Source organism: Pimephales promelas, chromosome 16 (assembly GCF_988280905.1).
Source record: "Pimephales promelas chromosome 16, fPimPro1.hap1.1, whole genome shotgun sequence".
NCBI classification, from domain to species: domain Eukaryota; kingdom Metazoa; phylum Chordata; class Actinopteri; order Cypriniformes; family Leuciscidae; genus Pimephales; species Pimephales promelas.
In genome coordinates, this window is record NC_142784.1 from 19,099,743 (window position 1) to 19,160,690 (window position 60,948).

A 60,948-nucleotide genomic window follows, 5' to 3' on the forward strand; every position below is an offset into this window, starting at 1 on the left:
TTCCTTCTCTGAAGCATGTGACAAAAGATAGGCCATGCCATTTACCCAAACAGCACAAACATGCCGCGGTTATCCGTGTTGTTGCTCAGGAGGAGGTAAATATGGTGTGTGATCAGAATCTAAATGACTTCGCTCTCAGCTGCCCCCATTCAACAAGCTCCTCGGTCACTGATCCTGCTTAAAACTGCCAAGGAGGAATTATTAGAAGTTGGATACAGAGGCTCCCCATCGGTTTGCGCTGGCAGGTCATGAGGATGGGAGAGGAGCCAATAACCTTTCACTGACAAAGTGCCTGTGTCAGTTAGGAAAACACAACCACTCTTTAATTTAGCCGCCCTCCGTTTTTGTGAGAGAAACAGCTAATCAGTTAAGAAGCAGTGAATATCTGTCAAGAGACTTCAAGATTTGTTTATCATTGAAAAAGCTTCGAAGTGGGTGGCTGTAAACTATGTTTTAAATGTACCCCATCCATCATGTTGGTCCTTGACCTGGTTCCTTTCTGTGCAGGCTGTAGGTTGTAATCTATGTTCCTGTTGAAGAGAACAGCAGGAATGTGATGAATCGGCCACACCGATGAAGCTTTGTTCTGGAATTGTTCCCAGCGAGCAACGACATATTGCCGACTTGGAAAATTGTTCAGTAATGCGGAATTTGACTTGTAATTAAATTTCGACTGTCACTTCCAAATACCAGAAGGATGGGTAGGCCTGCATTTGCACATTAATTGAGATTCAGCGCAGTGCCACTATGAGCTTCACACACAGCAAACCACAATGTTTGATTTGTGAACAAATTACTCGTACGAACTGGTTATTTTCCAGAATTACCTTTTACGGAGTGTCTATTAACACTCAGTGCAAATATGATCCCTACACCGTCATTATGCTCTCCAGAGCAAATACAGAGCGATAACTCTCTCGATGAATATGCTCGATTACTATAAAAATTATGGACGCCAACGAGTTTTGATTCTGACCCCGCGTGACGCACGTAAATTTCGCTTCAAACTTTTGGTTTTTTTTACGAGCGTCAATTTCGCTCTTGATGCGCGACTGGATTCAAAGTGTTGAAGCGTATAACTAGACGCGGTAGGCGCGAATTTGACACACTATTCGCGTCTGCTGTGAACGCACAATAAGAAAGCTCTCTCTCTCCTGTACAATGCTATCGGATCCAAATATGGTAATTTCCTTTTTATCAGCAACCAATCGTGAAAGTAAAAGGGAGGATTTAATTCTAAATCCGCAATTTCATAGGCTGATGCTAAATCTTTAAAGCCTGATTTCTCAAAAGGACCTTTCTCTCATACTCCAAGTCTGACATCTCCACTTCAGTAGTGCCTATTTACACCAAACTTTCCAGTCTTATACCTAGTTATATTATGAAGACATTGACATTTATATATTCGTAGCCTGGTTTTTTTTAAGGCTATTGACAGTATATTTTGATTTACAGGATAACAAAAGCAGATACTCATAAAACCCTCTGTAATTTTAATAAAGAGCATATTACACGATAGCCCAAAATTGTTTGTTCAGAAGTGGTGTAGTAAAGGAGTAAATTATTTGTACATGTTTTAACCATGGTATTAATAAAAACTATGTCTGAATTAATTACCCAACTGGTGAGTAAGATTTGTATTCATGTTTTATAATAAAGTCTCTTATACTCACCGAGACTGCATTTATTTGAACAAAAATACAGTAAAAACAGAAATATTATTAAATATTAGTACAAAAAAAACTATTTTCTGCATTTTAAAATGTAATTTATTCCTGTGATGGCAAAGCTCAATTAAAAACAGTTGTGTGCTTAATATTTTTGTGGAAAAACGTGATACAGTTCTTTGTTTAATAGAAAGTTCAAGAATACCTTTTCCAAAGGACAGTTTTTATTTGAAATAGAAACCTTTCTGCTCATCTTATTTTATTGCAGAGTAAACAAACAAGCTCCATGTAACTTTCTATTTTGGTGCTGCAATGACATGGGCCACTGTCATTGTGATGGGCCACCTAAAATTCAGTATTTACACAATTAACCTCAATCATCGTAATGGCTTTGCAGTGGACAGAAATGACTGAGTGAGTTGGTCTAAGAGAGGAGACTCAGACCACTTTTTGTAATGAAGACTTGGCTGTCTTTCAGCCCGAAAGAAGCGTGAGGTTGATGGGAGGGTAAACGTTCGGCGGGATGAGTGGCACTGGAGTGAAGGTATAGCTGGGGTCCCGATTGCACCACAAGAGCTCCGCGACTCATTAGCCAAGAGAGTGATGAAGAGAGGGAACATGCTCTGAATCTTAGTGGAGTCCGGGACGAGCGTGACTGCAGGACCGGAGCAAAAGCCTCTTGTTCTGAGGAGAGTTATGGTGACTCTGGTGTCAGTAGACCTGTTCTGATGTGATTGACTGCTCCACTGGGTGCAAATACTTTCTCATAGTTGACTGAGGATGTGCCCTGTTGGACTATGTCAGTATGAGGGCAGACAGGTATGGCTGACGATATTCTAAAACACTCGCAGTAGTGGGAATTATTATTGCATGCTGGCAGCTCTCATAAACTCACAGCACTCTCTTCTGTCTGTGTTCACCCAACACAGTCTGAGACAAGACATGGCAAAGATATTTGGCATTAAATCTGGTGCATTTTCTGGCCAAGAACCATCTATTCTAATACAGTATGAGGGGGCGTGTGAGTGACATATAAAACAACCAAAACACAGTTTGCTCATTTTTATGTGGCACTTAGGGGCAAATATTAAATTAATGATACTACAAAAATAGACTGGCATGTATTGCAGTGCTTGTCCATGCATTCGACAACAAACTCGAGCTGCAATGTCTGATGTGAGAACAAATGACGCTTATAAAATTATGCTCACCAAGGCTGCATTTATTTAAACATACAGCAAAACAGAAATAAAGTAAAATAAAATAAATATTGTGAAGTATAATTTGTGAATTATAGCTGAATTTTCAGCATCATTACTTCAGACTTCAGTTTCACATGATCCATCAGAAGTCATTCTAATTATGCTGATTTGCACAAGAAACATTTCTTATTGAAAGTTGTGGTTCTTAACATTTTTGTGGAAAGCGTGTTATAATTTTTCAGGATTCTTTGATACATACAAAAAAATCAAAAGAACTTAATTTATTTCAAATAATGTTTTGTAATTTTATAGATGTATTTGTAACCTTTGCTACATCCTTGCTGTAACAAATAATTATTATTTTTTAAAATCGCACTGAACCCACATTTTTGAATGGTAACAAACATTAGAATATTTTACAACAAATGCATCCTTAATGATTCCTACTGTATTGCTATCATCACAGAGGGCGTTTTGACATGCAGAGCACGGATCATCTGCTGAAAATTTTCCTAATCTTTATTGATACAAATATCACCCAGAAATAACCATACTTTCATAGTGGGGAGACTACACTGCTCAGAAATCAGAAGTGATTCATTGTAATGTGTGGGTTTTATGTTCTCATTTATCCTTGTCAACAGAAATGTTTGCACTGATCCATCAGCGTGAGTTATTTCACTTGGTGCATCCATCTCTTGACCACATACTCACACACTGACAAACAGAACAAATATGAGATGAATAAGAAGGATGAGCATTAAGTCAGCTTCAATACAATAATGTAAAGTATCTTTGCACTATAAATTTAGAACATCAGGGTTTTTTTCCCTATGAAGTATTAAAGAAAAAGTTCACAATACAATCATTCACAGTTCTTTGTTTCTTCTAGAATGCAAAGTAAGTGGTTCCTGTGCACTGTATAGTTAAAATTTACTGACAGCTTGCAGCAGAGAAAACCGTCTTTTAGTGTTAAAAAAGTGTCAGGAAGTCTGTTTAGTAAGTCACTTGGTTTGCACAAACGGTTTGCATTGTGAAAGAACCAAAATTCAATATATATAAACTCATTGACTACACGTGCACAATTAATGTAATTGCTGTGATTATTTAAGGACTTAATCACAGTAAGATACCGACATTAGCAAACCTCACTCCCATTTACATGAAATTTTCATTACTCAGTATTCACTAAGAATTGTGGTTATTTTTTACATACAGTCGGTGAGTTACTGGCAACTGTTTGAATCCACATTTCTGTGGACATATTGGATTTTCTCTGTGACACGTCTAAAATGTCTTTATTAACCATTAATGTACTGCATTATATTCATGCAGTGCAAAGTTGTCAACATGAACTCAGTTACTTTCTAAAAAAATGTGATACCTCTTTTATCACCATGTTTATTTATTGCGGTTAAAATCAACAGACACCACATATATTACTACTATTATGGATGCTCTGATTATGAGCACATCAATTTGATCAAAGTATTGTATTTTCATGATTGAATTATTAGGGTGCATGTCAACAAAGTCATTACGTGTACAGCAAAACATAGACCTAATGTCTCAATGATGTCATACCCAGTTTTCATTCAAATGACTGCATTTAAAATAACTTAAAATTAATTGACTTTAAGCCAAGCATGAAAAAAAAAATGGATTTGGCAACATTAATCTGAAAACACTAAGTTTTCACTTTTTAAATTGTGCTTATCACAGACTTTATGAGACTGCTATTATCACATAATTCCTCTCTTAGAACATAGAATGGGGATTTTACCTCCTTTACGAATAACGGAAATGTAGGTGTATAAATAACTAAACTATTTCAGCATGCTCTGCAAGTAGCCCAAAATTGCTTTTGCATCTGAGGTTTTTAAGATAAAAAGCTGCTATAATTGGCTTTTGCTTTAGAATAATGCTATCTCAAAATGTGTTCCCAAAGGCTATATTAGCCATTAAAGTTCATTTGGGATCTCATTTTCACTTGACACAGTGAGCACTTAACACAAGGCCAGATACATTTTTCAAAATGTGATTTGAGATGCAAGTACCAAAAATCACTTAGGCTACCTCTATTATTAGTGTTATATTAGAATTACGCTATTTAGCAGTGAATTGCGCCTGACACATTATGGCTGGAATTATTCAAAAATAAATAAATAATCTAAAAAATTCAGCTACATCAGCTCTCGATGCCTAAGGTTGAGGTGAACATCTGAATAACTTCCCTGCAGGGTACTGAACCATTTTTGTGTAGATTTTGCCACACGTTTTGGATCATTATCCTGCTGAAAGACCCAATGACGACCCATCTTCAGCTTTCTGGCAGAGGCCATCAGGTTTTTATTTAAAATAGTTCAAAGCGTTCATAATGCCATGCACCCTAACAAGGTTCCCAGGGCCTTTGGAAGAGAAACAGGCCCACAGCATCACAGATCCTCCACCATACTTCACGGTGGGCATGAGGTACTTTTCGGCATACTCATCTTTTGTTTTACACCAGATCCACTTAGAGTGTTTGTTGCCAAAAAGCTCAATCTCATCCGACCAAAGCACACGATCCCAGATGAAGTCCCAGTGCCGCTTGGCAAACTCCAGACGTTTACGTTTGTCAGTGTTAGTGAGAAAAGGCTTTTTCCTAGCATGCCTCCCAAACATCTTGTTGGCATGTAGAGAGCGTCTGATGGTTGTTTTGGAGATTTTGTGACCCCAAGATGCCACTATTTGATGCAATTCTGTGGCAGTGAGCTTAGGACTTTTTTTTACTTTTCTTAGCATCCTCCTCACAGTGCGTTGTGGCAAGATAAACTTGGGACCTCTTTCAGCCTTGTTTGTCACTGTTCCAGTTGTTTTAAACTTCTTAATGATTCCTCTAACTTTAGATACAGGCAAGATAAGGTGAGTGGCTATTTTCTTGTAGCCATTGCCTAACTTATAAAGGTCAACACACATCTGCCTTACTTGAATGGTGTGTTCTCTTGTCTTTGCCATGTTGACAAATGGGTAAGAGAATTAGGCCTCTGTGTCATGTCATATTTATACCCCAGGGAAATAGGAAGTCATGAATTACTAATTAAAAGTTCCTAGATATCCTGACCAACATTAGCAACTACAGAAAATATATTTTTTTAAAAATCAATTACATTTTTTAGCGGAATTGTTAGGGGTGCCAATAATTGTGGGACACATGATTTGAAGTTTTTATTTTTCTAAATTTGTACATTTTTTTTTTTACCACCAAAGTAATGTACTTAAATAAAAGGTTGGATTTTTCTCTTTTTTTGCATTTGGGTTCTATGTTGTTTAAAAAAAAGGGAGAATTTTTAAAAGTCCTCGACCACATCTTAAACAGGGGTGCCAATAATTGTGGAGGGCACTGTATGTGTACCAGTCAGATGATGTTAGCTGTCTGGTAGATGAATGGAAATGGAGCAACTCAAGAACCTTAACAGTTGGCTGAATACTTGTCATTCTACAGGAAAAAAACTTTTACAATATATCCGTTTTATGTCATTTGCTGGCTACTCTCCACATCCCCATGTCATTGCCCCCCAGCTTTTCAACTTCATGAATTATTCAAAATCATAGAAGTAAACATAGCGATAAAACAAGGGGAAAGACCCTGGCTAGTGGCAGATGCATGGCAGGATCAGGATGGAGGCTGGAGGCTCTGTGTTATTTAAACATTCAGACATAAATATGCACTCATGAATATTAAAGCACATGTATACATCCCCCAGAGACAGGAAGTCCTATCATCTTATTTTAGTGCCACATTTTTCAACTCCAGTTTATACTGTATAGTTGTTTGTTTTGCCCCATAGCAATGATGTATAAATTATTGTGGCACTAGATCTTCATTGAAAAAAATTAAATGTTGGTGTGGATACAAAGAATGCAGGCGGCTACCTCTTTTCCTCTTTTAGGCTACCTCATTTCCATATAGATGTAACACAGCTCAGTACCATTTCTTTGAAAAATGAGGAAAGAGGAAATTTTCTCTATATCAGAAAAACAGGTCACGAGAGGTGTTTAAGATTTACATTTCACTAGAATTTTTGTATACGTATAAAGTACCCCCAAAAGTCCTCGTGTTGTGCAAGACAAGCCTCAATAGATTGTGATACAAAATGACCCACTTCACCCCTGTGAACGTTACTGTATAATTTGTGCACTGATCCAAATGGGTTCCACTTTATTTCAATAGTCCACTTTAGACATTCTACTAACTATAAGTAATTTTGCAACTACATGTCAACTAACTCTCATTAGAGTATTAGTAGACTGTAGCAGACTGTCAGTAGACTGTTAGGTTAGGGTTCGGGTAGAATAAGTTGACTTGTAGGTGCCAAGTAACTTACAATAAGAAGAAAAATACCATCAAAATAAAGTGGTAGCAGATATTCAGCAGACAGTTGCAAAGTTACTTGTCTAAAGTGGACAATCAAAAGAAAGTGTTACCATGAAGTTTTATATTGAGTAACTTACATTTTAGACATCATTTTGTTATCAACAGTTAAAATGGATTGCAAAAACAGATTTACTAAATTAAACCATGGACAAAAAAATATATATATTCCTTTAAATAATGTTTAAATAAAATGTATTATTATTGTTGTCATTGTTATTATTTTGAGAAGAACATTCTATTGTATGCCTATAGTAATATATTTCTGTCAGAATTTCTCCAAAAAACTGAACTTTTATTTTGACAGGTTGTAGTGAAGACCTGTTTCAAAGTGTATTTGGCAATGGTTTTTCTCAAATAAAATTATGAAAATGCTCATTGGGCGTTCTCTCAGCAGCTCTGGAGATGTTAATGCAGCTCAGCAGAACAAATAGCCTGGGTTATATTTACATGGCAGTTGTGCTTAAATATTCAAAGACCATGTCGCGATTGGATTTATTGCACAGTTCTACTTTCCATGTATTCATCCATCCATTATTTTGCATGTTTTATATAACATCTGTGTTGCGTAAATTCCATTTTCATGGAAAATTCCAGGATTCCATTCCATTCCGGGATTCCCTCAGCATCACGTTATAATCGGGATACCTTTATCTGCAGGAGGGATGGTGTCCTATTTGTATCCTCCTTTTGCAGCCACTTTGCATCCACATTTTGTGCAAACTGGAAACAAAATTTCCATGCTGGCCATAATCCATAAGAATTCGACCTTGAGGGCGCTTTTCAGCTTCAGTGGTTCTGTCCACTGTAAAGGTCCTGTCACCTTTTTGCGCGTTTGTTCTCCCACCTTAAAATCAATGCAGTAGTTTCCGGAGTGTGATTTTCCTTCCTTTTCAAATGTTTCAAATGTAGCTTACAATACTTCAAACAAAACATAGTTAAGTAAAAGGCTACATATTTTTAAAACTATTTAAAGTGGAAGTACAAACAAACACACACACACACACACACACACACACACACACAAATTACACAATTAACGCGAGGAAATGTAATTCGTTACTTTTTTTTCTTTAATGTATCTTTATTAAATCTTAAAATTCGTTACTTTCCACCTATGTAAGCCCTGTATAATACACACAGTCAGAAGCTCACTCTGAAAAGCAATTTCCTGACTGGAGCAGTCTTACAATATTTTTCTCCTAATTGACCCACTTAAAGCTGGCAAATGATTTTCATTGGGATATTTCCACTTCAAGAGTTCTATAATTAGCATTCCTTATAGGCCTAATAAAAATTTTTAAGTGCTAATTGCACTCCTGTTTCCTGGCTCTAGCAGTTAGTCACAGACTATGAACTATAGATGTGAAAACACCCTCTGGTGTGAGCACACTTCAGAAGAAATTCACACTTCATACATGTGTCTCTTTGTCAATTAAAAAAAAAAAACCACGGGTCAATTGAGAAAGTGTGTATTGTCAACGGTTTTGATTCAACATCTCTTGCTGTTCTCAATTTATAAGCTATAAATAAGTACAAATCTGAACAGAATTGTAATCCATGCTTTTAAATTAAATTAACTTAAACCTAATCAATGATCTGTTTCCTGCCACGACTTTCAGAATACAGCCTAATGATTGTACTATTGGTTTTAATTGTATCATATTCAGTTGTGTAAACTGGGGCATCTCTTTCTGATTTCCGAGTGGCTTTTTTCAGTAAATATATATTCCATTGTTCCTCACAACAAACAGGTGCTTTTTAATGGCATAGCTTTAAATCCATCCATTCTTTAACCCTCTAAAGGATCCAGTACTTTTATATTTTTATAACTTAATCAAGGAAATAAAAAGGCCAGAGTGTGCTTATCTGCAATGCAAGTTTCCAGATAAAACACAGATCTAGCGCACAGTTCTTAGACACATGTATTGAAGGAACTCTTCATTATAATATGCATAAACAACTCAAAAGCTTGAGAGAGGCTGAGTGAATACTTCAATTCTGAAAGCACTTTATGTTACTTAAAGCTGCAGTGTAATTTCTGAGCCACCATGTGGTCTTGGTGTCTGCACACTCTTTAAACCTCTCGTTATCCCTGTGTGGGATAGGAGAAGGAATTTTAACTATTGATTTAGAATTGAATTAAGAATGCCTTTTAAATTCCAGTTCAATTCCTTATACTTTGAATTGAGCAAACACATGAGAATTGCAATTATGATTTTAATGTGTACGGAAGTAGAATTAAAATGAATTGAAAATCAAAGAATTCCTATAATGGAAGATTGTGACGATGAATGGATGGATGTGCATTTGTATTTCATTTCCAGTCAGACCGGTGGATATCACATTGTAAATGCAATCATATTGCATAACATATGGGAAAGGTGAAGTGGATTGAATACTGCTTATTGTGTTGTATACATGTGTGCTCTATTGTGTAACTACAGTGCTGGCTGTCATGAACAGGGGTTGAGTGATTATTTTCTCCACCAAAAGCATTACTGAGGCCATCCAAATCGAGTGCTTGATGGTAGGGCTTTCATCATATGTAAAATGCTTTGAAATGCTTCTAATTCAGTCAGTATCAGTGCAACATTACCATCTCTACTTGGCACATGTTATAAAGCAATATGGACGCAGCTGCAAAAAAAAAAAAAAAAAAAAAAAAAAAGCAGACTGGTATGTTACTTAAAACAAACAACATACAAACATTTCATTCCTGAACATATAAATACAGTCACTATGGCAGCATAAAGCAGCAGGGCTAAAATTGCTTTAGTGCTCAAAACTTGCAAGGGCATGTGATTGATTGCATTAACTGGCATTAATCTTCTGAAAAGAAATCTATTCCCCTAGATATAAAAGATGAACCTAGATTCTTGTCAAGGCTTGTGGCTGATATATTTTGTATTATTTTGTGCAATAATTCAAAATGTGTTCTACTCAAGCACAACACTCCAGTGACACACAAATTGTCTGGACTCAACCCAGTCAAATTCATGGCCAACACCAATAAACTGAAATCATCTTCAGATGACAATACTAAAAATCCATCAATCAATCCATTCATCCATCCAGGTTAACTGAAAGTGAGTGATGATGGAAAAGGTAATCTAAATTTAGAAATAAGGCAAATGCACAATTAAATATCCAATATATCCACTACTATACAACGTTTGAGGTAGTTTTTTCAATGTTTTTGAAAGAAGGCTGCATTTATTGATCAAAAATACAGTAAAAATAGCAGTCAATATAAAATAATGGTAATATCACACTAATATCAGTAATATTTTCTATTTGAATATAGGTTTAATTATATTTTATTTATTCCTGTGATGCCAAAGCTGAATTTTCAGCATCATTACTCCAGTCTTCAGTGTCACATGATTCTTCAGAAATCATTCTAATATGCTGATTTGGTGCACTAGAATCATTTTTTTGTTGTTGTTGAAAACAGTGCTTGATATTTTTGTGGAAACCGTGATGTATTTTTTCAGGATTTTTGACGAATAGGAAAAAAAAAACAGCCTTTATTTGAAATAGAAAACTAGAATGCCTATACTGTCACTTTTAATGAATTGAATGCATCCTTGCTGAAGAAAAATGTATAATTTCTTTTTTAAAAAGCTTACTTTTGAACGGGATTGCATATATAACCAGCTTTTATACAGTATCAATATTGGGCATCCACATCACGTCACGTCAACATCAAGGGAAAACAGGCAGCTTTCTAAAAACTCCAGAAAAGTTCTGTCCTTGACACCATGGACGTGGTTTCACCCTGTGCTTAATACCCCAAAATAAAGCAACATCTTGACACATCTTATCAACTTGAGGATATCTTCTAGCCCGACCGCAACGGGGAGCTCAGTCTTGGCTCTCCTGGAGAGCACAATAAATGACACAGTAAATGAGTTTGGATGACATTGACTGACAGTGTCATCTCCTGAGAAGTGCCCTGTGGTTTCTCCATGACAGACCTGTAAATACATTCCGTACCTCCTCCTCCTTTCTGTCAAAAAGGGGAGATACCTGCTATGGATAGGTCATTAATGACCCAACTGCCCGCCCCCAGCTCCCCCTTCAATTGTCACTTTGAATCCAATTTCGCTGATATTCACTGGAAACTAAACAAACCCAGCTGGATCCCCTGTCCATCAAAAGCAGCTGCTGTTTGTTGGCTCCGTAACATAAAAATAATAGAAAAGATTCTATTTATATAAATTACTTTTAATCATCTGAGGGCGCACATACTGTACATGCATTTACATACATGATCCATTTACATATATATATATATATATATATATATATATATATATATATATATATATATATATATATAAATGATTCAGTTCTCTGAATTTTCACTGCTCTGCTTTTTAGAAATGCATGTGAAAGATGTTAGAAATGCTTTTAAAGAATGAATGTAAAGCTGTCACATGATCAGCAAATTAGCATTTAGTGCGATGCTTATTAATCACGGAATCTGTCGACGGCATGATTTACATTAACGACAACGTTCAAAAACAACATGCAAAAATAACCCATAATATTACAATATTGCTATTTTGACATCAATTACAATCTAGGCCTATCCGTAGTGTGGGAGGATTTGGAAAACAAAACAAGACACAAAAAATCTCTGCATGACAGGGAAAAGCAATAAAACTCTTGTCTCTACTGAGAAACATGAATTATTTACACCACCCTTTGTTTGGTCTTTCTGTCAGAAAAATACAATAACAGATAAGGAATACTGTTCACTTGAGGGACACAAGAGGTAGAGATCATGTACTTTAACTTTTGAAAAACATTTTATGCTTGTGCTATAGAAAATTCCATACGATATTTCTTTAGTGATGCCTTGTGCTACTGTGGTACTGTTTTATTAATTAATTAATGTATTTATTTATTATTTTACTTATACTACTTTCTTACACAATACCATTCACAAATTTGGGTAACAGTTTTCTTTTTAAATATATTTTAACATTTAATTACATTTTTTAAAATTCAATTAAATTTCCTGTGATGGCAAGATATCATTCTAATATGCTGATTTGGTGCAAAAGAAACATTTCTTATTACTATCTATGTTGCAAACAGTTCTTATTATTTTTGTGAAAACCATGATGCATTTTTTTTTCCGGGATTCTTTAATGAATAGAGAGTGAATAGCATATATTTGCTAAAGAAATATTTTGTAGCTTTATAAATGTCTTTACTGTAACTTTTGATCAATTTAACAGATTATTTCTGAATAAAAAAAAAAAAATCTTACTGACCTCAAACTTTTGAATAATACTGTATTTTTATTGTCATTTACAAATATATCAATCAAATATATCATGGGTGACATGCCATGTATGGTAGAGAAATGAACATTCAATTCTCGGGCAACGGCTCTGGTGGACATTCCTGCAGTCAGCATGAGTGAATGTGTTTGGGATGCTCTGGATCGGTGTATATGACAGCATGTTCCAGGTCCTGCCAATATCCAGCAGCTTCGCACAGCCATTGAAGAGGCCACTTTCCACAGGCCACAATCAACAACCTTTTTTTTTCTTGTTAGAAATTCTAACAAGAACGTTCAAGGACTAACAAGTAACCTTTGAAACAAGATATATCAAAGGTGCAGACGCTGAATCTTTGAGATAAGGACCTCAGGAAAAAATAATAAGGAAGGCTTTGTAAATTCAAATACAGCAAAACCTATACAATCTGAAGAGGTGGTACACTTGCATAGTAAAGGCATTAAGTGCCACCCGAAAAAAAGCCACAACAGCAAAAAATGATTTATATCGCACACTTTTGGTGGGATATGTCTGAATAACTAAAGAATGAATGGTTGAGAGGTTAAAAAGCCACTTACTTTTCACCGTTTGCAACTTTAGCGAGGAGCCTGAAGCACAAGAGGCCGTTGTTCTTGGTCAGATGCACACATACTGTATGTTAGACAAAAAACATGGGAGAGGAGAGAACGGTTGAAATTGCATCTCCAAATGATAAGCTCTGTCGATTTGGATAAAAGCTAATGAAAAAAGCATACAAGAAAAAGAAAGTGGCCTGGTTCACACTGACTTTGAAAAACAAACTCAAACAATCTGTATAGCTGTAACAGTACAGCATGTGCACTTTTGCTGAAGGGCTAGTTGTAGCTCTAGTTTGATCATATCTGCAGGAGAGCAGAACTCCATGAGGTCTTTAAGGTGGAATTCTGAAGGGATTTGACAGCACTGCGCCACCGTGTAACCCTGAATCTTATTATAACACGGTTCAGCCTTGCAAGGACATGGCGTTGTCAGTCTACAGGAAGCACTTGACAGTATCATGGTGTGTGCTTATGGCAGTTGCTCTGTTGAACAGGCTCGTGTAAACAGGCTTGAGATAGACATGCAGCACACAATAATATTTCCCTTCTAGTGTGTACAGATGACACAAAGTAAAGCAAGAAGGTTCATTAGAGTTCATTATAATAACATGATACTGTACACCTCTGTTTGATCCCACAAAGTGGAAGTATTTGTAGGAAGCTGTTTGTTTGGTTCGAGACTCATTTTTTTCTGCCTTCATTAAAATGGGAAACTGTGAGGCATGAAATTACTGCCTGAATTATTGTCATTTGTGTAAATATTTGTGCAATATTAATATTCAAAACAGGACGCAGGAGATAAGTTATTATGATTACTGTGTTTTCAATTTTAATTGATTTTTCGCTGCGTGAATGAGCATCTCTAGTGCCAGCTTTTATTTTTAGACCTCTGTCCCACACACACTGTCTCAGAGTTCTCCCAATCATGTGAGAACAGAGATTATTTACATTTCTTCTAATTGCACAAGGCTATTTGTCAAACAGTGAAGGCCTAAACCAGTCACTCTATAGGCTACATGGGAATGTTTATCGTGTTACCAGTGTAACAGTGTTTTCATTTAGTACTAGCACATTGTCCCATAATATGAGCAAACAATGCCATCTTGTGGGCAATGGGATCAGACTCTATCTATCTATCTATCTATCTATCTATCTATCTATCTATCTATCTATCTATCTATCTATCTATCTATCTATCTATCTATCTATCTATCTATCTATCTATCTATCTATCTATCTATCTATCTATCTATCTATCTATCTATCTATCTATCTATCTATCTATCTATCTATCTATCTATCTATCTATCCCGAAAGCTTGTTATTTTAGTTGATAAAGTTATACATATTTTTCTTATTTCTTATTTTCTTATATTTTTCACGAACACACCGCTTTGCTTCAGAAGGCCTTTATGTATTACATTATTATTTAATATAACTCCGATTGTGTTTATCTGAAAAAAGAACGTCATATACACCTGGCTTCATGGTGAGTACGTAAATCATTGGCTAATTTTTATTTTTGAGTGAACTATCCCTTTAAGGCTGCCATCTTTGCTTGCTCAAACTTTTTTTTAACATTAAATGGAACACTGATGAAAAAGAAAATACTTTTATTTGATTGTGTAGTGCAATCAAATTGTATTTTTATTTTGCCTGGGGAAAAAAATGTTAGGCTATTTATTTGGACAGAGATGGCCTTTTCAGAATAGTGCAGTTAAATACTCTACCAGCAGGGGCTAAAGGGGTGCTCAAGAGCTATACAATTATACCTCCTCTTCTTCTTCTTCTTTTTTTTTTTAATAATAATTGCCACTACTTTGCTACAGGCCGAGTAACTTACAAAAACGCGCCAACATGGATAACTTACTCAAACCTCGCTAGACTCATCAACGTCATTAAAGGTAAGCAGCAAAAACAACTCTTGTTTTTTTCTCTCACACACAATATGCATGAGCAAGTTGCATTTCATTATTTCAAATGTGATAGCCTAACGTAACACCTTGTTTTGTTGTGACCAGGTAAATTTGGGTGAGCGGTGTGAACATTTAGGGTACTTTCTTAGTAAAAAGTACCAAAGAGCCAAGCCAATTATCATGGTTAGATCAATGCAACTGATGTTTCTTTCAAATAGAATATTTTTGTACGTATATTCAGTCACTTAAAGCTGGAAAATGTCGATACACTAGCTAAATGTTTGTCAATATGCATGTTCATTTGGGTGTCTACACACAGCTGCAAGGTGACTATGAATATGTTTTATAGAATATTTGTGGCAAGAATATGAAAGCGTCAGTTGAAAGGAGGGGCTTGAAGGGCTTTATGGAAGGCCAGCATCCATGCGAAGCACCAATCATTCTTTTTGGCCTAGAGTATCGTTGCTTTGCCCTTTCTAAAACAACATTCAGTCAGCTTTAAAGTAGATTTTTTATCTCAAAAAGACTCCATCACACACTTGTGAGCTGGGAAATGCCTACCATCCTGTCTGTCTACACTGTATGTTTATTTGTGAGAGCTTGCTGCAAGCAAAGATGCTGAAATTTGAAATGTTAATTTCAATAAATTCACTGTCCATCTGTGAAAGGTGGGAGTTTAACCCACATAACTAACTTATTTCACCCTAACCACTAAATGTCTGACAACAGATAACCCTTACCTTACAGATAAATATTTGGTGCATATAAATACTTTTAAAAATGCTCAAAGAGGGAAATGAATCCTCAATCTAATGGCACCTCCATAACACAAATGGAAATTAAATGGAAACAGGCAGGTAAATTGTACCTGTTCAAAATGTTGTCAATCAGTTTGTAACAAAGTTTTTAAGGCTGTAAAATTATATCAATGTTGAATTTTTTCTATAATAGGCATATCCAAAATCAGTCATACAAAATAAGGCTGGTTTATAAACTTGGTGTCTTTCATTAAAGGAATAGGTCATCCAAAAATTCATCATCATTTTCTCACTCTCATGTTGTGAACATAAAAGAAGATATTTTGAAGATCATTGGTGCCCAGATAGTTAAAGGCACCCAATGACTCCCATAGTATTTTGTTTTCCAACTATGGAAGTTAATGAGTTCTTCATTCAACATTCTTCAAAATATCTTCTTTTGTGTTCAACAGATGAATGAAATTCATACAGGTTTGGAAGAACTTTTAATTAATGACAAAATCTTTATTTTTGGGTGAACAATCTAAGGAAATACAGGAAATACAGGCAATCCATGCTTTGCACCACTAGATGGCAGGCTTTAACTTTACACCCGCTCCTGATTTAGTTACAGGAGATTTCACTAGAATTGCATTTCACTTTAGTTGTGCATTTTATAGGCTACTGAAGGGAAAATCTGATTTATCTCAATTTTTTATTGCACTGGCAAGTGAAGTTTAATTTCTGATTACCTTGCAATGGGAGAAATCAACCCAGATTCATCAATTTGCTGGTTGTTATTTAACTATTTCAACTCAGTAAAGATAAGATATGATACATGGGCAATATAATTAGCTTTTGGTCTAGCCCTCGGTCTGGTTTAACTTTCTTCACCCATCTGTTTTTATCACAATGTTCACTCTCACTCTGTGTAGCAACTTCAGTCCATCCATTTGAGAGAGTAAATAAACTAAAATGACACCATTTTAGTTTTGATTTATAGAGAGCAGTTGTTGTCAGCAATGCACCCTTCAGATTTGCGTGATATGTAACATTTTATTACATACAATAGAAAAGATTCATGAAGTGACATCTGTCATTTAGGTACTTAGTTTAATCCTGATTCAATATGAGTCTAACTTACATTTCCTGTGATGTACATGGTGGATAAACACAATGCCTTTTGTGTAAAACACTCAGTGACACCAAAATACAACATCAGCGCTTTTTGATGAAGGTAGGAGGAGCACAATGTTTGCTTCTGCTCCAAAGCGCGTGGTAAGGGGGTTTGGACCTCTGCTGTTGTGGTTTTGGCAACTTTGTGGTTCAGCAATCAAAAGTGCTCATGTTCTCTGAACATCAAGTTGATTTTCACTTCTGTGGTTTAAAAAAAATAAGATAACTGATTATTATTCTGTACTGTTTACAGTAAAAAAAATCTTTTTTTTTTTTTTTGTAGTTCAGTTTTTCTCAGTGGGGTCTCTGGCTTTCAGTTTGGATAGAAATATGAATGTGTGCATGTAGGGATCAGGCCATTTGAATAGAGATTTCTCAGTGGAATGTATAATTAGACAGAGGCCTGTGAAGGGAGAAAGGTAGGCATCTCTCCAGCCCTTAGGCTACTAGCTTCAAAACTTTCATAACTTCATCCAACAGTAGCTGGTACAAAGGCTAGGTACATGAGTTCAGTTTTTTGAAAGATGACTTTAAAATAAAAGCAACGATATGTCGGACATTGGATTAGATGCATTGTGTGAGATTTAGATTTAGAGTAAAAGAGCTGCATTTTGTGCTTTAGTTTGTTTAATATCTCTGCAAAATGCATGATTTCAAAGAAAGTTTGACTTGGCCGCCTCACATCCCTCCGTATAAGCTTAAATCTCACAGTCGGGTCCATGCCTGACGCAAGTCTGACGCATGCAGCCAGAGCAGACGAATAAAACCGACTAATGAATTGACTTTCGAGACTCAGGATAATATGATAAAACACACTGGAGACCTGTGGCTGTTATTAAACCAGTCAGCACAAGTCCGAACCAAAAGAAGCACTGCTTGGTTTTAATCTGTCTCATTCATTTTCCGTGGATGTCTCTATAAAGCATTAATGCTCAAAGTTTGGCTTTTGGAAAAGCTCTTACGGGAAAAGGGAGCTATTCTTTTCGTTGCCCTTGACAAGTGAACAATAGAGGCGGTATTGTTGAGAGAAGGTCAGGTTGTGTAGCAGGTAGTGTCTTTGGAAGGTAACTTGGGCAAAGCATGGGGCTTTTGTCTGTGTCTGGCTCTCTGGTTGGACTCTCATGGCAATCCGTACCCCCTACAGCAGTGACCGGATTCATCCTATTAGAATGCAGCGCTCATTCGCTGCCTCGGCTCACTGGTGGAGAGAGGAGGCTGTGGAAGAGAGATGAACGATTTTAGCTGGGAGAATGCCAAGCAGAACTCAGTCTTTTCTGCTCTTTGGATTTTAGTGGTTTTGATTTTGTTTACAGCGGAGGCTGACATCTAAAAAGAGCGGGCCAATATAATACTATATATTTCAGTAAAATGTTGCAAAATCATTTATTTATAATGCCTTATAGTTCATATATTAAATCATATTTATTTATAAAATGTTATTTTATTCATTTTCACAACAAAATTAACGGGAAAAAAAATAGTTTGACCAAAAAAAAAAAGTGCAGTATTCATTGTAAAATTACCACTTCTGTTAATCCTCTGATTAAAAGCTGATATTTATTGGAAGTCTAAATTTAAATAAAATGAATGAATAAAAGTACATTTTGTTTTATATTTGTATGTTTAAAAATGATAGGTGGATCCTGTTGTAGACCAATACAATCCATTTTCAGGTACTCGCATAGTTAGAAAAGGTAAAAAGCCTTACCTTTCTTACTAAGTGAGTGCTTGGATGCAGATTTTCTTTCTATACAACAGGATCCACCTATCATTTTTGATATATCGTTCCCCTTCTGGGAGCACCTATAGTATTGTTTGTGAGTACCAGATGCACCCCTGGTTGAGATATTTTATCAGATTTTTTTAAGGTGTTTATTTTTTTTGCTAAATATTTAACAGGAAACATGTTTCCTTTAAAGGGACAATGTGTAAGAATTTTGTAATGAAATATCCAAAAATCACTTGCACATTGTGATACAGTTCATATTGCCAAAGCCATGACGTAACCACGTGACAGACGTGGACAACTGCGTAGCATTTAGCGGCACACATTTCTTGTTTCTTTCTTTCGAAACATAGACCATGACTTTGGGACAAACAAGGAGAACTAAAATGAGGATAAATATCAGCGTGGCGTTTTTGAGATGCCGAGAGCTCCACGTCCGCGACTAACTTGGACTTGACAGAGCTTCACAAGTCACGACTTGAGATGAGCAAATGTAAATAAAACAAATAATGTTATATAAGGTTAGCTCAGCATGATGAAATGCTAGGGTCAGTATGTTATTCCAATGTTGATCTAGCTTACTGCCAGTTTCCTATAGCAAATGAACAAACATGTAATATTATTAACTTTAAACGCACATTTAAATGCCGTTTATTGTGATAGTGGAACGTTAGACCAAGTGAAGCAGCGCTGCATTACCTCACAAGTTTAATTAGTCTAATAAACTGACCTGTGAGTATTCCAGCAAGGTAGTTCGGTAAAATTAAATGTCCTTATTCCTTTATATCCGCGGGACTCGCGTGTGATATCTGTCTCTTTAGCAATTGTGACCTGCTTACCAGTGCAATGTTAAAAAACAAACATGTTTGCCCTCATTCATAAACAGTTTTAGATCAATCAGCTTGTCAGCAAGTCCCATCATTCAGCTAATCACTGCATCATCAACCTACGCCTTTAGTATTGCTGGAAACTGCGCCCTCTTGTGGTGAAAAAATCGTACATATTGTGCCTTTAACATTTAAAAAGTGCATTATTCACTGTTAAATAAACACTTCTGTTAACCGTACCGTCTGGAAAGGCCGTTGCTGATTTCTAAAGAGCAGGTCAATATAATGCTGAATTACAATTTATATTTAGAATTATATTTAAAAATGTTAAAACAAATATTATTTTATCTTATATAACATACATTTAAATAATATTCATTAATAAATATTTTCTCGTATTTTACACAACATTTGCAAAATGAACAGAACATTTTTTTTTTTAAGATTGTTCTCAAAAACTTGCACATTATTAATTGTAAAATGAATACTTTTGTTATAGTCGGTAGATTAGCCATCATTTACTCATGTCATCATTTACTCATCTGCAAGTTTTTTTTTTCTTTCTTCTACTGAACACAAAAGAAGATATTTTGAAGATCAAAAAGTTGATGGGCCACATTGACTTCCCATAGCCGTTTTTTATGTCAATTTCGACCAATCAACTGTTCCATATTCTTCAAACAAAATACCCTCTTTTGTGTTTAGTTAAAAATGTAATAAAATATAATTTTTAACAGCAATGTTGACCTGTTAAAATCTCCTGTAAAATGTCTTATGCAGAAAAGTTGCAGTATATTACTTTTGAAAAAAACAAGCAAAACGTTGTTAACCTTTCTTTATTGAACAAAGCCTAGACAAAAGCATTTTGAGTTGGTCAATGCAACACTGAGAGAGAGAAACAGAGCTAGAGAAAAAGATAGAGAGAGTTTCAACAGTTTTATAATGCATCTAATAGAGTGTGTCTGGTTGTACTTGGCAGTCTCTGTGGCAGCCCAGGAACTCATTGACCTCTCAGCTCATCTGTGTGGAGATGAGCTTCGCTTAAACACCGCCAACTGCCTGCAAATGAAACACACGGCACAATTTCAGCAACAATCGCACATATACATAATTTGAAATGGTCCTCACTCTGCTGTATTTCAGTTTGAGCCGAAACCCCACATTTACCATCTTATGAGATGGTTTTAGTTTGGCGCTTGACTCATCTGTGGTAAACCCACATATAAGCCATAAATAACGGATACATTTCTATATGAGGCACAAAAATTATTCTAAACATTCCATGAAATTACCCCTACAATTATCGTACAGTTAAAACTTGGTATATGAGACACAGTGAGGTTTTCCTCCACTAAAGGATTATTTACCCAGTTTAAAGAAAACATGTCAGCAAAAATGTGACCTGGTGGCTGAGAAAGTGCCGACAATCTTAATCATATGATATCATATATATTCAAATAGTGTCCGTGCACATCGTGTCTGCTCAATAGCTCATGGTGAGCTGGCCAACATGAGGGTTGCTGACTTTGGTAGACAGACTGCTGAGAGAAAGTGACCTTGGTGGTGCCAATACAAATAATGCGGCGGTGCACCTTGTTGTCGCTTGCGAACTGAAATATGGATGCATGGGGATTGGGTTGTCTTGGCAACCCCTACAAAGCAATGCAGTAGAGGGCACCAAGGAGATAAAACTGAGTTGAAGAGGGACAATGGGAGATTTGGAGCCAGAATATCATTTGCATCAGTTACAGACTATATCCACCACATGACGACACTAAAGTGAATCTCACTGGCATTAATGGCTGTCTGGTTGAAATTATAGGTAAAAAAGCCTCTCATTTTCATGAAATTTAAATGTGAAAATGAAATGAAAATGTTGTAATCTATATGCAGCGTATTCATAAGATTGAAATGGAGGGTGAAAGCAATGGCGGCAGCACACTCAACGATGGAGTGAGTTTTCAGGTGACTGTCTGGACGCCTGCCGCAGTGTCTGAAAAACACAGACATCAGCCAACTCTGATTATCACCCAAGTGTGTGCTAGCAAATACGCGTGTGTGATAGAAAAGAAAAGAAAGAAAAAGTAAACTAGAAATGAGCAAGACATCAGTGACTAAAACAGCGGTTGTGTCCTTATTTGACTCATATATTTTTTTTTTTTAAATGGAGACAATAGCTTCACCCTCAAGGATCTTACAATATCTGTCAAGAATACTACATATTTAATGCTATTAAATTGGCTGAAGATTGTGCCAGCTCATACTATTAGTACTCTTGTTGATAAAATCACTGTAAAAGTCCACAATCAAGATATTTTATTCACTGTAATTTTGAATTGATTAGAAATAGATTCAAATTAAAAGTAGAATTTTTAATATTAGTTGAATCTAAAAAAAATCCACATTTGAATTTTAGTTGCGTCAGATACAGCTTTATCAATGATGCACGAGATTCTACTATAATTCAAACCGTACAAACAATTCAAACACAACCATTCAAACCAATGAGAAATAGCGAAGCTCAAAACCGAAAACAAGACGCTCACGCAGAGTGCTGCTTTTCCATTGGGTCTCTGTAAATAAGTGCTAGATGTACAAGGAGGCTGCATGTTTAGAAAGCCATTTAAAGTTAAAAGAAGTTCAGCTTTTTAAAAAACATGTCTCTAGACGTTGTGGGGGTTTTCCCATTCCACTGAATCTCATGTTTTTAAATAGAGCCCGACTGATAAAGGATTTTGAAGGCCGATACCGATACAAATATTTGTTGGTTTTAAAATCCAATATTCCGATATATCGGCCGATATTTTTTTTTATTTCATTTCAGAAATGCGAACATTAACAAAACATTATCAGATTTCCCTAACATTAGTTATTTGTATTTATTTATGTGTTTTAACTAAAATAAAATGATAATACATTTTAATTGTCACAACAGAACAGACTGATGATAGTGGCATTAGCTAGCTTTGTGGTTAGCTAATCTATGATGAGCCATAATTTAGCAATGGATAACGTCATACTGCAAATTGTAAAACATACATTTTCAATATAATAGGCCAAGTAGAGATGATGCGTCTCATTGCTATAACTGTCGCGCGCTAGTCACATTGTCAAAAGTTAAAAGGACAGTCAGTCAACTACACTGTAACAACGTAACGTAATTATTACTAGCTAATTCCGCTTCACTTTTGGCTTATTTAACAGCAGCAAAACTGGACGTGGTCACAAGTTTTGTCATGCATATTTGAGTCAAGAGAACTGATTGGGATGTTCTTTTAATTGTTATTCAAGCAATGTTTGTCTCGTGACCAACTCACCATGAACACACTTCACCAATAACCTCACTTGCGGATAACTGGTTCTCTCTGCCCGACTCTGGCTGGATCAGCAGGTTGAAGGATGTGTGGCGCGTTATACATGAGTGTTGCCAACAGGGAAGGTGTAGAGTGCCCTCTGGTGGACAAACTATACAACTCCTACACTCATGACATGGTTGAAGCGTGTTTCGTCCGTTTATATTTTATTTTTGAAATATCCATTTATTAGCCATTATAACTGCCGATACTGATAGTTTGGAAAATGTCTAATATCGGCTGATAATAATATCGGGCCTGCCGATAAATCGGTCTGGCTCTTTTTTTAAATGCAAAAAATAGTCTTTGTTGCAATTTATCAACCCTTGAATGTGGATAAATTTTTAATAAAAGCGACATTTTGAACAAAAAACTGAGAAAATCAAATTTTTGTCAAAGACTACATCCAGGTCAGATTCAGAAAGTCCATCAACATCCCTAATGCTAGCACAGTTCTATAGCTTTTCCTATCCTTTTCCGACATTTCATTAAGTAACATTAGGCAGTTTTGATTTACATGCTGGTTAATGTTGAAGATCGGGTTATTTGCATGTGATGATTACATATGATATCGCTGGTTTCTGCATTTTTCTTCGCATGTTTTGATCTGGAGATTCAGTACTCCCTTTAAAGCTGCAGTCTGCAGTTTTTCCTCTTTGTCGCCATCTCTGTTCGAAATCTGCAATTGCAGTCATTCGAAGAATTATCAACTTTACGTGAGTTGCAGTTCAACACCACACAGCGCGGATGAACACATTGAGGTCTATTGCAGTCTATTTTTTTTTCTGTAGCCACTCCGAAGTCCGATTGAAGTCTTTTGCATTTTACATCGGGTGAATCTGTTGTCACTGGTGATAGTCATTTGAAACTTTCTGGATCCGCCATCAAATTGATGTTTAATTATATCAAGTGCTGTGAGAAAAGGCTATAAATCTCCACACAGTCACACGCAATATAGCCTTACTAGCCGAGACTCTTCTTTTTACAGATGTGACGTAATGACGCAAAGACATGCCCAAATCTCCCGCGGACCAGTGGAATTAAAAACATTATTACAAGCTTACCACTTTGAATCGAGCTAAGTCAAGCAGATAGTTTTGAACACTTGCTGGTTATGTATTTTCTCAAATGTTTATTTTGAATCTTTTTTAAGCCAAATAAAAAGCTACGGACTGCAGCTTTAAAAAAGTTAAATTCAAATATAATTTGACATAATTTGTTATATTTAAGTTAAAATAATCTAATTTAGTTTTTAAACCATTTTGACAGAACCTCTGCTCATACTAGCTGGCTAGCTTGCTCATACTGGCTTCAGGCTTACTGTGCTATGCTTGACTGTTTTGTATTCATGGTGGATGACTATCTCGCTACTGTTGCTGGGGGCTCTGGCAAGCACCTATTAGCTGGAAAACTGCCACGGCTTGGAGTGAAGTTTAATAAATATATAAAAGCCATGCAGTGCGTAATTGGATGGTTAGCGTCAGAGGACAATCAGTTTTGTTGAGGTTGCATTTTAGACGCTTTTCTTTTTTTTTCTCATTCAACTTGAGAGTCAGAGATTTAAAAATAATGACAAAAAGAGGGGCGAGAGTCAATCTGAGTGTTTTAATCATATATATATATATATATATATATATATATATATATATATATATATATATATATATATATATTAGCAAAGTCTTAGTCAGTGGCTTTATAATTATATATCCAATATCCAAATGGTAAACCTGGTATTGGAAAAGTGAAATATTATTCTGAATTTAATGCGAAGCAGACAAGCTTACCAAATGGCATTAGAACTGTCTGCAGAATTATGCTATTAATCTATACATGTTTGAAGACTCGCTTACAGCTGTCATAAACACAGCAATGGCATTTTGAAGCAATTATCTTCAGACTTTGAGTCTGAATGGAAACTCTAACTATTGTGAAAATATTTGAGTGACGGCAACAAATCCCACCCGCTTCTATATATATGTGTATATATATATATTCCTAATCCTAGTTCACAGACATCAAATGCGGACAGTAATGGAACATACTGACCTTTCCCACCTTTTGTTTCCATTGTACATCTTGCCTCCGCGATAATTCCATAATAAAGGAGCCAATCTGCTTTTAATTAATCTGCCAGAGAACTTCTTCGAAAAATTATTGAAAACAGCATTTGCCCTCCCTACACTCTCGACAATCTCTGTGTCTGCCAATAAACTGTAATAGTAACCATATGCCCAGCAGGAAGCAAACCAAATGCATTACCTACATATTAAATTCCCAGTAAATTCTCCTTTTGATGCGCCTTTTAATGCATTAGCTGTGCTTGTGAAAGAGCCACAAGATATGTCTCGATTTACCAAAACTATGTAAAAGGAGCATGTACATGTGTTGCATTTAATTAGACTTTTACTATAGTATTGAAATAAATGTATGCTCTGATCTGAGAGCTTTAGATGGAAAACCCCCTAACCAGACACCTTAGCTGCCAGGTGTATCCTAAGTTGGTATTTCCCAGTTTACAAACCGGTCGTGCCTCAAAGCGATTGAAGTGAGTGAAATTTTTTAAGTTTAAACAAGTTTAAGTTCAGAGCTTAAATACAGATCTCGAAATAGGATTTTCTGTTCTCATTCCAAACCCTTGTTTAATGTAATCCCGGGTTCACTCATTCATTCTCTAGTTTATACTTTACTTATGGTTAGTTAACTTCACACAGTATGTTTGGGAACTCTAGGCTAACATTCCTATTTGTGAAATCAGAAGATAAAAAAATAAAATAATCTTAATTAATGAATTAGAAAATCCATGGAAACCGCCATGCTAATAATTTATATATACAACAATATAATTTATACTATAAGAAAATACAATAACTTAACTTTGAATAGTTTTACACTCTATATTTTTTGCCATCACAATTGGAGGGTTAGCGTCACAAAGTCTCAATAAACCCTGCTCTAACCCGGGGTTAACAGACATGACAACTTGCTTTCAAAAATAGAAGTGTGAAAAGTGGTGTTAACCTGGGATTTAAATGCTCACCCTGGGTCAAGTGCATTGCGACAAGCCCCATATATAACACGATACAATTAGCATGTATTAAGCAGGTAAACAGACTGTCGCACAAACCCATTTGTCTGAGAGAATCTTTATTTATTTTTTGGTCAGAGATGCTGAAGCCCTCCACCTGTCTCCCAAGCTCCTGACCCGTGATTTTGAAAGAAGAACTCACGAGTTAGGGTCTCAGGGAACAGGAGGAGGGCAGCTATAACCAGCGGAGGCTATTGCTTTTCTTATATCAAAGCTGAATTCAGCAGCTTCTACACTGCCAAAGGTTTTTTTCTGGCTGCATCACGTATGCTTAATGTCCTAAAGCATCGCTGGTCCTGTAAAAATACAAAGACTTTTCTCTAATACTGTTAGGCATGAGACAAAACTATAATAGGATGATGGGGCGTAAAAAAAGAATGGAAAGGCAACGAGCTGAATGACAACTTGTGAAACTTGTTTCCTCTTTCTTAGATTGGACTTCAATAGACAAATGCCCTTGCTCTGCAGTCTTTGTGTGAGGAGAGGAAACACCCCCCCCCCCCCCCAACCTCCATCTCAGAGCCAGACGGTAAGTCCTTCCTCTTTGTTGTCTTCTCTTAGTCATGACAGACATGCAAATCCCATAGACACCCAGCAGAGAATCAAGGTGCCTCGTCCACATAACAGGTAGGTCAAAGCGACCTTGCATTGCAGTTTCAGGCAATAGTTGCAGACACAAAAAAGACAGGAAAGTCTGTGTGACTTTCAAATAGACTGCATCGGTCACTCAAACCTATTTGGAAATGCAGGCATGCACCAAACCGCCTCAAGACAAAGCTGTCACAGATATTTGGAGGTACAACTAGTTGGCAACTACATACAGATGTGGCAAACATGCGAACCCCACCCCCCTCTTTTACCTCTGTCGACACTATTCGGTACGGTTAATGAAATCTCTCCCATCTGTGGTGGCAATTCAGTCGCACACCCCAGCCAAAACATGATGTTATTCCCTTCACCTCTCCCGGCTCCTCCCCCAATCTTCTCCCGCCCCCCACACCTCTGGCCCCTGTCCTCCCCTGAGGACAAGATGAGAACCGACCAAGGTGATGCTCCCGGGAATGAGCAGATCATTATCGGCATTCACAATTTACCTCTGCCTTTCCGAACAAACGAGGCGCCATCGCTGCCACCATCCATCTCTGAAGGAGAGAGAAAAAAAAAATCATATTTGGAGGTAAAGAAGCGAGGAGCCGGGTGCTGAATCAGACGCAGACTGGTCTTAGGAGGGGGGCGGGGGTGGACTGGAAGGCGCAGGTTATACCCGCCCCGCCGTTTGCTGCCATTGGCTTGTGGGAGACATCCATCATGCTGTCCCGCAGTGGCAGGAAGCTGCGGCGCATGAGTGAGGCGAGTCCTTCTCTTCAGGCACAAGGCAAATGGCCGGTGGCAGAAAAGTGAAGACCCAAAGAAATCCCTCACAAACCCGATGTCTTCCTGACAGCCAACCTCGTCATCAACCTCATCCCGGCTCAGGGAACGCTAAAATTAATTGACTGAGGAGAGCAATAAAGCGTTTGCGCGACCTATTCTGCGGCTGGCCTGGGTCAGTCGATGACATCTTCTTTGAGATATGAACTGTTAAGCAATCATTTACACCCCTGCTGATAGCATATTATGAGTAAGTCTATGCCTAATGACTAATTCATCATTAACTATGTCTAACATTATAGCGCAAACACTGAGAAAGGCGGTTCATGGAGAAAGAGGTTTCGTGTAACGATATAATGACTTGCAGAACAGCCCATCTTGTGGTTCAGTTCATTCCCCGTTTCATTAACACTCCTGCCCTATGCAGGCATTCTCTGAGGAGAACAGCGCCGTGAATGTCAGTATATAATCTCCACTGCACCACAAGGAACACAGCGATTTCTACAGCAACACATAATTCAAGTCCAAGTCCGCTTGGACTCCAGACTGCAGACATTGGAGACTCTACTGGGCCTAGGGACTTTTAAAGCAAATGAAATCAATGCGGGCCCTAAACTAGTGCCTGTAATCAATCAACTCTATTACAGCCTTTGCCTCAGTGTCTGGACATTGCTGACCCCCACTTTCACCTTTGGACATTAAAGATGCAGCAAATACATTACCAGCTTTACAAAGCTTGTTAGTCCTTGTGCAGTTGAGTGTAATGATTCTGCAGTGGCCCTTCACTATAGGCAAATACAAAACCAATAAATGAATCTCAATACCGTATCAGGGTTGTGCAAAATTCAGAATTGAAGAATTTGCTCTCATTCAATTCATGCAAATTGAATTTAAATTAATCACGCCCCAAAGGAAAATCAGTTGGAATTTGAATTGAAATGACAGGAAGAGGAATTAAATGGAATTGATTAACACATATTCATTTATTAAATATGATGAAATATGTAAACTAAATACACGTATATCTATCAAAGCTTTATAAACATGTTTAGCTTGATTTGTTTTTTCTATTTTAAAAAGGTTAAATTAAAATTTGAATTGCAACATGTATCTTGTTTGGTGCCTAAATTTGATTTAAGGGTATTCTTAATTCAAAACTGAACAGCATCATTCTATAATCTACTAACTCTTCTCTGCCAAAATATCTTTAAGAACATAAAATATGACTATAAAAAAAATGTCTCAACCGAGATGTACTGGCCGACAGGGTAGAGTGTGCAAACATTAATAACTATCATGTCTTGTCACACCAATTGACAGCCAACTCTATCGATGCTGGCCATGCCTCTTACGCTCAATGCCATTGATTTCTTTTTGGGGTCAAAGGGCGAGCCGGCATTGATCCATGAGACTCTTTGACAGCACTGAAAGGACCAGTTCCAGACAAATCGATGACCCCTCAGTCACCACGTATACATTATGGTTATTTACTGGACATGAAGCAAAAGCAAGCTTTATCACTTGTCTCTCAGGTGCGGCAGAGCTAAGCAAAATTCATATTACAGCTTCAGAGAAAAATTAAAAGCCAATGGGCTCATGCAATGGCTAAAGGGTGAACAGATGGGTAAAAAAAAAATACCCTCAAGGAAACTTGTTGGGTTACCGTTGAAATTATAAGTGAGGCCAATTGCTTTCTTGTGGTTTTACAAGACAAATCATGGACTGAGATGTAGACAAATACAGAATCAATTCTATTCACGGTTTAGTCAAAATATGAGCCTCATTCTAGTGCAGCATTTACCAAAGATGGATGCATGAAATGAACACACATACACATATACTATATATATATATATATATATAATAGCCTTCAAATAATAGCCGAGTCCCAAATAGACGCCTGTCTCTTTTACAAACCTGGTGTGACTGCAGGTTTGGGTAAATAAAAGCCGGTCTGAAATAGCTGAAATAGAGGCGGGGTCTGTTTTTTTTAGTTTCGGGTTGTTAATCTTCTAAAACCATCAGATCGTCCGCTTTTTGGTGGCCGCCAAAGCAAATTTTTGTCCTGCCAAAGCCTATTTTGATCGGTGAGTGACAGGACGCATAACGCGTGCACTCTCACGTCTTCAAACAACACGAGCGCTGTCTTACTCTCTCTCTCTCTCTCTCTCTCTCGCGCATATTAATCAAATCTATTGTCACGATTCACACGAAGACTGCAGTTTCACGTGGAGCATTTGGAGATTTTTTTGAGATTAGAGACTCAATGAACAACATCTCAACACTAAATTATTAAGGCCGGTCTCATATAGACGCCAGTCAAGACTTTGCATTTCGACGATTTGGGAAAATAAAAGCCCGGGCTATTATTTGAAGTTTTAAGCAAACAAAGACTCAAAGTCCTTGATTTAAAAAAAAAAAGAAGAAATAAAACATTCCTTTTGAGATTATTTTATCGATTTCACCTGTGATTCAACTGTTATTTCTGACAGACATAATCCTCAATGACTCGCAGGATTATGCATGCATGTTTAATTTACATACAATACTAATGAAATGATATATAAAGGTCCATCTCTCTGACTCTCATTTAATTGATTCAAATACTAATTTCAAATAAAATGCATTGCATCATATTACTTCATTCTTGAAGTCTCAGAGTTTTATTGTCGTTTAATTTTGGTAACTGTATGGTGATCGGTGGCTTGTGAGCTCCAAGGAAAGCTAGAAGGTTGTACAGTTAACTCCCAGGGCAAAATTCTAAACCATACAACCTACTACCTCAACCTGGATGCACACAGTCTCGGTTGCTGTAATCCCTTTTGAAGAAGTTTACATACATGTCAATCAATACTAAATTACACTAGACATGTCTGAGCAACGTCAATGCCTGGCAAGCAAGGCAAAGAGAGCAATATGTAAAAAGCTAAAAGCAGGCTGGCTTTACATTTTGGACGATTTTCTACCACAGAGACAGAGACCCATAGAAACGAGCTTGTGCCATCAAACTTATCACAAGATCGGATCTACGGGTTAATGACAAGTGGCTGCTCATTTGAAACTTGAAAAAAAAAAAAAAACTGATTGTCCTACACCATGTTAATATCTGGCACATCAATGTATGACCTTCACAAAGACCTGCAAACTAAGATTGGAAAACGATAAACTAATCTTTCCTTTAATTTGGGCCAACATGTACAGTAACTTAACGTAGACAAATATAGACCATTTCACAAGATGTAAACAACACTGGTCCAGAAGCACTTCCTGTTTCAGTTTTTTAACACTACATAAAAGCTGGGATAAAATACAACCAACAGAACATTTAAAACTGAATCAAAAAGTTAAACAAACATCTTTAAGATGTTTTATTTACATGTGAAATAAAGAAAACAGTTACAAACTGAAACAGGAAGTGTTTCTGGACCAGTGTTGTTTACATCTTGTGAAATGGTCTATACCAAACACTCTTTTGTAATACTAAAGGAAAGCTCTTTTTTTGTCCTATGCAAATGAAATATACATTGAAGACCATAAATAAATAAAAGTGCTATACTTGGAGATAAGACATTCCTGTTTTATCACCTGTATCCCAAAGACATAATAATAAACTAGATGATAAACACACAATTTGCTACAATGATTGCAATTAGTAATCGAATGTACCGATATTAAAATGCGTAATACAGAAAGCACTGTATTATGTTTTTTTTATGTTTTGGCCAATAAATGGATGATACTGACACTTAAACTCATACCTCGGGTCTTTAGTGACCCAGGATGTCATTTAGTACCTCCTACTCATTCATTTTTTAAAGGATTAGTATTCCTCAATCAATTAATTATAAACAATATAATAAGGAAATAATAAATAAAACAATTATAAAAGAATGCCTGTTTTCCAATTTAAATTTTGTAAAAGAAAATTGTATACGGTCCCAAACAACCCCAGGTGTGTAACAGTGTATTTTTTTTTTTCTGCTTTGATGGCTAAATAAGTGCAATTTACCTTTATTCCACAAGGTGGCAATTTCTGATGCACATTGATGAAGTGATGTTTCAATCATAGTTACAGCAGGCAGAAAACAAAAGAATAGGATGTATAATCTGCAAAATAATGAAATGGCTCGGCGATTTACAGCAGAGTCACTATCACTATTACAGTCACTATCACTTGATTGTGGATCTGATGAAGAAGCTGCCAGCAATCAAAATATTCATTTCGAATATGTTGAAAATGATAGTTTTGAGAATATGTTGGACATTTGTAAATCTGAGCCAGATACTGAAATCACTAGGAAATGAGCTCTGACGAGGACAATGACGATGGTATAAAACATCTGCTTAAACTGAATTCATCCAATCTCTAAAAGGTAACAAAATATGATTTATCTTATTATTCTGTAATTGCAGCCTGTTCTCATCCCAAGGCATCATATACTGATGCTTTTGCCAATGCGTAGACATCCAACACACATGGCACCCTTTAGCGTCAATATGAGATGCAGATATATGGGCTAGAAGGCGCCTCCTAGTGGTCTAACCCTAACCCTACCCCAGACCTAAACCTACCCATAACCGAAGCGTGTTATATTGACGCTAAAGGGTGCCATGTGTGTTGGATGTCTACGCATTGGCAAAAGCGTCAGTATATGATGCCTTGGGATGGGAATGCATTGGTAGTTACTCAACCTGTTGTGAGAATATAAAACTCTCCTGATATTAGAGATCCATCCGTGTTAGATATACTTCATATATACATAATGATTGATTAAACATTCATGCATTTAGGGTTAAAGTTATACTATGTTATGTAAAAAAAAAAAAAAAAAAATACTGATAACTTGTACATGATGATGAAAATGAAATCCAACACACAACCCTGTACCTGTAAAGTGATTATGATGGTTGGGGAGTTTGATTCAAGAGCTCAACTTTGTTCAAATGGCTTCAATGAGAAAAGAAAAAAATTAGGCTAGGTAGCTCAACAGATCATGTTCCCCCCTAAAATCTTTGACAAGTTCAGTGATTAATAACACAGAACTCTTGCATAGTCCAAAACCTCAACAGCCTTTCCCAATCATGAGTCACTGAGGTAATCTTGCTTTTTCAAAAATGATGCCAAAAATTCAAATAGTGGCACGCCCTGGGCTGTCAAACTCTGTTCTGTGAACAAAAGAGTTGATCTTTCTTGCTAAGCTGAGAGCAAAGCTGCATCTTAGTATTACTTTTAGTAACCCTAACTAATCCACATTTTGCTACTAATCCTAAACATGAAACAGCTATGTAATGACTGTCTGATCAGTCACTAAGTACAGTATCAAGTTTCAATAACTTTGACAGTTTTTGTAGAGCCAACATTGTTCACTGTGGTAGACAATGTTGGGGTTGGAGTGAGATATTTACAACCACCTTCCGAGCTCTTTGCTGTGTTGGTAACACTAAGTTCATTAGAAGAACTGCACTTCTAGAGCATTTATTAATCTTTTTTTAATGTTAAAGTCAACATTTACTAATACTTATCTTGTTAACATGAATGAATTAACATGAACTAACTAACATGAACAAACAATGAACAGCTTTATTTTTAGCAACTAACATTAACAAAGATTAACAAATACAGTAACAAAGGTATTGATCATGGTTAGTTCACGTTAGTTAATACATTAACTAATGAACCGTATTGTGTTAACGCTGTGTTTCATAACAAAACATGTGAACCAAAAACATCTTCCAATGAAACGGCCATGTAAGGTCAAACATGGCTCTTTGATTTTGTAGTCAGCTTCCAAGTTTAACCCTTGCCCATAAGCTGGTTTCACATTACCAGTAAATTTAAATGGAGCATGGTGAATAGGAACGAAGTTATGAGGCTTTGCAAATAAAGAATGTAGACATGTCAAAATATACCAGTCATAAAATAACATTTCATGCTCCCCACACCAAAAAATAACTCTGGCATCATTAATAATTAACATGGATGAATGATATATATATATATATATATATATATATATATATATATATATATATATATATATATATATATATATATATATATTTAAATACAAAACGTTTGCCCTTACAAATGAGGATGATTTGAAAATTTTTTGGTTAGATTAATATTTTACAGTTTTGACAGTTAAAAGTATAGATTTTTGAAACTCAAAGTCAATTCTTCACCGTATGATTTTCCTCCTTGTTTGGATCACAAATACAGTCTGTTTCAAAGTGAGTGGTGACCAGAGAGCTGTCAAGCTCCAAAAAGGACAATAGGTCCTATAACTATCTAGAAATTGCTTATAAATTTCACAATAATTACAAAAAAATGGCAAATAACACATTGAATAAAAACATGAAATTTTTAAGTAGAATAACTGAAATAATATATTCTTGTAAAATGTGTGGTCATACTCCAGTGTAATCTTTGAATAGTATTTTTTTTTTTTTTTTTACTGAAATTTAAGTAGTTATGAATGAATTCTTTTGTGGCCTTTTCCTCACTCAAAGCTAGAATATAGCTTCAGAAGACTTGGAACACAGCACAAGACTTGTCACGCACAAAAAATATTATTTTTTTGTGTAATTTACAGAGCTTGATGTGGAAAAGAGCAGCGCAAACAAAAATTTGAACATGATTCGCGAACATGAATGAGTAAATGATGGCAGAATTTTATTGTTGGGTAAACTAATCTTTTAATTATCATATAAAAGAAAGTAATAAAGATAAGTAGACTTAAAATCTCTCCTCTCTGTGAAATATCCATAAATCGGTGCCCTCCAAAATGTACACTCACATAAAAGTTTATTTCACCTCGCCAATAAATTCCTTGTAAACATAAAGATTTGCCCAGAATGTGACAAATCCTAGTTCATTTATGAAGAAGATTTCCATATATCATAAATCCCATCCCTTAGTGGATTTGTACTCTCTGACATGTGAGAATGGAGACCTAGACTGATCGATTAGTTTTATCCCACAGCATTAACAAAAATAATGAAAGCAAGGATAGATAGGGAAAAGCGAGATATTTTTGGCTACAGCCTGACTGTTTGTGCACACGTGAAGTGAACTCAACGGTGCCATTAGTCTTAAACAAGCAAATGTGAGCAGCAGCTGAGTGGGGCCCCTCACGTGCCATTTGGCTACAAGGCAGTGTTACATGCGTCGAGGAGTTACTCGGTTCATAGCAATTACTCAAACATATGACAGGACTCATGACTCACACACTGCACTGCATTTTGCTGAGTGAAAACAAGACTGGTCTGAATCATATTAAAGTCACTGAGAAAACTTCTCACTGCAACTCTCCAGACCTGACCTAAAAGGTTTCACAGAGAGAACCGTTGCCATAATTTGATTTAATTCTCCAGCTGATTGGGGAAAATATTTTAACTGAAAGCAGGACGAAAGCCTGTTCTTTGCATTATTTAATTAAAGTTCCTTTTCATTAATGAAGGTTACTTGTGATCCATCGAGGTCAATATCTAGTATTTCTCCAGCAATCTGCATTTAGCCTTCACCTGTCTCATCAAAAGTTGTTTTTATTGAATATTCCGTTTTGCCAACTTAACTAATTCAAGAGGTGAATATCAACTAACGAAATGGATTATAAGATGGATCATCATTATACATTAGGCCAAAAAATGTATGGCAAAAACAGATCCTAGTATTAGTCTGAAATTTACCCAAGCACATTGAGCCAACTCAAACTAACTTAAGACAATTTGGTTATGGGGAGTGCCTCACTGCAATAATTCATAGCCAATTTTAAAAGCGTTATACACCTGTGTGTGGTTGTCCAAGACGACATTGTGGCGCACGGCAAGCAAAGACCACTGACAAATGGTGCACTTTTCCAGATGTAGTGATGTCAGAGAGCAAATCACTCTCTTGCTTGATAAATTTAAATCTTTACCCAGACTTGACGTACAGCAACAGGAAATAGCCAAGTTCGAGAAAACATAAAAATACCGTGAATCAAAAACCGCCTAAATGATCAAATGACTCTTATGAGCCAGTTCTTTTTTCCTTAAGGTAGTTGCTGACCTGTTTTTCTCAATCCCGTGGTATAGCTGTAAAAGATATTTCATTAAAACATGAACACACCTTTTGTAAGAATTGTTTTACATTTATTTGTTGTTTTCATCATTTATTATCAAAGATTATCTTCATTTGCAACGCATTCTCATCCAAATGCGTCATCTAACTGACAATTTTGACCATGCTTCAACATCCGACGCTTTAGGCACCCTTTACGCCGCCTTCACACTAGCAGTTGAAATCAGCTCCGTAATACGCAATACGTTCCCAACGGACGTCGTACTACACGGTGAAAAGTGTCAGACGCGGGTAGAATAAAAATGGCGGAGAGACTAGAAAGGTTGATTCTGTCAGTTCTGTGTGAACTTTCTGATGAGGGCTATAGAGATATTAATTTGAAGGCTGCTGCGTGAGGAAAGTTGCTGAGGACGTTGACATGTCAGGTCCACTAAAAAATGTGATATGGTGGTCAACAGTTCAATGTCTGCCTACAATTTAATTGTATTAACTGCCCTAATAACGTTAGAAAGTCATGAAAATAAAAAAAAATAACATGACAACTTATCGTTATAAAATCATTATCAACTTCCGCTGGAATTGTCGGATGGAAACCGTCCGTAGATTTTCGCAAGAGTTAAATTTTTTGAACGCATCCGGATGACCAATGGACACGATTTTTTTCGCACCGCACTCGGTCGGGACCCGTTTCGGACCCATTCGCATGCGGTCTGCGAATCTCCATAGGAAATGAATGACTTCCGGTCGTTTCGCAGCCGCATCGGAGCTGATTTCAACTGCCAGTGTGAAGGCGGCGTTAGCGTCAGTTACATGATGAGATCCTTGGGTGTCATCTAACTGACGCTTTACCTCTAGGGTAGGTTTAGGTCTGGGGTAGGGTTAGGGTTAGACGCAATCCTAGGGCATCATCTAACTGATGCTAAAGGGTGCCTAAAGCGTCGGATATTGAAGCATGTTCAAAATGCTTCAAAGGCGACACCTTGGGATGAGAATGGGCTGTCATTTGGAAATGAAAGAATTTAAAAAAAAAATTTAATTCCAGCATGAAAAGAATTTTTAATGGAACAGCAGAAAATATATAGAAATATCTATCCCAGGCTTTCTACTTTAAAATTTCATGTTTCACCATGGCTGTTTCCATCTAAAGTTGGGGGGGAAAAAAACATAAAATTGGAATATCGCATAAAACATTTACAAATAAAGCACCGTTTCCATCTACTGGGTCGAAGAGAACAAAATCGTTATATTCTGATAAACTGGTGATAAATATGCCACTGTATAAAATAATTTTCGTATAAAATATATTACTCCTCAGAGCGCGCAGACAAAATGCGATAAACACGGTCATGTTATATTTCTTTCGTAGGCTAATGCCTGCTGTTATGTAAGACCGTTCTGGGAGGTAATGATACCGAAACACTCTGAGGACAGACTTTGCTCGGGCATTTCAGAATAACCAAAACAGCATAGATGCTATGCAATGAGATCAGTCCACTGGTTGGTCCAGTTATGCTATCCCGTTGCAGTCTCGTAATTCATTTATTTTTTTTGTTTTATTGCAATTATTTGTGAAATTTAGTTTTACTAGCAACTTCTGAATAAAACCGATTTCAAAGTAAATCCTACTTTAGATTATTTTTTTTAAATACACTTCAAAATGCAGATTGTTACCTTTGTTTCTTGACTTTGCTCATCTTATCATTTTTTGTCAATCTTAAGCAATTATTGCTGTGATTGATGATTGGATGGGCTGAGGCTCGAGGCCTGAGGCATGCTGGGAAAGGTCTTTTGTCAGCCCCTGTGGAAAGGGACCTGATAGCGTTAGTTCAAATGAAGTAGAGATTTGCTGGGAGAGGCGCCAAGAAAATGACTTTGTTTGACCCAGCTGCCAATCAATCTCCTTGCACAGTGCCAGACTAAACACGGTCAGTATTTTAGCGGGACATGTTGGCGGCAGTTACCGGATGATTGAGGGGAAAACTGGGGTTCTATTCGGGGAGAGTTACACGAAACAGCAGTAAACACACACTCACCCCAGTGTCCGAGGATAGATGAATGCAAAATAGTAGGAAGTCTGCAAAAGTTGCATTTGGCCTGCATATGGTTATCGGAGAGAGATTTCCATTTTTATGATATAATTAGTTTGACTCATTGGCTCATGTTTGAAAACTAATGTTAATTACTACTCAAAGTTAAAAAAAAAAAGAATTGTCATGATCATCTGTTTTTCTATTAGAACAACCTTGTATACATATTCTCTGACAAAGAAAGCTAAACTAGTGATTACACATTTAATCACCAGATTATACCAGAAAGGCCAAGTCATTTAATTTAATTTACTAAATAACAAAGGCATTTATTTTCCATCAGTTGGTCAGCATACTACAGAAATGATTAAACAGTTTTCAAACTTGAGCTGCTTAGTCCTTTATTTTATATAAATAATAATAATAAAAAGATATGACACAATATTGTATCACAAAAGTCACATTGAGGCCAATGTATTGCAAATGCATATTGATAATTTCTCATTATATAAAAGACTACTGCCAAGCACTACATCTTGCGATTATGAAAAACATCAATACTTTATGGATTTTAAATGAACTGAGCTTGAAAAAATACAGAAGCACCAATGTGACTAAATAAAGCATTATTTTAGGATCAATGAAAGCAAAAGATTGTTTAACCATTTATTAGAATTCCCTTCAAAAAATCAAATGGCATTTCAGTTTAATTACTTACTTTTTAATTACTATCCTTGTCTGTGGATCAACTATGCTTAGTCTTAATTGCTTACCATAGGCGTGTGTATATTATCCATTAGAGGCAAAATCCCAGTACAACGAGGATGGGAAAATGCAAATGAACTAATATGATACCGACTGCAGTCTGCACTAAAATTGAGCTAGCTAGCTCTCTCTCTCTCTCATGGTCTTTCCGTTGATCACAGAGTAAGCAGTATTTAGTTTCTAAATATTTCAAAATGGGTTGAAGTTGCAAAAGTCTGGAAATGTCATCTGTCTGAATAAGCTTATGCCAGAATAATGCTTACAACAACACAGTTTCAACAGTTGGCATGTAAAAATAAAAATTCCCTCCATTTTATATAATTATATGCAATCCTTATTCTGGGAGCTGGACACACTTGGTCACATGATCCAGTACTGATTACTCAGTATCAAATAATATACTGGTCAAACAATATGCAAAAACAAGCCAAAGCTGATCAAACAAGCTTATTTGTAATACAACATTAAAAGCTGTTCTATTCACATATATAGTTATATCATTTTTAAGAATAATAATAATTTTGAATAAAATAAGTAATTCTCAACTAGTTTTGGTTGATGAATCATATTTTATGACTGTCTTAACACTTATTTATCATACCAAAGTAACAAAAATGTCCTTAAAATTAAAATTAGACTAAACTTCAAAGACCCAACAACACTGTTAGAAATAAAGGTTCCAGAAAGGGAGTTTTTCGCTGTGATGGATTTCCAATTTTGGGTTCCTCACATATTCTTAAAGTGATCATAAAAGTGTGATGGAAGAATTCAATTTAAAAAGAGTCTTTTGTGCAGTGGAAACGTTCCATGCATGTTAAAGGTTTTTCATAGAACCGTAGATGCCAAAAAAAGAACATTTTTATTTTTAAGAGTGAGCATGCTGAATGAATAACATGTCAACAGCCAAACTGTGATTTACATTGAAACACCTCCAAAGAAGCATATAACCAAGCATACCATATGTTGAAAAATGCAATATGCACGCAGTAATGCAACCTGTGAGCTTATGAAGTTTGTAGTCAAATGACTCATGAATGGATTTACCCCATGGCCTCTAGATCCTTTTAAGATCACTGTAGATGAAAATACCAATGTAATAAGATTCATTCAGCACTGCTCTTATAACCGCAGGCTGTTTTTACTAAAGAGCACCTAGAGTGAGACTGCAATAAAGAATAACTACCACATTACTAAACGTGCTGGTGGCACCATCGTAACAGCACTGGCGAGCAAAAATGAGGATAGAAATAAAATGGTGCAACCCATTTTCAAAACCACTGAAATCTTATTGAGTACAGGAGGTCAATGCAAACTGTAAATGCATCCAGGAAGCTCAGGTTCATATTTTGGACTATGCTTGTCTTGGGACCACAAACATAGACACTGTACCTTAATTCTCAGATCTCTGAAAGCATTTACCACAGCACCACAAGGAGGGAGACATGACTTGTGGAATTAGTAAAGCGTGGAAATTAAATGCCATTCAAAAGGTCATGAGAATGTGTTTTTAAAAATGAATGAAAAATAAGTCCTGAGCTTCCATGCATTGACTAGATCTACAGTACAACAGCTGCTATTGTGTTAACAGTTAATACAGAATTAATCCTGTGCACTTCAGAAAAAAATAGTGACAAATGTCATCTTTTTACTTAATATTCAATATCCTAAACTAATTGTTCAATTTAAAAGAACTCTAGTCTTTGTGACACTACTATCCTAAACAGTTTTGTGGTGAATATTGCATCTTTGAAGCTGTTGCCTTTCTATGTGGCATTGTTACAACAAGGTGCTGAAAGCATTTTATAGAAATGTTGGCCCATATTGATAGGATAGCATCTTGCAATTGATGGAGATTTGTGGGATGTACATCCAGGACACGAAGCTTCCGTTCCACCACATCCCAAAGATGCTCTATTGGGTTGAGATCTGGTGACTGTGGGGCCCATTTTAGTACAGTGAACTCGTTGTCATGTTCAAGAAACCAATTTGAAATGATTCAGGGTTTGTGACATGGTGCATTATCCTGCTGGAATCAGAGGATGGGTACATGGTGGCCATAAAGGGATGGACATGGTCCGAAACAATGCTAGGCCGTGGAATTTAAATGATGCCCAATTGGCACTAAGGGGCCTAAAGTGTGTCAAGAAAACATCCCCCACACCATTACACCACCACCACTAGCCTGTACAGTGGTAACAAGGCATGATGGTTCCACATTCTCATTCTGTTTACGCCAAATTCTGACTCAACCATCTGAATGTCTCAACAGAAATCGAGACTCATCAGACCAGGCAAGATTTTTCCAGTCTTCAACTGTCCAATTTTGGTGAGGTCTTACAAATTGTAGCCTCTTTTTCCTATTTGTTGTCGAGATGAGTGGTACCCGGTGGGGTCTTCTGCTGTTGTAGCGCCTCAAGGTTGTGTGTGTTATAGATTCACAAATTCTTTCCTGCATACCTCGGTTGTAACTGTGTTTATTTCAGTCAAAGTTGCTTTTCCATAAGCTTGAATCAGTCGGCCCATTCTCCTCTGACCTATAGCATCATCAAGGCTTTGGGATGTGGTGGAACGGGAGTTTTGTGCCCTGAATATGCATCCCACAAATCTCCATCAACTGCAAGATGCTATCCTATTAATAAGGGCCAACATTTCCAAAGAATACTTTCAGCACCTTGTTGAATCAATGCCACGTATACTTAAGGCATTTCTGAAGGAGAAAAGGGGTCAAACAGTATTAGTATAATGTTCCTAATAATCCTTTAGATGAGTGTATATCTACTCACTTTTTGAATAAACTACATGTATTCTTATTTATAGGTAAATATAAGGTTTGATGGCTTAGTTAAAACTCAGTTTTATTGCTTAGCATGTAAGAATCTGTGCACACCACAGTCTCTGTGGGAGTCAAAGCAATGCAAAGTGGTTTTCCTCAACAATCCGGCTAATGGAAACAGAGTAGAAATGCATCATAATGAAAGCTGGGGTCAAACGAGGGAAACGCTTCCTCAGGGGTGGAATCAAAACAAGGAGGCGAATGAAACCGAGACTCAGATTTCACTGCTGCACAATTCGATTTGTGTGATACCACTCTGTGCTACTATAATATTCATAATTACGGTAACACTTTGAGAAGGGAGTACAGTTTTTCATATGATACAATGTGATCAATGCCTGTTACAAACAAAGAAAATTCTGAAAATACAGTGCACAGAGATCATGAATTATATGGGAAAAAAATGGATTTAAATAGTATTTCATTTGGTGCAAAAAATAAATGGATATTTGCTTTGTAGTTTAATAATTATGGTTCATGAGTTTCATCATGTTTTAAGCTCCTTATTAATGGTGCACATAAAAGTGTGAATAAATGAGTTTCTAACAAACTAATTTCCGTAGCCAACTAACCCTCTCAAAATGAAACCAATCCCAGGTCAGACTTTGGCTTCATTCCCCTCGGAGCAGACTCCAAAAACTGAAATCACTCCAGGGAGACAGGGCATAAATGGTTATGATCCAGTTTATGGAAAGCAAACCAAAGAAACTCGAAATCAGAGCGAGTAGAACAAAGAGCTTGACTACAGTAATAAATATTTGCCGAAACCTATTCAAAGTGCAGCAGAAAAGCAGACCTTGTCTAAATCATTTTCCAGGTCAAGTACACTACTCGAGGTGCTGAACACCAGGTTTTTTTTTTTTTTTTTGCATAACTAAATCTGAGGGGGGGTTTGCATCACTCGCAAAACCAAACTTGCAGCATCGGCATAATGCGGGAGAAAAAAGTATGGAAAATGTACAAAAGCCAGAGTTAAATTAAAGCCAACAGTTAAGTAAGTGAAGCATGTAGATTCCTGGTGTTTCCAACATTCTTCCCCTGCTGTGTTACATGGCCACAACCCCTTTTGTGTAGGGTTAACCCGTTAAATCCCACCAAAGTGGCTATTCAGTGGAGTGCCATCCACCCCAGGGGTTATTGTGATTGGCCATTGTTGAGAACAATAGACGTGAAGAGGATAAGACACCAGTAGCACATCCTAACTTCCCCCAAAGTCTTCTCGCTTTCTCCACATTGGTAGGGCAAGTGCCTGGAGCGATTGATACCCCCTATTTCCTGTTTAAAGTTAGGGAACTAATTTGTTTGATCCCAAGCGCAATGAAATAATGTTAAATGGCATGACATTTTTCATGAAAATGAACATTTTCTTGTAACTTGAGCTTGTGTTTTAGTCAATTGGTTTATTACATTTATTAAAAGCTGCCTGTCTAGATGGAATGAGTTAATAAAGTAAACTTGCTCAAAATCGTAATAATGCTTGAGCCACAAATGAAAGAAAACCATCATTGCAAGCTCCTAACCGAACCCTATACTCGTTTAGAAGCATAGGATCAGAATTTGTTTCTCATATTTCCCCATTCATTATTTGTAAACTATTTTTTTTCTGATTTAAATCTGCAAGAAATTCAATTTTAGTTCTCCATCATAAATCATGAAATCACAGATTTTCAAATAAGTTCAGTGCATGCGATTATAAGATAAATTCATTCTTCCCTTTAATCACGGGTCACTGGTTCCAAAATATATTCTCGCTCTTGGCTCCCTCTAAGCAGGTGAACTGAGCTCAAGACTTTCCCACGATCCCTCAGTAAATCTCTCTTTGCTCTGCCCCTTTCCTCTGTCACAGCCATCTGTCTATTTTTTAGAGAGCGTCTGGTGGAGCAAGTGTCAGCTGCTGGGACAAGTCCAGCATTCCAAAACAGATTTCACCACAACATTTAGCCAGAAATAAAAATAGTCTGATTCCAAATTTAAGATGCATCAATTGTACTACTATAAACAATGGAATACCTAACGATTTCTCTTTCTTTCTTTAGGTCTGTCTCCCTCATTTGAAAGAAGCCAGTGGTGTTCTGACAGTCCAAGAAAAGTGAAATTCATAGAGGTAAGCTTGTTTTTTTTTTCATAGAATCTACAGTATACTTCTTTAGAAAGATTCACCATCAATCATCAATCTCTTATAATATTACTTGTATTAAAAGACGACATAATACATCCAATATGAGAAATTTAAGGAGTATTATCAACGACAAAAAAAGCCAAAAGCTCTAACCAAAATTGTCAAGAATGCGATTAAGATGATTTTTTTTTTTTTTAACAAAACACAATATCTGCAACGTATTCAACAGCATTTGACCTTCACGCTCTTTAAGGTTTTTGTTTGGGTCATTTTTACTGAAACCGGACCTGTCAAAGCAATAGCCAAAAAGTAATGCTTTGCTTTAAAAAAAAAAAAAAAAAGACAACATATTAAATCATAGAGCTATGTTACGCGGTCATGTGACAGTCGCCCTTCTATCCTCCATTTCTCCTTTTTTTTTTTCTGGTGAGCAGCCCATGCACATATCATTAGAGCGTTAAAAGAAGCGAGCCTGGTGCCACGGGTCTCCTCCTGTGCCGCCTTTCCTCTAAACGTGTGACACTGGGTGGCTGAGAGCATGAGAACGGAGCCTTTTGAATAGCAGGATCCTCATACTTGGCTAGTAACCATGGAAGCAGATGCCTACTCTCTTTGCCCTCCTTACCTCCTTGCTCCCTCTTTGAAAAGAGGGCACGCCTCGCTTTCTTCTTCCTGACCGAACTTGCCTGGCCCTCAAAGGGAGCGATTGAGCAGGTCACTGGTCTAGACTTGTTTGCATGGTCCACGGAACAGCCTTGAGGTAACCCTTGCTCCCCGTGCGTCGCACCACCGCAGACTGCAGGGGGGGACATCGGAGATGTGAATTTGAAAAGGAGCTCCGTCCGATTTTGCCTTTGTGCCTTTTCGCTCATCGATCGGCTGAATATCGAACCCTCAGTCTGTGCATGTGTGAAACGGATAGCTTAGTAAGCATTTTTTCTAATCAAGCTTGCGTTGTGGGCCAACTCTCTCGTTTTTCTCTCTCTTACTTTAGCCGCTCTCGAACCCTCCCCTCTCTCTCTCTCTCTCTCTGTCTCTCTCTCTCTCTCTCTCTCTCTCTGTTTTCTTTCTCCATTTCTCTTTTTCCTCTTTCTGCATTTTCTCTCTTTCTGCTTTTCCTTCCTCTTCTACACTTCTCTTTTGATAATCTGGGACATTTGGATAAGCATGTTGTGATGCTTCTGATCAATGTCAATTTTTTTTTTCAATCTGTTATTGATCCTGAAGTGATTTCAGCTTTGTGTTACCCGAGGATTTTGCATGCTGCTACAACTGTTTGCTTTTTCAATTTCAACTGGGATGACCACTAACCACAGAGGGACTTTTAAAACTATTTAGACAAAAAATACTGGCAAATGCACTGCTTTTGTTTCCATTCCATCTTCCAAGATGTATGGATGACCGTTTCCTCTTTTAAAAAAACAAAAACCAAACAAATAGCAATTTAAAAACTGATGTCTCATGAGGTGAGTATAATTATGTTTTCGTATATTAGACTTGGTATAATCAGCCGATGTAAAAGATTAAATAGAAACAAAAACTTGATCTTTTCCTGCTGTTTCATAAATGTACACTATATCTACCTGAAACATTTATGTTGAATATGCTGCATTAAAGCTGTGAGTCTTTGAATTTATCTGTATCTCTCATCGTATGACGTGTTGCAATTATTGTGGGATTACTGGGCTTTCACTATGTACATATTGTGATGAGATTTCTTAAGTGCTCAATTTCCCACATATGAACATCAATGAATATAAATTAGACTAATGCTATATAGAAATACTAGACTTCTTAAATACTAAGCATACAATCAAATGAAATGTTTTCTGTTGCTAGAAGAAATGTTTCTGTTTGGAGGCAGAAAAATATTCTCCAATCATTTTAGTAAAATGGTAACGCTTTATTTTACAGTCTTTGTTACATATGTTGCATGTAATTACTATAGTAATACTATAAAATATGCTTAATTACATGCAACTAATCCTAAATCAACCCTAACTCTATAAGTGCATGTAATTAATTAATATTACTCAGTGCTGAAATGTAACTGTAGCAGGGACACCTTAAAATAAAGTGTAACCAAATTATTCTTTATTTTTTGTGTTGAAATTATATATTTCACTATATATAGAAAATATATAAGGAATGTGATAAGTCATCATCAACATCAACATCAATGATAATATAAATACCAAAAGCACACTAAATAGCACAATAAAATAATGTTCTAAGAATATGACAACACACATGTAATATGATGACATAGTCTGGAAAAAAATATTGCAGGCATCAAAACTGACACTGACAAGTCAAAATATTGTATATTTTTATAATACAATATGACTGTATGAGACAATATTATAAGATTGTATTTAAATTACATTCAAATATTATTTACTTACTGTATATTTTCGATTGAGGTCGACTTTATGTGTACAGTATTGTTTAAAAATAGCTTACAAAAAATGTTAAAACAAACAAATGAAAAAATATATATTTTTAACTTAAAAAATATCCCTTTTGCAAGACTGATTAAAATGTTTAGAAAGAAATATTGAAATAGGGGCCTAAGTATTTTAAAACTGTGTAATGTAAAACAAAAAAAGCATTTCGATTAGAAAAAAAAAAAAACCTTCCTGTTACTTTTTTCTAAAACATCCCATATTCCATATACCATATAAGTACATGACTTATGTTTCATAAAAATAAAAATAAAAATGTTTTATCTTTTCAAACAATGTGGACATTTTCTTTTTTCTTTTTCTTTGCATGCTCAAGTAAGTTTGGGTGAAAGATTGAGAATGCGCCAAACTGGGTATTGAAGGGTGAAATGGGGATTTTATTTTGGAGAAATTTGATTGGACGAAGCCCCGCGCAGTGTACCACACGCGCCATGTCAGTAGCTGGCGGTGAGGTCACAGAAAATGGAAGCTTAAGATCCGAGTTCAATCTGGAAATTACCTACTGTCTGATTCCATTCACTGGCTACTGCCATACAGATACAGGCCTTGTCCAAATTAAATACACAAACATTAACATGTAATTAGTAAATTATTTACTGTTTTTTGCATTTAAGGATTTCCGTGCTTTAATTATAGAGCTTTTGAATGTGAAAATCATGTTCACTCTTTGGTTTCTTTTTTTTTATATATATATATATATATATATATATATATTATTTATACAACTTTTAATGCAATTTTCAACATTGGAGCTGATGTATAAAAATTATACTGAAGTCAAATCCATCGAAACTGGTGCTTGTTTTTACAGTGCAAATTCCTTATTAGGAAAAGATACTAGAAATTGGCATTATCTCTCTAAAAGAAATAATATAGAGACAATTAGATACTCCTGTCTTTCAAAATAATTAAGAAATTATCTGAAGAGCATTTGATTGGTCTAAAATAGTGATTTATAGTGAAATATTAATTTAATTTAAAAAGAGAAGCATTAAACGAACAGAAGACAGTATATCTGGTCAGCTCATCCCCAGCAATGAACATGATCTAGGCAAATGACTTTCACCATAATGAAATTATATCACTTGTGGTTTGCGTTAAATGGCCTTGTCCAAAAGTGTCATTTGTGGTGTGCTGCTTTGTGTTTTGACTTTGAGACTTTCCCGTTCAATATGTTCTTTTGGCTCGCCCGAACGTGTGACCCACAATAGACAATGAAGCCAAGACCAGCTGTGATTTTCTGTTGAGCTCACTCTATGCATCATTTATATTCACATCAGTAGATTAGGCTGAAAGCTTGACCCTATACCGCATGATAATGTCTCCAGCCCATTCGCGTTCTGGTCACCACTAACAAATGATAACCCTTTCTATCTGACTGCTTTTCTGTCCTCAAAATGCATTTTAACTGAGCAGAGTCTCAATCGCTATGTCCATTTCTCACTAATCTGTTTTGTTCTGTTTTTACAAATACAATTTAAGTACAATGGGGATAAAGGCACACCTTAAGAAAAAAATTGCTTTTCACTTCTCCCATATTAGTGTAGAAAGATAACAATGTTCGTATTGAACATTGATGGAGCAACAGATTTTGTATGAAAATAAAGCATGAAAATTATTTCATTGAATTATTATTTTTTTTTTAATTTTTGGCTCACCAGCACGGGCAAAAGGCACACATTATTTATACAAATACTTTAGCTATGTTTTTAATAATGTTCAAGTTAATGCTTGTTCAAAACAATCACTGTAGCAAAGTTTGTACTATTATCTGTTTGTTTTGATAAATAAATAAATGCATTTTTGTTAAATAAATGTACTAATATAAAAATATATTTTAAAAACAAACATTATTTTAAAAAGAGTAAATATTCTGAAAGCTTGCATGTAATCCCATAGTAATTTAACATAGATTTACAGTAGTAACAATAAATAATGTACTGTATGATATGATTAATATCAAATTTTTAAAATTGATGGTTCTTATAAATATGATGATTACTCTAAGGTGGACACCCAACATAATATATGATATTTACCATCTGAATCTAACTATGTTGGAAAAGCTAGTCAACTGTTTATTATGTTAATTATTGTGCCTTTCACCCCAAAAGCATTTTATATTTTTTTTACAAATTGGACATTTTATTTAACTGTTGCTTTAATTACCTAATTACCGAAAATCATTAATAAGACCTTTTGTATAAAAAATATATTCCATAATTTTAGCGATTCTCATTTGCTACTTAAATACAACATTTTTAAAAACATGAAATATTAGATTAAATTAGCACAAAATCAACATTGCTGCTGCCTGAGATTAGGTCAAGTATCAGACAAATTTCCACGTGCATCTTGAAGTCGATATTTTGGAAAATGTTACGGCAAGATTGTGTGCCATCTATAGCGGTTTAGAGGAAAATCAAAGCAAATGCGCCCTTTACCCTGGTGCGCCTATAATCCTGTTGTACCCTACTGAAAAATCTCAGATTTGTATTGCAATTACTAGATTAAACTGGCAGACAGATATCCACCTGGTCCAATACATAAGTTTTGTGGATTGTACCTCAAGTACCCTTTTGCTCTTAAAACAGATACTCAAACAGATCCCCCTCAGAGTCATTACATATCACAAAAAGATCCCCCTTTGCATTCCCCAGGCTAACAAAACACCATTATCTGTTTAATTGCCTGAGAACTGTTAAATACCCTCTATTTACATGACAAGATGCATCTTGTTGCGAAGTGTGACACAAACGAGTCAAAACACAAAAGATGGCGGTGGTCACCACCGCCCCTGCTCCCCCCAAAGACAGGAGTCCGGCTCATGAATGACAGTGCTGCAACAAGCACCCTGAGCAAACACACACACACACACACACACAAACCTAATTGGTTTTTAACCAGGTTAATGGAGCTTTAGCAGCAATCCCTGCATTCAAAGACATAAGCACACTTCACTAAACAAATGTACATATACACACACATATATACACTCTAAAAAATGCTAGGTTATTTCAACCCAAATTTGGGTAAAATATAGAGAAACCAATTAAAAAAAAAACAGCTGAAAGTGAAAGTTGAATTAAATTTTAAATTACATCTTTAATCCAACATTTGGGTTGAAAATATAAATATTATATATATATATATATATATATATATATATATATATATATATATATAGGGCAGATAAATAGATATATACACTGTCTATAATTATAAATACACGCATATATCATATATTTTTTTTTCCTTATAGATGCGCATGATCATTTTGACAGAACTAGTGTGTGAATATAGATCATGAATAATCTATATTCATACAAATACATACAGAAATACAAAATACATGAAGTAGGAATGCACAAATATTCTAGGTTGATTGCAACATAATTTTTGTTGCAAAAGTGTATTTAATTTTTATAAAGAAAATAAAATATTTCTAAAGCTTCTATTTTGTATCATTTAATACAATTGAGTAATTTGTTACATGTAATTCTAAATTAAGATATTTATATAATTATATATGAAGAGTTCAGATGCAAAAGCCTCTAAGTGCCATTTGAAATTTTCTTCTAGAATGATAATTTTGATCAAGCTTGTATATTTAAGTTCAGTAATTTCACTTAAATGGCAATGATAATTACCTATTAATTGTTATTTAAGTGAAATTACTGAACTTAAATATACAAGTTTGATAAAAATCATCATTAAAGAAGAAAATTTCAAATGGCATTTAGAGGCTTTTGCATCTGAACTCTTCATATGGTTTGAGTGAAAATGAGCATGAATTTAACATTTGCTTTAAAATTAATTAAAGGCAAGTTTGTGATTCAAAACCTGATATGATGAATGAGTTCACAAATGCTTGTTTGATTAGTGACTTGCAAACTTCTATGTATGATTTCACATCATAATCCTGTTTAATTACAGATTTAAATGAAAAAAGGCTGAGTTTTCTGGTTCTTTTTTTACATGGACACTCTGTCATTTGAATCCTAATGTATGATTGTTGATCACAGAAAAAAAGAGTGGAGAGAGTTTGAGCAGAGGACGAATGACCCGAAGAAATGGTGACTCGGAGAAAAGGCTGGTATCACACTGGGAGAAAAGAAAAGCGAGAGGGAGAGAGACGGGGTTCATTCTGTTTTTTTCTCCCTCTCTCTCCCTTTCTCCTGCTGCCTTTGTGTGCCGTGCAGGAATGTGCTTGCTTTTCATTTCTTTCTTTGTGTCTGCCCCTCAGGCCCTAGCAGGCAGTGTCTTATGCCACAGCGGGGTCATGGCAAACACAGAGACACATTCATGGCCACATCAAGTTTATGTGAGAATCTGGTCCTTCCTTGCCCCTCATTTCCATATGAATTGTTAATAAAATAGCAGTCTTGTGAAGGGGAGATCACTCCAGCAGGGGAAGTCAAGCGAAGCAACCTTGGTTTAAAAACGGCCTCATCCCTTCTGTTCCTCAGATGTAGAAACGCTTCGGTTAAAGCTTTCGCGAGCATATGTCATCATTACTGACAATGTTTACTTAAGCACAACCACCTGTGAACTGCTCCATCACAAAACACCAGTGGAAACTGTATATTTTGATAAATGGCTCAATGAAAATAACATGCCTAAATAAATATACATTTGAGAAATAATATTCCACGGTTAATGCGATATCACCGAAGCTTCTCACACATGCATTAAAGGCAAGACTCTTTTGTTCCAAAATTTTTGCCAGCAAGAACACAAAATGGAGCTTGGGGGGAAAAAAAAACAGATCCCCATTTTTAGATTGGGAAAACAAGCCGTTCTCAAGCCAGTCGCAGTTTGGGCCTTCTGGACAGGGAGCAGGATACATCTTGAAGGGCTGGCCAGTTGATTGACTTTTCTTTTGGTTCAACACACGTGTCCTGTGACCCCGCCACACTTTCCCATGCCCTGCGATACCCCATCTATTCTAACAGACATGCCTAATTCCTCCCATCCTCCACAGACAGATCAGCCTCGGCCGTCACTCTTGACAGCAGCCATGTGTACGACTTCCCTCTGTGATGTCAGGGAGGTTTGCTGTCCAATAATTAGTTGGCGAGTAAGGGTCAGGGTATGATGTAGACAGGTGATTGGACAAGATAGAGGAGCTCACCAAATCAACCTGCTCCGGCTTGTTTTTATTCAGCACATCTGCACCGGAGTGTAACAGAAATAATATCATCAAGCACATCATTTACGTTAACCATGGGGAAAAAAGTATTGTTTATATGCAGATTTTTTTTCTTCATCCAAATAAGGTTACATACTTAACAATATTACAAATAAAAATGTATTATCAATAATATTTTACAATTTAAGTTATGTTTTAATTATTATTATTCAAAATCTTGAATTATAATTATACATGTTTAAAATGATTTAATATAAATTAATAATCAATATAATTAAGATTATAAAAAATGTAATGACAAAATGAAAAAATATATATATTTTAGTCAGAGATTACATCAAACGTTGCCATGTGCCAACACAACTGATCTTACTTAATAGATGTTAAATATATATACACAGTAAAGAAAAAAGTTATTATGGTGATTATAACTTGGAGTACATTTTACAAGAAAATACTATTTCAGTTACTTGCCATTTCTTTAATTATTTCTGAGTGAAAATTGTTTAAAAGTAAACTCTACTATTTAATTTTTTTGCGTATTCATATGCAAGTTAAGTTGAATATACATGCATTAAAAAAAACTACACAATTCTTTGTGTAAAATTACCATTTCACAGGATGTCAGATCTCATAATCTCCATTTTGTGTTCTAATCTCTAACATGTATCTTCTGCTCAATCCTGCTTTGTGGTTCTGTACATCTGTTATTCATACAGCGCTCTTCGCCTGATTAAGTCGTCTTTTTGTGGACATGGGTGTCCTCACTCTTTAGTGTTTTTGGACTTGCGGATAGATCTTGCTGTGAATCGAGGGTATGTCTGCCAGTTTGACACGCACAGAAGGAGAGCATGACATCAGGGCTTTGTCATTTAGAAGATCTATTCAAGGATTACAGTAGAGAATGAGCCCCTGCCTGGAGGAGGCTTATTTCACTGAAACCCTAGCTGTTTTCACTACCATTTTTTTTCTCGCCAAGCACTTCTGGAAGTATGTATCTTGGGAGAATACTATAGTTGGCATTACGTATTCAAATCTGGGACTTTTAACCCTTAGGCACCACTTCGGAATACAAAAGAGGTTGTGTGCCCACATGATAATATCACATGAGCCTTCACCCAAATATAATAAAAACGACAAACAATGATACCATAAAGCATTTCCATTGACGGGAATAGCCCAGGAAAAGCTAAGATTCATTGAAAAAAATAAGTCTTAATTCTTGGCTATCAAACAGATTAACTAGACCAGATAATGTTTTATATACACTCTTTAAAACAGCGTGTCCCAAAGGGGAGTTTTCAAAGTGATGCCTTAGAAGAACCATTTTTGGCTTTCCAAAGAAGCTTTCAGGGATCGGTTCTTAAAAGAACAATGTTTTTCTTATCGCAAAGAATATTTTAATAATCAAAACAAACCTTTTCTACTATAAAATACCTATTTTTAAGAGTTTGCATTATATGGAATGGCACACATTGGTATACTCATTTTATTTCTTGCTTTGTCACTTAAATAAACGTACTGTTTCATTATGCATTTCAACTCTTTAGCCAGTTATTAATAAAAATGTGATGGATGGATGGATGGATGGATGTACGAAGTTTGCACTCATTTTTTATAAATAATTTTAAAAAATGGTTGGTTTGGCAGGCCGAATATCACATACCATTTTTTATTTTATTTTTTATTCGAAGAAAACAATTTAGTTTTTCTTCATAGCAAAAACTGACTCTGGTGACAAGTTTGACATTACTTGCTGTTTGCTGAACCCAAGCACAATTCTTGCTCTCTCTGCAACACAGCAGAAGACATTTCCTGTGGCTATCAGGGAGCCATTTACTCACATACTGCCTCTTTTGTCTTTTCATTTCCCCCAAACAAGTGCCCTGTGATTTTGAAAAAAAAAAAAAAAAAAATGGAAATTGTATACTACCTTTGTACTCATCACAGGTGTACAGCTTATTTGTAAATGAGACGATAACATAGGCAGAAGCATGTTTGGACAATTCCAAGTTAAAAGTCATGTTTCAATTTGACCGAGATATCAGGCCAAAAAACAAAACAAAAAAAAAAACAAAAAAAAAACAACAGCAACAAAAACATGGCAGGAATTATTTTTGAATTGGTTCTGATGTTTTATGTTTAGTGAATTTTTAAACAGTCTTTTCTATTTTCTTTTCTACAATTCAAATAATTTACAATTATATAAAAAAAAAAATATTAAAATATACTAAAAAGGCGCATTAAAAAAAGTAAAAGCTCCACGAATGAGTACAAAATATCACAATATAGTATCTCCTTGAGTCAGGTTTGACATCAGTGTTGTAAAAGACCAACTGCCTTTTAACCAACTGCACCTCACCAAATTTGAATGCATCTTTTTGAATGAGATTTAAAAGCCAATTTCAAATTGGAGACGATGATATTTTCTTTAGAACATCATACAGCTTTAGAAGACTTAGAATATAGTGCATAATGTTGACTTTCATTGACTTGAAAAAATTAAGTTACTGTAATTATTAAACGTGGCTGACTGTAATTTGTTGAATACAGTTTGATGATAAGGGTTAGATTATGAGCTCAAAAATATTGTTATAATAACAATGTAAATTATACTAGTGTCATATAATGCATAAAAACAAATATATTGTGGTTGAATTTCCATGTTTTGCATCATGGCTTTGACAAAATCCTCCTATATGAAGTGAAAATATCACAAGAGTTTTGGTGGTTCACGTAAAAGGTGATCAGTTGACTTAGCTTAAAAAAGGGAGGAAACCTGTTGCGCTATCTTATTTTTTTCAATTACGCATGAAGTTTATTTAATTAATAATTTGAAGGCAATTGGTTTCCTCACTTTTTTTTAAATAAAGTCAACTGATTACTTTTTACAGAGCAGCAAAGGCCCTCGAACAATGCTGTCTCTTCACTCTCTTTGTCTATTAAAAGTAAAAATCCCTGAATACTTTATAACTCAAAAGTATATAAATATTATAACTCTTTAATTGGCTCCCAAAAGGTTCTGGGAGTTACAAACATATTGAGCATAACATGCGAGTACAAAAGAAATTCCACATTCACCCGAGGAATTTGAACAAGATGGATCTAATCTGTCTTAATCCTCTGTGAACTCGAATTACAATTTTCTTGATCTACACTTGACCTAATACTCCCATGCGTGGCACCTCAGACCAAGAACCTTAACTTTGCTAATTGGGCCTTCTTGCCAACTCGATGAATGTAGGTCTTCAAACAGCATTCCCAGCAGGGTTGTTTTTAGTCTACAACTGAACGCACCAAAAACCTGAATAGAAAAACGGAGTTTCCACTAATACATGAATATCAATCATCATTGGCCTGATGTAACTTTATCTGTTTAATTGTTAATAACTTCGACAGAAGCACTGAATGGATTATTATGGCACAACAGAAACATAGTTTTTTCCCCCCATTCATATAAAACTTTAAACTGGATGTCTAGACAGACTACACAAATAAACCGCGGCGCATACAGGACTTCATGCAGCGATGAACAGCACCCAGGTAAATACTGAGAGCTATTCCCAGAAAGTCCTTGAAAGTGACAGAGCCTGCTGGTTAGTGTTTGTCGCTAAAGAGAAACTGGACCAGACACTAATGCAGCTAAAAGCATACTTCACTTAAAACGTTTTTTTTTTTTTTTAAAGAGAGAAAACACTTAGCTTTTGTTTAGTATTAAGATATATATAATGTATGTGTGTGTATATTATCAAATTTTATATATCAATTTTACACAAACAAATATGAAAATAAAAAATAATATGGAACCAGGAACTGCTGAAAATAAATTCAGTCTCTTGTTTTTAAGTATTCAAGTAAAAGACGGAAAATCCAGACCAGGCCATGAACTTGTCTGGAATTCAAGCACAAAGCTGGCTTTTTGCCTCAATTCTCAGTTTCAGCTGATAAGGCACATAGCTTGTTTGAAGAGTCAATACAAGATCACAGAAAAAAGAACATTTTTAAAGGAAAAATGGGAGAGATTGCTAAAGTCTATGTCCATTCCATGTGCGTGTGTGCACATTACGGAGCAAATACACTTTACTCTCTGAAGAACAAAATTGTGTTGACAAAGAAGGCTGAATACACTTACCATGGCTTTAGCCTGTATATCATAAAGGGAGGGAAGCATCCACCTTTATCACAGTCTATTCCATTTAAGGTTTTGAAATAACTGCTGTCTAGACCACGCAGAAACTTGGTGCTAAAGAAGTGAAACGACCTTCCCCCTTCCTGCGAACGATCTATTACCCCCCTCCCCGCCCGGCACCCCCTACCTCATCCATGAGTGGAATCGTTTTAAGTGCCTGTCAGGCAGAAAACCGGCTTCAGCATTGTGCAGCTGTAAGTTTCCCCGTTCCGTTCTCCAATGACATTGGCCCTTCCTTCACCACATGACTCAAAAAAAAAAAGGCTAGAAAGTGAAGAGCAGAAGAAGATACAGCAGACGCAGAGAAAGCATAATCCTGTCGGCGGGGTCGTGTACCTGAGGAGCAGGTTTAAGTTTCTAGAGCTTTTCCGACATAGTTTGTGGAGGACTAGGAGAGAGTGAATGGGAGGGGGAGGAAACTGCATAATCCCTTCCCTGCAGAAACTTCCTCCCTCTCTCTCTCTCTTTCTCTCTCTCTCTCTCTCTCTCTCTCTCTCTCTCTCTCTCTCTCTCTCTCTCTCTCTCTCTCTCTCTCTCTCTCTCTCTCTCTCTCATATGAGCTGCTGGCCCTTGTCTTAGCACTGGAATGCAAAGGCCATGCTTCAAGAGGCCCTGTCAGACAAGCTCAAGTCAGTCACTCCTCTGTGACCTCAAGCTTAACACTAGCACGTGTGCATGGATGTGCATTTAAACTAAATTAGAGCCCTATTATCTCTTTTACACTTTTTTAAATTGGTCAGGGTTGAGGGCGAAGTAGAAGGAAACAGGTGAGAGGTGTGTACCCAATTGAAATGAAAACGTACTTTTCAGTAATAATAATTGTATGCATTTCAATATTTCATTGTGGTATTTCCCAGTACACTACATGCATTCAAAAGTTTGGGGTTGGCATGATTTTTTGAAAGAAGTTTCTGATGCCCATCAAGACTGCATTTATTTGATCAAAAACAGTGTGATACTGTTCTCCATTTTAATATATATTAAAATGTAATTTATTCCTGTGATGCCGAAGTCATTACTTCAGTTTTCTGTGTCACATGATCCTCCAGAAATCATTCTACTATGCTGATTTGGTGCTCAATAAATATTTATTATTCATATTTATGTGCAAAATGTTACAGATCTTATTGTTGAAAGCAGATATTTTGATTAGCCTTTCTGTGCAAAAGAACCAAATTTATTTGAAATAGAAATCCTTTTATCAATGTAAATACAGTTACTATTAAATAAAATAAAAAATCTAAGTCAAAAATCTTACTTATACATTTCTTACCTAAACCTTTTCATCAACTGACATTTATTTAAAGACAAAAAATGTGTGACATTTATGACAATTAGTTTCATATATTTAAAATGGCAAAATTGTGTTTCTTGACAAAATTTGCGTTTCTTGACAAAATTTGCATTTTATTTCTCCCCATTAATCCCACATATATGATCACCCCAGGCATACAGTGACAGAATTTGTCATTTTATCAAACCACTGTTGACAATGAGAAGCCATTTTGCAAACAAACTTAGAAGGATAGCTCACCCAAAAATAAAAATTCTTTCAAATCATTTACTCACCCTCAAGTTGTTCAAGCCCAAATTAATTTCTTCTGCACAAAAGATGATATTTTGAACAATATGTGTAACCAAACAGTTGATGGACCCCATTGGCTGGAACACAATACTATGGAAGTCAGTGGGGTCCATCAACTGTTTGGTTAACCATTATTCTTCAAAATATCACCTTTTGTGTTCAGTTGAAGAACAAATAAAGGGTGAGTAAATGATGACAGAATTTTCATTTTTGAGTGAACTATCCCTTTAAGCAATAATGTAACACATTTATAATGCTTTCCAAGTGTATATTTTGGATGTCAAACAAGACAAGAATCATTTTCCTTGTCCAACTGTAGTGAAAATAAGTTACCGTGCCTTGAGGTGGGTTGTGAACCCAGGCAGACTTTTCCATCTGGTTTCATGCTCGCTCAGTGAACAGAGCATCAGTGTTTCGCCATAAACACAAATGTCATGCTCATATGATCAGGATACGTTTCCGTTGGCCTTTGCCTTCCACACACTGTCTTAAGGCAATCACAAGACATATATATCCCTCTGAGCCAGTCTCTCATGAAATGAACACTATTTCTAGCAATGCCGCTTGAACTAATACTTTCACTTAGAGTCAAAGCTCACAATATGCAGAAGTCGAGTGGGTTTTAGAGCACTATTAAGTGCTCATGTCTGTTCGAGACCACACACTCGCTCCTGTAGCTGCTTAGAACCTATTTTAGAATCAATCTTGTCTTCACTGTGCCCTTTTCAAGAATTATTCTTGAGACTAATTGGACCCTGGGGATCTAGACCTCAGTGCTGAGGGTCTAGAATAGGGTCTGTTAGACGTACCTTTGGACTCAAGCCAAGCCAACACAGCACATGACAAGTGGAGTAAGTGTTTGCTCCACCCATGAGGCCCTTATGAAAAAAAGTGCTTTTCATTATGACACAGAACTGCCTGACCTCATGTCTGACACTTTTTATAAGATTTATTTTTTAAATATTATAAATGAACAAGTCAAAGAGTTAATAGACTAAACTAAACAATAAATAAACACTTTTCTAGCAGCTGGATTTGTTCAGCTGTGCACCAAATGACCCTTTGTTAAACCCCGCCCTCCTCTCAGACAAGCTCTGCAGAAGGTTCCATAGGAAAAGAACTGGATCTTTTGTCTGCTGTCTTTATTCAAAGCAAATAATAAATTACATTATATTAATAACGCGATTAAAAACGTCTCTGTTACGCAAGGTGACCCTTGTTTCCTGAGGTAGGAACGGAGACGTCTCGTCGGAGGAGTTTCCAATGAATTGGGATCACGCTAGGGAGACCAATTGCCTTCGAGTGAATTAAAATGACCCAATGAATTTAGGCATGAAGGACTTGCATTCCGTGCCTTGCCTGCCCGTGCGGGTATAAAGCGGAAGCAAGCGCACCCACACATGCTTTACGCTAAGGAGCTAGACGGTGTCTAGTCCTCCGCGAAGGTACAGCAAGCAAAGCAATGGGGCGAGACATCTCCATTCCCTCCTCAGGGAACGAGGGTTGCCATAAATAACCGAGACGTTCCCTTTAGTTCGGCAACTCCTACGTCTCGTCGAAGGAGTTTCCAATGAATGGGGATCCCTTATAACACACCATGGTGCTGGCCCCTTCCAGCGCCCAGCTTAGCTTCCCGCCAAAGCAGTTTCTTAGTTTTCTTCATGGCGGGAGCTAGCTAGGAAGAATCACACTGCTGTTCCACAAGACCCGCTCAGTGGATTTGGATAACACTCGGGAAGTGTGCCCAACCTGTAGGAGGGAATGCTGTGGAGCCCCTGCCCGCCCAGAGGAAGGCACTGGAATGCACATATGTACTAACCCGTGGGGTAGTGAAACATGGAAGTCCCTGAGGTAGTCCCAGCGAACGTGTTAGGTGCCGCCACGCCTGCAGCTCTACAGATGTCTGTCAGCGAGGTGCCCTGTGCCAGTGACTCCACTCCTAGTGGAGTGTGTCGTCAACCTAGGTGGGCAAGGCACGTTCTGGGACTCATAAGCCCAGACGATAGCATCCACTAACTAGTGGGCAATCCTCTGCTTGGAGACAGCCGGTTTGGCAACAGTGGGGGGTAATGTTGAACCGGAACACGCCGTTCTGCCACGTCCATCTCAGGACTTGATCATGAAGCCAGCGCTAAAGCGATCTGATATGTAGCAGGCCGAGCGACGTTACTGCGGCCGCTATATGCCCTAGGAGCCTCTGAAACGGTTTCAGTGGGACCGCAGACCTGCCCTGAAAAGACTTGAGGCAGTTGAGCACTGGCTGGATGTGTTACTCGATGAGGCGCGTATTCTGACCGACCAAGTCCAACTCCATACCGAGATAAGAGATCCTCTGTGTGGGGCAGAGTTTGCTTTTGTCCCAGTTGACCCGAAGCCCCAAACGGCTGAGTCCCTGTGTTTGCACAACAGATCTCACATGTGAGCTATTATAAGCCAGTCATTGAGATGATTAAGAATGCCATGTTCTCTCATGGGAGCAATGGCCGCCTCCGAGACTTTTGTGAAGACACGAGGCGACAGGCCAAGCTAAAGTGTAGGACCTTGTACTGATATGCCTGACCCTCGATCGTAAACGCAAGAAACGGTCTGTGTTGAAGGAAGAATCAAGACATGAAGTACGGATCCTTCAGGTCGACCTCTGCAAACCAATCCTGGGGACGGATGCATTCGAAGATGCGCTTCTGTGTGAGCATTCTGAACGGGAGCTTTTGTAGTGCCCGATTCAAAACTCGCAGATCGAGGATCGGCCGTAACCCACCGCTTTTCTTGGGTACAATGAAGAACCAAGACCATTTCTCATTTCGGCTGGAGGGACCAGCTCAATCGCGTCCTTCTGCCAAAAAAAGGCAGATCACGTGAAGCAGCTTCTGGTACCCGGTAGATCGCGAAGTTCGCTGAAGCGCCGTCACACCAACACAGAGAGGTCTCTTAGAAAACAGCAGACTCGTTGAGTGTGAATATAATATACCAATCTTGAAATCTCATCCACTTAGAGGACACAACCGGTCGACTCCGAAGCAAAAAGCGTATGTGTGTGCGCTCGCTTCCGCACTGGCAGGTGGGGCGCGGAATGCAAGTCTGCATGAATATATCGGCGCGTTTTAATTCACTCGAAGGCAATTGGTCTGCCTAGTGTGATTCCAATTCGTTGGAAACTCCTCCCTGGAACTATGGTATTCTCAATGTAAAACTAATACTAATGTCTAAAATTTAAGTAATTGCAACTTAAAATTCATAATTCAGGTGAATAGTATTATATCCACTAATATTTACAGTATTACATCAACAAAACAGAGGCCTCTATTCCCTCCTGTTGTCACCAATTCAGTGGAATTTGTAGCGCCATTATAACCTTGCTTGCACTGACAACACGTTTCTGTGCGCGTGTGTGTGCGTTTAAGTTGGAGAGAGAGCAGTAGAAAGAGATTAGGCTATGTGCTTTCCATACATAATAAACTTTGTGGCAATCTTTTTTTTTTTTGACAAAATAACATGGAAATAAGGTTTTATAGTTTTAATCCCATTGTTTACTATTAGGCTATGTATTTGATAGTGATATGGAATCCATATGGATATGGATATGGAAATAATTACACACCTTAAAGTCCCCGTGAACCGGAAGTTGCAAACGATTTTTCTCCAGTGCTGTGACGTATTTCCAAGTGAAACGGAATATTGAACAGAAGGCAGGGTTTTACTCTAGCGCTCCTCCTCTCCATCTCTCGCTCATAGCAAACTAACGGTTTGAGGGGAGTGGTTAAGCGTTTCCCCACCCAAACTGTGAAACCTACGTCATCAGAAAAAGAAACCGTTCCAGACCGGAAGTAACTTTTCAGATTTTGATTAAAGATTACTAAGGTAAAACATTTTTTTAATATATATTCACTTGCACGGATTAATTGTTCACCACAAGACTAGTAATATGCGCTAACAAAGTAAATGGGTTCAATTTTGATTTCATGGGGACTTTAAAACTTTCTTCAGCCATTGTATTAGTCCTACAGTAGCATAAAATAATATTTAAATTTATAACATTTTAGATACAATTTAAACCTATAACATTTTTGGCTCCCAATTAGGACTTTAAATTTTGAGTTTAAATTATAATTCTGAGAAGAAAAAAAAAAGGTGGTAAACTGGCAATTCTAAGGAAAAAAGTAAGAATCTCGAGTTTACATGTCTATCTCACAATTTTTATTTTTCTACTCAGAATTGTGAGATATTGTTTTCTGCCACCAGGTAGGCTCTGCCCACAAAATACATTGCTGTTTGCAAACACCCAAATGGTTTATATGACTGAAAAATTTGCTAAGGAAGTAGGCTATTGGCCAGTAATGATTTTTAGGTGGGGCTTAGCAAAGTGTCAAGAGGAAAAAGGATCAAACATTGTATTATATAA

The 60,948-nt window shown here is 36.6% G+C and overlaps 2 long non-coding RNA genes across 3 annotated transcripts; one reads left to right on the forward strand and one right to left on the reverse strand.

The window, feature by feature from the left end:
* The first annotated feature begins 14,957 nt into the window (after positions 1-14,957).
* LOC120473158 (uncharacterized) lies at positions 14,958-51,182 on the forward strand. 2 transcript variants are annotated; one of them, XR_016146863.1, is made up of 4 exons: positions 14,958-15,062; positions 26,414-26,510; positions 43,076-43,143; positions 49,649-51,182. It is a non-coding gene; the product is annotated as an uncharacterized LOC120473158 (long non-coding RNA). The 2 variants fall into 2 exon arrangements; XR_005621552.2 differs by lacking the exon at positions 49,649-51,182 and adding an exon at positions 43,593-44,586.
* Positions 20,361-43,874, reverse strand: LOC120473153 (uncharacterized). The gene is made up of 2 exons (XR_005621551.2): positions 43,784-43,874; positions 20,361-20,599 (listed from the first exon to the last, which is right to left on the reverse strand). It is a non-coding gene; the product is annotated as an uncharacterized LOC120473153 (long non-coding RNA).
* Positions 51,183-60,948: the final 9,766 nt, after the last annotated feature.